General features: G+C 46.3%; 3 protein-coding genes across 3 annotated transcripts in view; all 3 read right to left on the bottom strand.

Annotated features, from left to right (window-relative positions):
* Positions 1 to 2,197, bottom strand: part of LOC135891779 (keratin, type II cytoskeletal 5-like) — a 15,935-nt gene extending 13,738 nt beyond the window's left edge. Inside the window, exons 1-2 of the mRNA XM_065419442.1 lie at positions 1,724 to 2,197; positions 1,066 to 1,280 (exon numbers count right to left, since the gene is read on the bottom strand). Coding sequence (XP_065275514.1) covers positions 1,066 to 1,280; positions 1,724 to 2,197 — 689 coding nt within the window. The remainder of the gene's footprint in view (positions 1 to 1,065; positions 1,281 to 1,723) is intronic.
* Positions 2,198 to 16,727: 14,530 nt separating this feature from the next.
* LOC135891791 (keratin, type II cytoskeletal 5-like) lies at positions 16,728 to 23,430 on the bottom strand. The gene is made up of 9 exons (XM_065419453.1): positions 22,825 to 23,430; positions 21,727 to 21,941; positions 20,897 to 20,957; positions 20,007 to 20,102; positions 18,686 to 18,850; positions 18,146 to 18,271; positions 17,441 to 17,661; positions 17,208 to 17,236; positions 16,728 to 17,104 (listed from the first exon to the last, which is right to left on the bottom strand). Exons 1-9 carry the CDS (start codon positions 23,428 to 23,430, stop codon positions 16,728 to 16,730), a joined length of 1,896 nt encoding a protein of 631 aa, XP_065275525.1.
* Positions 23,431 to 34,449: 11,019 nt separating this feature from the next.
* LOC135891795 (keratin, type II cytoskeletal 5-like) lies at positions 34,450 to 45,121 on the bottom strand. The gene is made up of 9 exons (XM_065419458.1): positions 44,624 to 45,121; positions 43,750 to 43,964; positions 41,166 to 41,226; positions 39,166 to 39,261; positions 38,135 to 38,299; positions 37,070 to 37,195; positions 35,680 to 35,900; positions 34,825 to 34,859; positions 34,450 to 34,706 (listed from the first exon to the last, which is right to left on the bottom strand). Exons 1-9 carry the CDS (start codon positions 45,119 to 45,121, stop codon positions 34,450 to 34,452), a joined length of 1,674 nt encoding a protein of 557 aa, XP_065275530.1.
* Between the last annotated feature and the right edge of the window lie 26,227 nt (positions 45,122 to 71,348).

Raw genomic sequence — 71,348 nt, 5'->3', positions numbered from 1 at the left:
CTGGAAATTGCCTTGTAGTGCAGTGTTTCTCAAACTGGGATCGTCGCTTGTGTAGGGAAAGCCCCTGGTGGGCTGGGCCAGTTTGTTTACCTCCCCCGTCCACAGGTCCGGCTGATTGCGGCTCCCACTGGCCGCGGTTCACTGCTCCAGGCCAATGGGAGCTGCTGGAAGCGGCGTGGGCCGAGGGACTTACTGGCCACCGCTTCCAGCAGCCCCCATTGGCCTGCAGCGGCGAACCGCGGCCAGTGGGAGCCGCAATCAGCCGGACCTGTGGACGGGGGAGGTAAACAAACTGGCCCAGCCCACCAGGGGCTTTCCCTACACAAGCGACGATCCCAGTTTGAGAAACACTGTTGTAGTGGAAAAGAAGTAACAGTCCCAGGAAATTAGCTGTTGGATGGGGGAGGAGGGGAACAGGACACTGTCCCTTTAAGGGTCCAGGACCAGGAGCCCTGTAGTCTAGGATGAGTTAGGGCTCTCCTCTCTTCCAGCCAATCAAGAGTATTTCTCTGGAGGAAGGCAGTATATAGACAGCCTTCTCCCTCAGAACAGGGGAGAGGCAGGTAGGAGAAGGAAGCTATATCCAGAAGGCTGAGCTCTAGCTAGAAACAGCTACGAGTAGCAACCCTGCAAAGAACAGATGCTGGCAGGAGAAGAACTCCACTGGGGTGGGCAGAAAAGCCAGAGACTGAAGTGAAGCCCTGGGGTTGCAATGCTGGATTTTATTTTTGAGACACTAAGGACTATGTGGAATTGTCTGCGGTCATTAAACCAGTCCCAAGTAGAGGTTGGCACTACTCACAAGAGAGACTGTGTGGAGCTCATCAAGGGCCCCAAAGAGGGACAATAGAGGGACAACACTGCATGAGGAGGCACTCAATAAGTGGCAGCTCTGTCACAAATGCCTAGTGGGATTTTCAAAAGCACGTCGGGAGCTGGGCACCTAGGTGCTTTTGAAAATACCATTAGGTGCCTTTCTGCATCTTCAGGAGCCTAAATGCCTCTAAAAATCTGGCCCTTAGTCCATGGAGAACATGAACGCGACCCAGCCCTTTCTTCACATACTTGTGCTTCAAGTCCTCCACCAGATCTTGCATGTTCTTCAGTTCTGAGTCCTGCCTTCCCCTCTCCCCCACCAGATTATCAAGATGCTTCCTCAGGCTGCCAACGTAGGCCTCAAAGGCGGGCTCCAGGTTGTTCCCAGCATTTGACGTGGGCTGCTGCTGCAGCAGGTTCCATTTGGTCTCCAGAACTTTATTCTGTTGCTCCAGGAATCGGACCTGAAATCCAAACAGAGAAAAGAGGCCCCAGATTTTGGAGACAATCCTCCAGAGCATTGGCAGGTCAGTTACCCTAGCAACCTGCTCATCTCCCATTCCAACATCAGGGAAATTTTGGTTAACCCTCAACAGGATTTGGTCATTTGCTATTCTCAATGCAATGGAAATAAAAAAAATCGGTAGCATCTGACCCTCTGTTTATTTATCAATCTACCCCCTACACATTCCACTACTGATCAACCAATTGATGAATCTATGTATCCCCCTACACACCTCTCTAGCTGTCCTTAGAAGCAGAATAATGATGATGATGATTTCAGCAGGACTTGGGCACATGCTTAAATTTAGGCCCATGCTAAAGTGTTATCACGACTATGGAGGCTTTGCTGAATCTGCAACAGTGATGACGACAATTAAAATAATTAAGAAACCACCGGGCCCACCTTGTCGATGAAGGAGGCAAACTTGTTGTTGAGGGTCTTAATCTGCTCCCTCTCCTGCACTCGCACTTTCTGGATCTCTGGGTCGATCTCCAGGTTGAGTGGCACAAGCAGGTTCTGGTTGATGGTCACTTCTTGGATGCCACCAGGTGGGCAAATGGGGAACCCAGGGCTACTCCTCCCACCACCAACTCCTCCACCGAACAACCCACCACCACCAAAGCCACCAGCTCCACCACTAGTGCCAAATCCACCACCAAAGCCACTGCCGAGCCGCCAGCCTCCACCAATCAAGCTATTGGAAATGCTTTTAATCCCGCCTAGATTATAGAGACTTCTGCTGCCAAAGACACAGTGTCTACTTCTTCCTCGGCTCAGAGAGGTGCAGCTGGATCTGCCCCCACTGGAAACAATCGCAGAGACGCTGCCGAAGCCCCTGCTGCAACCTCCGGCTCTGGTGTTCAGCTGCCGACTCATGGTGGCTTGTTCCAAGAGGACTCCGGAGCACTATGACAAAACTACGGCGTGAGAACAGAGCTGGGACAGGAGGAGTAGGTGCCCCCTGACATGACAGCTGCTCCGTCCTCCTTTATATGTCTTTGAGCTGGGGTTGGAAGAGCAGGTGTAAAGAAAACAATCTCAGCTATTCATGGGCTTGGTTTTCCTGGCAGGAAGCCCATTCTTTATTCCAACCTACTAAACACTTAACTTCAGCTAAACTCACCCCCGGCACAAAAATTATTTTCGTTCCAGGGTGGATGGGTTTTTTGACGGTAAAATAAGCACTGTGTGACGATCCCCAATTTGGCCAACACATCTGGGGTTGGACCAGCGACCACCAGAGCTAAAATCATGAGCGACTGCGTCTTTCGCTAAATGATGGGCATTAAACAAGTGGAAGCTTTTCCGGGATTTGAGGAAGGATGGTCCCATGGTTAGGGCATTCACCTGCCATTTGGGAGATCTGGGCTCAAGTCCCAACTCTACCACAGAATTCCTGTGTGACCGTGGCAAGTCATTGACCCTCTTTCTGTGCCTCATCTATGAAATGCAGATAATAGCACGTCTTATCTCCTAGGGGCGAGGGAGGATAAATACATTAAAGATTGTGAGGTGCTCAGATACTACTGTAAGGGGGGGGCTACATAATTATCTAAGATAGACCTGATGTGAACCGCTGATGATTCCTTTGTACCCAGAGAGTAACCCATTGATGAGTGCATGTTCCAGACCCTCCTTTGTGTCCAATCCACAGAGGATCTGAGTCTGTTACTACCCCGTCTAAGGAGCTGGAGCAGCTCATGTTTTTAGCTCTGGATATCCCCCGTTCAATTCCTGATGTGGAACTTTGTGGAAAGCTCTACCCCAGCTTTCCACAAAGTGACTAACCGTCAGGGCATGGAAATTGTATCAGTTAGGACAGGTAAGACACATGGAAGGGCTGCAGGTGGAATCACAACTGGTGTCATTATCATGAAAGATGGCTCAGCTTTCAGAAGTTGGGGGAATACTTTCCGAAGATATTCAGTATGGTTGGTTGAAAAATTTTCCCACCTGAAAATATGGTTCCATCTAAATTGCAATTTTCCACTGGAAATTTTCCAATTGGAAAAACGCAAAGCCACTGAGAGAGTGTGAATTTTTCTGCACTTTCTCTCACTTTTTCTAGTGAAAAAAAATGGAGAGAAAAAGGGGTAGGGGGAAAGTACAAAACTGCAAATGGAAATCTGAAATTGTTGTTTCCACAAACCGAAATGACATTTTATGTTTGAACAAAATGAAATTTTTCATTTAATTTCAAATCAACATTTTAAAATCACATGAAAGTTTATGTTTTGTTTTGATAGGTCCTACAGAAACTGGGGGGAGGGGAAATTTTGAAGGAAAATGTTGGTTTTCCAATCCGTTTTGGAAAATATTCTATGTAAACATAGGTTGTTGTTATTATTATTATTATGGTAGCAGCTCGGAGCCCCAGTCATGGATCTGGACCCCAGTGTGCTAGGCACTGTACAAATACAGAACGAAATGATGGTCAATTTCCCAAAGAGTTTACAGTCTAAGTAATGCTGGATTTTTTATTATTATTTAATAGCACTTACGTTTAATACATCTTACGTTTTGAGCTGGATGGGAACCAGATTTTCTGTTCACTAGGACAGTACTGAAATGGAACAAAAATTTGAAACTTCTCATGAAACAAAATTCTGAAAAAAAACCTCATCAACACATTTTGTTTCAATAAAATCAAGATGTTTTGTTCCAACGTCAACATTTTTTAAATCCTTATAAATGTTTTATAATATAAAAGAACATTTGAAATGAAAAATAGAAATGTCACAGTCCAATAATGTCAAAATGGAACAAGCTCATTTAAATGCTTTCTTTCATTTATTTCCCACTTTCTGCAAAAGGTGTCACTTTAGATGAATCAAGATTTTCCAAGCGAAAAACCTTACCCTGGAAAATTTCTGAGCCGTTTTACTTACATTTGTTCTTTAATAGCATGGGATCTGATGCACCTCATCACTGTAAGTGAATAATGGAAATTATTTTGCCTTATTCTCCTGGTACGGAAGCTATTTTAGAAGCTGTCATAGCATGAACAAACGTATAGCTCTAGTGACTTTCTCTACATGCAATTGTCAGTCTTTGATCTCATCATGTCACCTGGGTGCAGAATGCTCTGCACTGCGGTCACCCAGCGTGTCTTAAAGATGATCATCTTTTTCTGCCAGAGGCAAGGGAATTATAGTCATATCAAATCAGTATCAGGAACTGGTGACGGAACACAGCTGTGTTTGCTAATCTTATTAACAACCCAATTTATCACTAAAGAGTGATTGAGAGGTACGTGACAATGATAGTCTTGTAAAAAAAAATTAATTGATTGCAAAAATAGGTGAAAGATTTGGGCCAGAATCCCACCTCCTGTTTTGGACACTTTTCACCACTCAGCTGGTAGAATCTGCATCTAACTGAATATCCCTCTCACTTGGCTTAGCTTCTTCCCTTTGAGGTACACTGTTCACATACTTTTAGCATACACTCCCAACTAAACAAGGAGTGATATATACCCTTGAGGATCCGTTTCATGTCAGCAGTGTGGGTGTTCTGAGCTTAATGAAACCATTTTAAATGGTAGTAAAGGTGGTAATTATGTATGTTGGCTCTGGATCACCATTCAGTCACCCTCGTGTGAAGTTGTTCGCCACTGAGCTGTTGGCTGCAGAAGAAAAGTTGGACGAGTATTGGAGCTTGCAAACTTGGCTATTGTTGCTGTTATCTTTCATAAATACTTACTTGCCTGCCTATTGAGGATGTTGATGGGAGAATTAATGTTTGACGAGTGCTTTGAACATGTAAGGCACTATATGATTGATTAATTATGATTATTATGACAACATGCTTTTCTGTAGCACTCATTACCACAGTATCCACTCTCAAAGTTATCATAACTAGGACCTGATTGTGCAAGGTGCTGTACAAACACAGAACAACAAAACAGTCCTGTGATGGGCTGTTCACTCCATACAGGGCCTGGAAGGGTTAAAATGGCTGAGTGGGCCAATAAACTGCCCAGGCTACATCTGGAGAAGGAGACAGGGAGCAGAGATTTAAGAAGACCAGGCTCAGCTGACAACAGAAAGGACTGCAGGGAGGTAGTCTGAGGTCACTCCCTGGGAGGAGGGAGGTGTGTTAGATCTAAAGAGGGTAGTGCAGTTACTCCCTGGGAAGAGGGAGTTGGGAGGCTGGCAAACCCAGAGAGGGCAGAGGCCAGGAGGAGCGGGCTCATGGGTAAAGCAGCGAGGAAGAGGATTGTAGACCTTGGCTGCTGACCGGAGGGCCCCTGAACTGGAACCCAAAGTAGAGGATGGGCCCGGGTTCCCCAACCAGCCCCTGGCGATGTGGCACCGACCAAGCAGAGGACAGTGGACTCGCTGATTTGTTCTAGAAAGACTTTGTTACATACCCCAGAAGGGGGAATCATGTAGTGACCTGGCCGGAGAGCCGAGTCACGAAAAGAAGGCTGTGGTTCCTGGATCGAGAGGAATCTGCAGGATGAAAGGACAATGGGGGAGACACTGCCAGAGGAGAGTGAAATGCCTGGTCAGAGCTAATCCCCTGAGCAACCAGGAGAAGGTGCCTCCTGTGGTGAGTGGACCCCGTGACAGGTCCCAATCCCAAAGAATTTACAAAAATAAGAATAATTAGATTAATTTCTCTTCCAGTACTGCCAAAAGAGAGGCATCTGGTTCCCTGTCTGAGCACTCCGAGGGTCCAAGGTGTTTGGATCCAGGGTTTTGGTTCTGGGCTACTTCAAAAGTCCTCACATAAAGTCTCGCCCAGCTCTAATCCCCACAGCCCTGCTTAGCAACATGTCACTTTCCACCGAAGATTGACAGCCCCACACACTCCGTCCGGCCCATCAGATGCTCCCCTTTGAGCCTTCAGATCGCCGGTGGGGTGGGCAGAGTTTCAGCTCATTCCATCGAGTTGTTTGCACAGTGCGTGTGATCCAAAAAAAGACCTTAATTGCCTTGGTAAAACCAGTTGGTCGTTTTCTGTCACTGCAGAGAGCACGTCTGCCCTGAAGGCATCGATTTAATTAATATCAGACTCCCCTAGCTAGTTTCCACTCGCACAGGACAGATGTCAGGAGCCAGAAGAGAAAAGAACTTGGCCAAGTGCTATAGTTGGGGACTGTAACAACTCACATCCTGTAACACACGGCCGCAAGCGGGTTACAGAGACATGCTATCAAAGGCAAAGTATTTAGCAGTAACAGCACTGTGCCTCTTGCGGCAACAGCCTTTCTCTGAAAATATCTTGCCCTTCTCTTCTAAACATTGAATCAACACTTCAGCCAGAATTGCTGGTTCAGAATTCTCTTGCATTCTTCCCTATTATATATAGCGTATAGGCGTGTATGGTGGTAAAAGAAGATGGCAGACCTGTGTTATTATAGTGATAGTGTCTCGTAAATGTCGGCAGTGTCTGTGACTCCCCTAAAGTATCCATCCGTGCCTTTTCAATTTGCCAGGCTATTAATTTCCCTTCTTTCCTGGGGTGTATTGAAAACGGCTTTAAAATTACAAGCTGTCCCTTTAAATTCTAAAGGGTTTCCTGGTCCTGCTTGCAGGCTAGGGGGCTCTGAGGGAAGCCTGCAATCTGGGTCCTCAGCGGTCAGCCTGCAAAAGAATGAGTCTGGAGCAAGGTGGGTGGAGTTGTGCCCTAGGTGGCAGCCTGCTGTGTGTGTCTCTCTCTGCATTTGGTTGCTGGGTGCTAGATTTCGACCAGCCCTAATCAAAGCAGAAGCTGAGCAGCGGAGAAGGAAAGTGACTTGCCCAGGTACATGATACCTCCCCCACCCCAGTTTACTACCCTTCTCAGACTGTGACTCTGGCCACAATGAGAACGCTCCTTCCAATGACTGCAAGCAAATATGGACGACAGGGCTATGGCCCTCCTCATTCAGGGCAGACCGTAAAGTCGATCACCAAGAGAATCATTGTCAGGACCTGGGCCAGAACCCAGATTGCTTGTGTTCAAGCGCCAGGCCCAACCTGCTGGACGATTAACACAGACAGTCTAAGCCTGCTCGTTTATGTGCTGTAATCTTTCCTAAACTGCATTGAACTCAATGAGTATCGTGTCTTTATCAGCAGGCACAGCGCCTGCAGGCTGCACACAGCTTCCGAAGCTCTACTGCCACTCCTGGAATTCCAAGGATAATCTTATCCCCAATCAAGGCCCGTGCCCGGTACATATGAAAAAGTTCACAGGCCTTACCAGCTTCTTCAACTTCTCAATTTCAGCTCGCAGGCTCTGGATACACCTGATTAGCTGCTGGGTCTCTCGTTTGGTGTTGTGCAGGCTGTCCCCATTCCTTCCAGCTGTGTTCTGCAGCGCTTCATACCGATTGTCACAAACAACCACCAATTGTCACAATCGCCAGTGGCTACATGACGGCAAGTGCGGCACACAGGGCCGGAAATACTTGACGAGGATGTCAAAATGCATACGGACGTTGCCGAAGTGCGAAGGAGGATTGGTCAACCTGGGGATATTTAAATCATCCCCGAACAAGGGGCTATTCCAACTACCCAGACACATGGGACCAACCATGGAACATCTGTTGGTCTCCCAGCTCCCGAAGGAACTGTGCACTATAGAAGATCTCACCGGGGCTACAGCCTGGGTCATATCATGGGCCCAACACTGGAAAAACCTATGATTGTGGTAGAAGCACATGAGAAGAAGAAATCACAGACAAAACAATCATTGAACAACATAGTTGCACAAAAAAGTCCTTTGCTTGTTTCCAGAGTCACCCTGTTTATAAGACCTAGTCAAAAATTTTCAAACATTTTTGGGGGTTGAAAAACTCCTTTTTTTTCAAAATCTAAACTTTTCAGGATATAATTTCCTTTCCTTTGATGAAATCAGAAAACATGTTTTCATTTTCACCTATTATACGAAAAAGGGAGGGAAGAACTGGGGGTAGGAAATAAAGGAGGAATCTGCAAAAATTGAGGGGGGAAATGAAAAATCAGCCTTTTCAAATAACTTCAAAACAGAAGCAATTTTGAAATCTTGCAAAAATTTTAACAACATTTCCTCTCTTTTTTTTTTTTTTTACCAGCCCTAGTAATTACATGGAATTTCAGCATTTCTGAACAAGGCTACTTCAGTAAGCACTTTTAGCTGGGAACCCAAGGGTGAAATTCTGACCTCATTAAAATCAATAGCAAAAGTCCCATTTACTTCATTAGGACCAGAATTTCACCCAATGTCTGTGAAGTGCTATAGTGTGCCAAGAATTCTTGAGGCCACTTGTGACAAGACAGGGAATAGAATTGACACCTCCTCCCCCTCCCCCCCAGCATTGAGTTAAGTCCATTCTCCTGTGGCTAAAATTATCAAACATGGTTACTTACAATTGGGCATCTAAACGCATATTTAGCCTCTAAATATTTGGGCTGATTTTCAAATGTGAGGAGCACCCATAGCCGCTTTTGACTTCATTAGAAGCTCGGGTACTCAACAGCTCTGAAAACCTAGCAGCCTAAAGGTGACTTTAGGTGTTGTGGCATTTGATTTGTAGGTTAGAAATGAGTTGGTCTGTATCTGTATGGAGTCTGGACTCTCTGGCACAAATGTTTGCAGAAGGAAAAAAATTCATCATCGTTTTCAAATAGAAAACCAAAAGAAACCCAACCCTGGTATCTAATAAAATCAAGCCCCTTTGGAAAGGACCCATATCACCCAATTACCAGCTGCTCAAGGGACATGGAAGACTCCTTACCTGCTCAAATATAGATCTCAGGAAGTTGATTTCATCAGTCAGAGCTTGCACCCTTGTTTCCAACTCTACTTTGGCCATGTAGCACAATCCACATCCTGAAGGAAAGATCAGAGATACCGTGAATTGTTTTATCTCCCATTAGGTATCGTTGAGCATGGCAGAAATAGCATTCTGTGTTCCCTGTCAAGAAACAGCTGTTCTGCTGTTGGGGCTTCCAATGTAGAGCTCAGAAAGGTGTGGGGAAAACAGGACATTATTTTAATACCTATTGCAATAAAATCAAGGGGGACATGGCATAAAGTCATTCATTTGCACCACTGTAAAGGTTAGCATGTCCTTCCTTTCTTTCTTTCCTCTACTGCTCTCCCTTTACCAAATATCCCTTTGGCAACTTTCGGGGACAGTAAGTTCAGAAGCTGAAAACAGGACTTTAAAGCACAAAAATGTGGTAACCTGTATAGATTGAGAGGTGGACATATATTTTTCAGGGCATTTTCTGGGGAGACTGCATGAGAGCACCAGAGGTAGTGCTGGGTGCAGCGTTGACTGCACACCAGGGGAAAGGTCTCAGTGCTGTCTGCATGGGGCACTCCAATAAAAGGTCATGAAGGGGAAAGGCAAGTGGTGGAGTCGGGAAGAAACCACTGGATCTTTCCTTATATGAGTCCAGCTGCTTCAACAACCTGTGCAACTGATGAAGAGAGGGTTCCATGCTGGCCTAACTGAGCCATGGACGGGGAAGAGACTTAATTGGGGGAAGCTGCAAATGAACACAGGAAGGGGTTCAAACCACTGATGGGCAGGGCCGGCGTAACCCATTAGGCGACCTAGGCGGTCGCCTAGGGCACTATAATTTGGGGGGCGGCGACTGCAGCGATATTTCGGCGGCAGGACCTTCCGCCGCCTCTGTGGGGGGCGGCATTTCGGGGCGGGACCTTCTGCTGCCTAGGGCGGCAGAAAAGCTGGCGGCGCTCCTGCTGATGGGGGAGGAGAGGAAGGAAGAAGGGAGTGAACAAATCATGAATGAAAAACAAATCTAGGATGAGTTTTTTAAAAAGGAATAGAAAATAGTGATAATTAAAGCTGATCCAAATATGCCAACTAGGTTTTTGTTTGCAGTGTTCGTCTCAGGATATGAGCGACACAAGGTGCATTAGGTAATAACTTTTATTGGACCAACTACTTTTGGCCAAAGAAGCACACATTTGAGCTTACATGGAACTCTTCTTCAAGTCTTAAGAGCTCCGTGTAAGCGCGAAAGCATGTCTCTTGGTCCAATAAAAGATATTACCTCACCGAACTTGTCTAATTATTTTTGCATGACATTTTTTAAAACTTTAGGCATTTTTCCAAATTTCCTGCCAAAAACTATTGTTTTTTGACCAAAACCAATCGTGTTCATTGTTCAGAAACTGTATTCTGTAAAGCAAACAAACAAAAAAACAGTTTTCGAAAAACAAAACCCCAAAACTGAACCAAAATCTGAAACGTTTGGACAAAAACAGAATTTTTACCAACATTTTTTCAGTTTCCAGTTTTCATCAAAAAAGTCTCCGAAATAATAATCGTAATAATAATTCCACCAGTTCTACTGATAATGCAAACAACAGGGTAAGTCATATCATGGTAGATATAAGCATTGGACTAATGACAATGATACATCCAGTACTGAAGGGTTAAAAGAGAGGGGGGGGGGGTTTAATAAAAAAGGAAAATCAGAGTAAATATTATACTAAGAGGTTAAATGATTCTTTCTTCTTTTCCAATTTCTTTTGTCTGCATTTAGATGGTCAGATCTTTGAAACACAGGTCTGTCTTGTTTTACGTCTATAAAGCACCTGGCTTTGAGGCGCAATGCATACAATGTAACTCACAGTGATGGTGATGATAATTAATAGCATCTCTAATTCCAGCCGTTATGAAGAATCCTCCCAGCTATGTGTCATTGCAGTCAAATTAGTTTTGACGCAATGGGATTCCCCTTAGTGACATAACTATGAGTCCCCGGGCCAAACTGACTGGAGTTATACCAGTACATTCCTGACTGTGTATGTAATATTGTATATCTTTCCTAGGAGAATTTCCTGGTAAATATCCTATCATCTGATGTCTTTGCATTGCTAGGATACTAGTCCTGGATGCCAGTATAAAAGCCTATCTAGATATGGATATGGTGCTACCAGAACCGGTTAGAAAATCGGATTTTAGTCCTGCAAAAAACTGAATTTAAAAAAAAAATCATCCTAAATTGGGGTGAACAGACAAAATTTTGAAAAAGTTTTGTGAAACCAACTTATGAAAAAAGATTTGTTTCAGGTCAAGCGAAGTGTTTTGTTTCAACAAATTCAAAATGTTTGGTTTCGATATTGTCCTTTGAAATTTGAATATAAACTAAATGTCCCCTTACTAAATCTCAGTGGGGGTGGGAGGTTGGTTGGCTAGCTCCCAGTCCCAAAAGAAAGGGGGAGGGTCGATGGGAAATCAGGACCCTGAGACTGATAGTCCTCAGGAACAATGGGGAGAGGACTATGCTCCAGGTCAGCCTGATTGACAGGGCAGGCAGGCTAATCAGGGAGTCAGGAGGCCAGGGGGATCCCGTCCTCCATGTGAGACGGAATTGCCTGGGTCAGTCAGCGTGGGGCAGAGCTAAGGAGAGAGCAGGGGCCCGAGCTGAGCTGGGGAGCAGAGCCGGGCCAGCCAGAGGGGCCAGGGAGCTGGAGGCAGAGCAGCAGCCGTGCTGAGGCAGAGTGGGGCTGGGGCCGTCCGGAGCCGGGTGCGGTGAGCAGCTGGGGAGAGCGAGGGGGGACCCTGGGCAGCGGGCCCAGCGCTGGGAGATGCCCCCAGCCAAGAGGCCTGGCAGGCCAGACTTGGAGGGGGATCATAACCCCGACGGGGCGGGGGCGACGCTGGGAAGAAGGGTCCTGTCACCTAGAGCCTCAGGGCGTGTGGCCACTGCCAGAGCAGGTATCCGGCCCGCGGCATCCCTGAGCACAGCCAGGGCCTGGGCAGGGGCCAGGGACGTGTAAGGAACAGACTGAACTTCCCTGACATCCCAGAGATGTTGCTTGTGATGTCCCCGGGCCACAGAGCGGGGTGACGGGTTTTCCTTTCACCTTTCCCATTTGTTTTAATTGGTTGCTGTTTAATAAATTGTATTTGCTTTGAACTGTGTGTGATGATCAGTGGGTCAGGGAAGCATCCAGAGCAGAGAGAGCCCCCCGGAGTGGGGACACCCTAGCCCCTGCCCTGAGTGAGCACAACAAGGTTGGGGGTGGAGCCCCCCAGGAATCCTGGGCCCAGCCTTGTCGCGGTTACGAGGACTCAGCCACACTGGAGAGTGGAAGGGGAGCCCTCGAGGTCAGGCAGGCCTCTGGGTAAAGGGAGTGGGAGCGAGGACTCAGATCCTCTCACTAGCCCATCTCACCGGGGTCGTGTATAAGCCAGGAAAGTTCCCCACAATAGCGGGACCATTCCCCCGCTGACATAAAGTACATTTTGAAACAAAAAATTGTTTTGACATGAAAAATTGTAAGTCTTTGGTCTGAGAATGTCACACCGGGGCATTTTGACATTTTCAGAATGTTTTATTTTTTCCCCATTATTTCTTCCTAAACAAAAGCAATACGAGCAAAGATCGCTTTAAAGCATCTTTGTGCTCCCTCTCAACTTACCAAGGGTTGTGGTGGAGTCACCAGCCACTGGCAAATTTTAAAGCAAGATTGGATGTGTTTTTCTAAAATTTGCGCTGTAGTTCAAAGAGGAATTAATTCAGGGAAGTTCTATGGCCTGTATTATAGAGGAGGTCAGAGCAGATAATCACACAGAGGTCCCTTCTGGCCTTATAAGCTATCAATCTATGAATCCCAAACACTAATCCGGTGGCTTGTCAGAGACCAAATCAGTGCAAGTTAGAGCAGCCCGAGGGCTTCTCTATTTTGCATCTGGCTGCCTAAGGCCTCAAAGGACTGATCCAGCAGTTGCGGGTTACTGAGGAGTAGAGATCCTTTGCCACATCCATAATGCCAGGAACAAGGGAGTGCAAACGTGCGGACTCACCCCTGCTGCGCCTCCTGCTGGTTGTCTTGAGGAATTAGCTCTCCAGCCGTTGGAGCGCCCTCTGCAGGCCGGTCTCCCGCTACCGCTTGGCCCCCGTGTCCCTCCCAGGACCCCGGTGCCCCTTTAACTGGGTGCTGCCCCCTGGCAGTACCCCCACAGTCTGGGTCTCCCCCTCCCAGGGGAACCCCCACCCACTACCCCCACTTTGCCTCAGTCTTGGCTACTGCCGAGTCCCCATCTAGCCCCCGTTCACTGGGGCAGACTGCAGTATCATCCACTCATCACAGGCAAGGGGTTCGGACCTGCTGCCTCTGCCTACCCATGGGCTGCCCCCTGCAAACCTGTACTTAATAGGCCTTACCAGGCCTGCAGCCTGGAGCTTTCCTAGGCCGGAGCTCCCCGGCTCCCTTGGCCTTTCCCCAGCCCTGCTCCACAGTACCTTTTTCTGGCCTTTAACAAGGCCTGCAGCCTCGGGGGTTTCCAGACCAGAGCTCCCCAGCTCCTTCTAGCCTTCCCCGAGCCCTGCTCTACTTTAGGTACCCTCTCAGCTTCCAGGCAGCCAGACCCTTCTCTCTCTACTACTAGAAAGAGACTGCTCTGCTCCTGGCTTCCCTGGCCTTTATAGGGCCAGCTGGGTCTGTTTGGGGCGTGGCCACAGCTGAGGCTGTTTCCCCAATCAGCCCAGCTTTCCCTGTCACAGCCCTCTCCCAGGGCTGTTTTAAGCCCTTCAGGGCAGGAGCGGGGTAACCACCCCGCTACAGGGAGGTTGGGGTGTAGAGGCGCTTCAGCAGGATTCCCCTCGGCAGGAGCACTCCTTTACTAGCTGGTTACGCCAGCATGGTGGTGGATTTGCACTGTTAGGCTACGTCCACACAACAGCTGGGAGGTGCGATTCCCAGCTTGGGTAGATGTACCCCCGCTAGCTTTGCCTGAGTCAGCACCTAAAAATAGCAGTATGACCGTGCCAACTCAGGTTAATTGCCTGCGTACAATCCTGGCTGAGCCCCTGTGTACACCCTCGAATGGCTTGCCCATATTATTATTATTTTTTGACAGCTAATGCAGGTTCTTCAGCATTGAAATTTTCCACAGAAACAATTTGTCTTTTTGCCAAAATAATTTCAATTTTCCATGACAAAAAATCGAACTGAAACACTTCGTTGCAGGTCGGTGTGGGCCTAATCAAAATGTTTCACTTTGTCAAACTGAAAAAAAAAATTTTTTGTGTTTCAAGTCAGTTTGACATTAACTTGAGCTACTGCTGTGCCTCATGGGAGCTACAGTTCGGATGCTTCATGCCCCCATCTCTCTCTCAGAGCCAGGCTTACTGACTGGACTACATCTCCCATGATGCACTCTACCATTGGGGTGATTCTGTACTCAAAACTTCCATTCATTATAGCCCTTCACCGGTGACATTTACCAACATCCCCATCCTGCTGAGAGGTAGGCTGTCGGATGCTCTAATTGATCCCCCGCAGCCTCATGCCCTCAGAGCACTGGATGAGTCCTCAGGGTCAACCCACGCGGTGCATCATGGGAGTTACATTACCACAGTGCTTCATGGGCACCCAGCCCATCGAGGAGAATGGACACATGAGGCACTCATCTGACAACTGCCACCAGGCTCTACAGCGGCTCAAGTGGGACACACAATAATGTCAAACCGAGGCAAAACAAACCATCTCAATTTGGGAATGTCAAAACAAAACGTTATGAATCCAAAATTTTTGGAATTTCCCATTCTGCCAGAAAAAAATTGATTTTTCAGCTTTTAGCACCAATTCAGGACTAAAATAAATTTTGAAATATCAGAATTTCCCACTGGATGAAAATTCCAGTGTTCAATCAGTTCAAGTTACAACTAAGCTGGGGTTTCTTCGGAAATTTGCCTATTTATTGCCCTTCGGAGCCCAGAGAGGTTTAAGACCAGAAGGGACCTCTTCTAATCTCCTGCATGTCACAGGCTGTAGGATTTCACCCTGTGATTCCTGCATCATTCCCATAACTTCTGGCTGAGCTAAAGGGTACATTTTAGAAAGACACCAAGTCTTGGTGTCCATGTGATGGAGCATCCACCTCTTCCCAGGCTGTTCCAATGGTTAATTACCTTCTCTGTTAAAAACATGCACCTGAGTTCCCGTGCATCTAGCTTCAGTTTCCAGGGATTAAATGTTGTTATGTCTTTGCTAGACATAATGAGCACCAAGCTCCCACCTTACACAACGTGCTGGTGAGAATTGTTCCACTGGCACTTCTCTTTCTCTGCTCAAAGGACATGCGTCTCAGATTCAGTAGCATGTGGGTCTTGTCTGCTGTGACCACAGTAATGTAGAGACCTAGGTTTTATTCATCACTCCATAACATGAAGTGTGACTCCCTTGATTTCAGTAGAGTCACACTGGCATAATACTAGCATAATGGAAAACCAGGCCCAGTTGTTATTATTTCTTTTCAGCTGCACAGTGACCTCAAAAAAAAAATTTCAAACTGTCCTGCCTCTAGGAAATGAACCCTATGTCAATAATCTTAACAACATTTCAGAACACACGGGGCCAGACTGTAAGCTGGCCTAGGTCCATGGACTTCAACAGACCTTCACTGATTTGCATTAGCTGAGAATTTTGCCCAGAGTATCGTTTTATGTCTATTTTTTAACCAGAAGAACAGCTCTTGCTTTTTATTCAGGATCCTGACCACAGACCTATTCAGTCTTGTATAATAATAATGACACATAGACATGATCTGACTTGTCTGCAGTTTATTGAAAATGGTCACACCCCAAGAAAATGGGATGCCCCATGAGTAGGAAAGGTAGGTAAATGGTGACAGTACAGTATATTCTACATCACAGAATGCTTTGCAGTGAATAGTTTGCTCTGTTATCTTTACAATAAAGGCACAAATACATCCGGTGGAATCAGGTGCAACTAAAGGAGGATGGGGGATGAGTGGAATTGGTTTATGGTGAATGTTGGTTAGAGCCTGTCTTTGGATACCCAAAATAACAAACCTGCCTAATCATTCCTTAAGGGGAAGCCTATCGTGTCTAGATAGCCACACAAACATTTCTAACTCCTCGACTCAGCTGAAGGTGGATTATAATTTTCCCCCACATTTACCGCAACTCAGACCTATTTGTAAAGCACGCAAATAGGAGATGCAAGGCACAGGAAATACAATAGCACCCAAGAAAACATAGCCATTTCGGAAGAAGCACTAGGAAAAGAGAAGGAAAGTTGAGTTTTATACACATTACCCCTTGACAGCCACAACAGCCAAAAATCTACAGCACACCCAGAGGGGCAGAGCTCTCCCTCCTCTAAATCAGCTCGCTGCTTATTGATATCCTCAAGTGATGCATTACTTTACAGGGTCTTATAACATTTAATCGGTGGGTGCATTTCAATTGATACGGATGTTTGGCTTAAACCCGGCAGGCGTTGCTGCCAGGATGGTGCGTCGCTCCCGCCCTCCCTTCGGGGAAGATGCGGTCGAGATCAGGTGGTGTTTCGAGGGTGTGGGCTGTAAGGGATACAGTTCGTTTCTTTTCTGGATACCAGAGTTGGGTTAGGTGGGCTGTGCTGCTGCCAATTGAAGATAAAAAGATGCTTCTTTCTTTCTGGGGCCTGGCTCCAGTGCTCAGTACCCTCCTGAACCGGATTTGGTGGAGAAAGACGTGGTGCATCGCCGTACGACCGAGGAACCGCCGCTGGAGCAGATGCCGCTGCCGCCACCTCCATAGCCTCTTCCACTTCCAGAAGAGAAGCCACCACCTCCAACGGTTCTGCCGCCGTATCCACCACCACAGACGACGACTCCGCTTCCGCCACTGAATCCTCCGCCTCCACCGAATCCACCGCCACAGATCCCTCCTCCGCTTCCGCCGCCGAATCCTCCACTTCCACCGCCGAATCCTATGCTTCCACCGCCGAATCCACCACCACAGATGCCACCTCCGCTTCCGCCGCCAAATCCACCCCCGATGACTCCTCCACTTCCACCTCCACCAATGACAGCTGCAAGAAAAGCACAGGGTCACCCCGTCAGCGTAAGGGCAGCCCACAAACCCCAGGGAAATACAAACAACATATATCAACGTGAAGACCACAAGCTACTTACAGACATTCACATGGCCACCTCCGGCTATCCTGTGTAGGGAAAGGGACATAGGTCATTCATCCAGGAAAGCAGGTCATGTTTCCACAGAGCCCTGCTCATTTGAGAACTTCCCATCCTTAGTGCAAAGGATGTTGCTAAGTATTTCTTTATTTCCCACTTATAATAGCTCCTACCAGCAAATCTGGGAACTTGAAACCATTTGAAACACAAATCCCAACAGGCAATGCACCTACCTGGACTCCTCTCCTTCCAGCAGTTTCCTGTACATGGCGATCTCAATATCCAGGGCAAGTTTGACATTCAGCAGATCCTGGTACTCTTTCAATAAGTTAGCCAGATCCCCCTTGTCTTTCTGCAGGGCATGTTCAAGCTCATCCAGTTTTGTCCTAGCATCCTTGAGGGCCAACTCACCCTTCTCCTCTGCCTCGGCGATGGCAGACTGCAGATTTGCGATCTGCAAAAGAGGAAAGGCAATGTCTAAATTCCACTCTAGACCTACTTCATCATCGGATTCACCAAAGCTACGTGTGGCTGGAAAACGGCCTGGGGCATTGACGAAAATTTCACTTTTTCATTCCCCCCCCACCCCCCCGCAAAAAAAAATGGCTGTCTCCACGTTGTGTATGCATTAGCAGCCTAGTGTGACTCAACAGCCCCCAGGAGAGCTTGGCTCTCCATTCCCGACACTACCCCATATTACAAAGTGCTGAGAGATGGAGCCCGCCAAGGAGGCAGATGCGTTCCAAGCAAGTGCTGACTCTCAAAGATCTGCAAGTTTCACCGACTTCAACCAGCATTGGTGTTTTTAATCAGCAGATGCCACGCCTGCAGGCTGCAAAAGGGCTTCCAGAACTCTACTGCTGCTCCTGGAATTCCAAGGGAATATTATCCCTGATCCAGCCCCGCACTGATACATATAAAAAGTTCCCGAGCCATACCTGCTTCTTCACACTTTCAATTTCAGCCCGCATTCTCTGGATACTCCTCGTTAGCTCTTGGATCTCTGTCTTGGTGTTGCGCAAGTTGTCCCCGTGTCTTCCAGCTGTGCTCTGCAGCTCTTCATACTGATGGGCAGAAATAAAACAACCACTGAACCACATATCGCTGATACCTACAGAACACTTGGTAATTGTTAGGCAGCTGCTGTGCTGTGTCTGCTGCCCATCATACTGGCCTATAGTATCTCCTTTAGGCGCCTACATAGATGCAGAGATCTTTGGGAAATACAATATGGTTCTCTGCAGTGTGAAGCCCCCATGACCCCATTCCACATCTTTGGTTCTATTCAGAATTCGCGCACAAACATGAACCATGGATCTTCTTGGATTGTGTGTAAGAAGGGAGCTCCTGCCTGGAAGTCTATAGGTGTAAATATTTGCTTACTATGTGTAGTTCTTCCATTGTAACTGAGCTGTATTTATGAATCAGCTGTGAGCGATATTTACCATCCACGTATCTTTAGCCGCTTGATTACTTACCCTGGACTGGTACCAAGCCTCTGCCTCAGCTCTACTTCTCTGAGCGATGATCTCATATTGATTTCGGACTTCCTGAATGATGCCATCCAGATCTAGATGTCTGTTGTTATCCATGGATACAACCACTGACAAGTCACGACTTATCGTCTGCAACTGAGATAATTCCTGCAAAACACCAAAACATTAGTCATCTCTCTCCTGTGTCTTTCCTTCATGTTATTTCCCATCTCTGCCCCTTTTCCTATTCTCCAGTCTAAAGACTACCTATAGAGATCTGTTTACTTCCATTTAGAACAGACATAGAATAAACACAGCTGAGGAGGAGAAGATCTTTCAGAAATGAGGGTGGTACAAAGAGGTCCTTGGCTTGTTTCTAAAGTCACAGCAATTATGAGAGCTGATCAAAATTCTTAAAGGAAAATAAACAGCCTTGTCTCAAAAAGAAAACTTTTTGTGGCCAAGTTTCATTCTTCAGTTGAAACTGGAAAATGAAAACATTTGCCTTTTCCCCCCCATTATACAAAAACAGAAAGGAAGGGGTGGGGAGAATGTGGCGTATTCTACAAAAATAGATGTAAATATGAGAAATCAGCCCTTTTTCAAGAACTCCCAAACAGAAGCATTTTGGAAATTTGTTAACAAACATTTCCCCGTTTCCCCACCAGCCCTGGTAATTAGACAGCATGTCAGCATTTCTGAACTACAGGAGTACTGGGCTACTTATTTCAGGAAGTTGAAGCCAAAGGGTGAAAACTTGGCATAATTAAACTCAATGGCAAAAGTCCCATTGATTCATTAGGGCCGCGGTTTAACCCAATGTCTGTGAAGTGCTATACAATAAGTGCCAAGAATTCTTGAGGCCCTTCAGTGACAAAGCAGAGACTAGAACTGGTCCCCAGCCTTGAGTTCAGTCCATTTGTCTGCGGCTACAATGATCAAACATGTTTGCTTAAAGTTAGGCCTCTAGATCCATATTTACGCTCCGAATAAATGGGCTGATTTTCAAAAACAAGGAGCCCCTATTGACTTCAGCAGAAGCTGTGGGTGCTGAGCAGCTCTGAAAATCTGGCATCCTAAAGGTGATTTCAGGTGCCTGGCATTTGGTTCCAGGTTAGAAATGAGTCAGTCTCTATCTGTATGGAGTCAGACTTTCTGGCACAAATGTTTGCAGAAGGAAAAAAAAATCATTGTCAGTTTCCAACAGCTCTAGCCATCACCCAAGAGAAACCCAACCCTGGTAGCTAATCAAAGTCAAGCCTCTTTGGAAGGGATCTACATCACCCAATTACCAGCTGCTCAAGGGAAACGGAAGACTCCTTACCTCCTCAAATACAAATCTCAAGAAGTTGATTTCATCAGTCAGACCTTGCACCCTTGTTTCCAATTCTACTTTAACCATGTAGGCATTATCCACATCCTGAAGGAAAGATCAGAGATACCGTGAATTGTTTAATCTCCCATTGGGTATGGTTGAGCATGGCAGAAATAGCATTCTGTGTTCCCTGTCAAGAAACAGCTGTTCTGCTGTTGGGGCTTCCAATGTAGCGCTCAGAAAGGTGTGGGGAAAACAGGACCTTCAGGATTAGTTATTTTATTACCCCTTACAATAAGACCAAGGTGATGTAGCATCTTTGGAAGATTTTGTGGACATTAAGTGGAGAAGCTGAAAACCTGACTTGTAAGGCACAAAAATGTGTTAATTTTTGTCAGGCACTCAGATAGCACTGTGATGGGCACCATAGAAATACCTGCATAGGCAACAAGGAGTCTGGTGGCACCTTAAAGACTAACAGATTTATTTGGGCATAAGCTTTCGTGGGTAAAAACCTCACTTCTTCGGATGCATCCGAGGTTTTTACCCACGAAAGCTTATGCCCAAATAAATCTGTTAGTCTTTAAGGTGCCACCAGACTCCTTGTTGTTTTTGTAGATACAGACTAACACGGCTACCCCCTGATACTTGACCTGCATAGGCAGACATGTATTTTTCTGGGCATCTGACAAATTCAGTTACCCAATCACAAGTGGATATTGGGTTGTAACACACAGGTGGTAGCAACTCGGGTATTTTGGTGCAGGACTGTGTCTAACTGGCATTTTTTTTGCTTCTAATTATGATTGTCATTGGTTATATTTTCATTGAAGACAGAATCCCGCTGACCCCCTGTTTAAAGCCTCCCACCGCCTTCTTTAGTTAGCATCACTGCTCACCTTCTTGAGCACCACAAACTCATTCTCAGCAGCTGTGCGCTTGTTGATTTCGTCTTCGTACCTGTTTCAAGTAAAGAGACAAGCTGGGTTTATTTGAGTTTTGCTGCTTCAGTTACCAGTAAAGAAAGGCTAGACTCAACTAAGGTTCAAATCAAGTCTAATATCAAATAATCTAGATATTTAAATCAGAGAACCTGTCTAACTCTCTGTTCTCATCTCCTTCTCTTCCCCATTTTACTACACCAAAGATGTGCATCCAAATGACCCTTCATGTTGTATTACCACTAACTCCTTCTTGCTAGCATCCAGATGGGATCCAATTCATCACTCCTACATCCTTTCCACCTTCAGATCCCTCCTCAAAACACACTTCTTCCTCGAGGTCCACAGCCCATCAGCCACCCTCTTAAGAAAAGAACTGCTGTAACACAACTGATTTACAGCAGGATAAGAAAGAACATTAGAACTCAGGGCTTATTATATACCTATAAACAGAATGGGGTGGGTTTTTTTCTTAAGTAGTGAATAAAAATGTTTCTCTGTTCTTGGGCTTTAGCCTTCTTGTGATTTTCAAACCACAGATGGGAATTAGTGGTCCAATTCCCATTGACTACCCAGGGTCAGGTGCCTCTCTGCCATTTGTGCGTTTGAAATTAGGCCATGTTGGGATTTTCAGCCATAACTGGTGTCAAAGAGTTTATGCATGGTGAAAACTAGCCCCTGCCCTTTACCACTGAAGGCACAGTAAATTGATTGATCGAGTTTGCTACAGCTGTAATATGTTTTAATTTAATTTAATATTTTGCTTCTTACTCTTTTAATGCACTTACTTGCGCTTGTACTCCTCGACATACTGCTGCATGTTCTCCAGTTCTGACTGCAATTGTCCCTTCTGATTTTGGAGTCCATCTAGTCTCCTCCTCAAGGTTTGGATAAAATTCTCAAACAAGGGCGATAAGTCCTTCCTAATAATTGTTCCGCCTTGCTGTTGTAAGAGTTCCCACTTGGTGACCAGAACTTTATTTTGTTGTTCCAAGAACCGGACCTGAAACCCAAAAAGCAGATGGATTAAGTATTCCCTATAATACTTGGAAGAGCGGCACTACTCAAAGATCCTGCTGCATTGTGCAAACAGGAGAGTTCTTTCTCAGTTGAATGGTAATATCGAAGGTGGTCAAAGTCATCAAAGTTTGAAAGGTTGATGAAATTTCAAGATATGGATGGCATTTGGGGATTTGAAACCAAATAGCAGAACATTTCAGTTGCATTTTCACCCTGTTTTGCAAAATCTTTGAGCACATTGAAATGTTTCAACTTTTTGAAAATTTTAGGAGAACCGATTTTTGCAAAAACCTTTCTGACCCTTTCCGCTCACTGCCCTCCAACCAGCACTTTGCAATATAACTTAGGACTATTCCGTCAAAACTCAGAATGGCAACCAAACAGAATCTGAAATAGTGAGCTCCATCACTGAAAACATTCTGGGACAGATCTTGAGCTAGTGTAAACTGTCCTAGTTGCATTGAAGCTGAGGATCTGCCAAATTAGAAATCCTAGTTTTCCACTGTAAAGGGGTCATTTAATAATCAAATTAGGTAGCATTTGACAGGAGGCCATGTGGAAAGAGAAATTCACAGTAGTAAGACCAGCTAGCGAATGCTAAAGATGTTGTGATGACTTGAACGTGACTTTCTGGAGCATCCTACAGCTCAAAGCCAAAGAGTAGCTTGGGGTAGCTGAATCCATGGCAAGGCCCATGCAGGAGAAGCTTTTGATCTCTCTCTGTCTCTGGATGAGAAATTCTAGCCTATTTCTGATCACTGCTCGATTTTCCTTTCTTACCAAAACTGAGATGGAAATACAGAAACCACCCTTTCTGCAGTACACAAAGCCATTCAAAGTGCCCCCCTACTGCCCTGACTTCTCACCTTGTCGATGAATACTGCAAACTGGTTGTTGAGGACCTTGATCTGCTCCTTCTCTTGAGTTTTCACTTGCTGGATATGGGGGTCAATCTCCACATTGACCGGCTGCAGGAGGCTTGGGTCAACGTGAACGGGCTGGATGCCTCCAGGCTGCCCAGGTCTGCCAGGTCCAAAGCCAGGTCCAAAGCCAGGTCCAAAGCCAGGTCCACCAAAGCCCACTCCTCCTCCAAAGCCGCCCGCTCCTCCTCCAAAGCCGCCCGCTCCTCCTCCAAAGCCGCCCGCTCCTCCTCCAAAGCCACACGGTCCTCCTCCAAAGCCGCCCGCTCCACCTCCATAGCCGCCCGCTCCACCTCCATAGCCACCACCAAAGCCACCACCTCTGCACCCAAATCCTCCACCGTAAGAAATCCTTGGACCTCCGCCTAGACCATGCAAACTCCTGCTGCCAAACCCTGCACAGCGTCCGCCACCTCCATAGCCCCTGGAGGAATAGGAGCTGTAGCTACTCCTGACTCTGCCCCCCCCTCCTCCACCAGCACCAATGGCAGAGCATGAGCTGTAGCTCCTTCTGCTGCCTCCAGTAGACGGCGTGCACGGCTGGAGATACATGGCTGCTCCTTCTAAACAGAGTGGAAGACGAAGAGGAGAAGAATCACCGTTTCTGTGGTGCAAGGAGATGGGTGCAGAGTGAAGGGAAGTGAGTCCCTCTGAATCCAGTGCTCAGGATGCTCCCTTTTAGCTGCTTCGGGAGATGGGCTGGGCTTGCATGGGTGTGACAGAGGATATGATCTTATTGTGTTCTTGAGCTTGGTGTGGTTGACAGATTTTGATCTTCAATTGGCCAATGACCCTGCCCAGTCACACGCCCCTGCAATGCAGAAGGGAAAAAAACAAAACAAGAACAATGTCACATACGCCTCCTGGTAACTCTCTCTGACTAAGATGCCTTGCACTTTTTTAGGGTGTCTGAAATGATCTCTCTTTAAATGACGCTGTGAATCATTAATTTCCCCCTTATTCTGGATGGGTACCGTTTATCTGTATCTTTATCTGGAACTTGCCTCGTAAAGCCCCATGGCAGGCAAACGTTTTAGGGGATGCCAAATAATAGCACAGCTTTCACAATTCCCCACACACACACACCTATGATTACACCCTAAATCTGCTTTCTCCATGGAAAATTGCCTTTGGCTTCTGAGAACCGGTTGCCCAATCCAAAGCGGGAGCTGAGCATATTGCAATTGGAGGAGGCTCTGCACGGTCTCATTAAAATAAGACTTTTACCAGAGAGGTGAATTTGGGCTTTTCACCCCTGAAGCTTCCTAAAAATCTCTTGTGATGGGAGCTTCTGTTACCGGTGACCTTAATTCCTGCAGAGGTGAATCCTAGAATCTGTAGTCCTAGAATCTCCCGATTATCTGGTATCGTGAGTAACATGGGCAGCAACATGGATGAGAAATGCAATGATCAACAGGGAGTGCAAATCCCCCTGTCCTCTGCGTTATTCTGAAGACTAAAAAGCAAATAAGCAACACTGAGAAGCATCAACGGACACTCAGGATACATCTACACTGAAATAAAAGCCCCAAAGCATGGCTGCAGCTGGCCCAGATCAGCTGACTTGGACTCATGGGGCCTGGGCAGCAGGGCTAAAAATTGCTGTGTAGACGCTCGGGCAGGAGCCCAGGCTCTGGCACCTTCCCCCGCCTTGTGACTATACAGCAATTCTGCAGCCCCTCAGCCCAAGCTCCACAAGCCCGCGTCTGCTGACCGGGGCCAGCCGCAAGTGTTTAATTGCTGTGTAGATGTATTCAGATGCTAGGGTGATGAGTGTGGACATACAACTAGATAGAGAACTAGACAGTGAGACAAAGAGATAGATAAATAAGTAACAAATGATAGCTAGCTAGTGTAGGCCTTGTTTAAAAAGTGCCGTGCATGGCTATGGTGCTGTTTAGATAATAAACAATACAGCTGTTGAGTATTGTAAAACAGCTGGGTAGCTTATGAGAGAAAGAGAGAGACTTATAAATATATATAAAAGCGTCATACAAACATCATTTTAACTGGCTGAATACTATTTATCAAATACACCTGTTGACTAGTTTTGCCAATTTTTATTCAGCAATTTGAATTTCTTTCTGAGAGTCAACCTGCACTAACAAATAATACAAGTCATAGGGCAGAATTTTTTTAAGCCACCATTGGAGTCAGGCACCTGGGCGCTTTTGAAAATCCCCACTAGGCACTTATCCTTAGGCACCTAAATACCTTTGAAAATCTGGCCTTAAGTCCCATTTTCAAAAGTCGCTGACGCACTCAGAAGCCTCTCACCGACTTTCACAGGGTGTGAACTAGGCTCCTAAAGGCCTAAGTCCTTCGGAAAATGGGACTCCTGGGTCAAGTTTTGGAAAATGTGACCCTTTTGAAAATTTTAGCCCAGGTCTCCACAAGAGAGAGAGAGTACAGGGTGTGTCTCACTCCTTTGTAACAGGCTGCATCTAAACACAAAACACTGCCGTCCCTGCAGTGGGGAGTGGGCCTGCTCCCCCTTTAAAGGTGCAGTGAACACACAACAAGCCACAACCAATGCACTCTCCATACAATACACGGACTAAAGCACTCCCGTTTTAGTGATCAATCTAATTCACTCCGCTGTAGCGCGCAGTAGTGCAGGGTTCATGGAGGTGCTGCGCTCTTGCAGATACAACAACCAGGATGCTTTTTCTCTGGCTTCTCTGACAATTGCCAAATACACTATCATAAAATCTCACGGCCCACGACAGGAGGGGAGCTGTTAAGTCAGCTGAATGCCGCTGTCCTAATTTCAGTCACTGCATGCACTCAGGTAACACACGTATTGAGTCACAGGACTGTCTCCAGCCAAAGTCAGGCAATTAAAGCATGATTTTATCATCAATCATCCTCCTCCAGTTCAAACTTGATAGACAGTCTAAGCTCCAACTTCACAAACCAAAACAACATCATTGTATCAGCTGCGCTGAGTATGGAGAAATCCCCAGGCTGAAGTGCAGGGAAAGCCAGTTGCTTCTTCATCATCTGGCTTTGATGATAAAGAGGTGAAACAAAGACAAATCTGCATGGATGTAACCAAGGTTTGTTTGAGTTACCTATGAGGGAAAACTTAAATTGTCTCGCAGTCTGTAAGTAGCACTATCTCACTCAGATACCCTGAGTTTCACTTATTCCCACATTTGCTGTGCAACATAGCTGATTGGACTACATAGCCATCTAAGTCAGGGGTGGCCAACCTGAGCCTGAGAAGGAGCCAGAATTTACCAGTGTACATTGCCAAAGAGCCACAGTAATAGGTCAGCAGCCCCCCATCAGCTCCCCCTTCTCTCAGCGCCTCCCACCCACCGGCAGCCCCGCTGATCAGCGCCTCCTCCTCCCTCCCCACACTTCCCGATCAGCTGATTTGTGGCGTGCAGGAGGCTCTGAGGGGAGAGGGGGGAGGAGTGAGATCATGGCAGGCTGAGGGGAAGGGGCGGGAAGGGGTGTAGTGGGGGCAGGGCCTGTGGCAGAGCCAGGGGTTGACCAGTGAGCACCCCCCGGCACATTGGAAAGTTGGCGCCTGTAGCTCCAGCCCCAGAGTTGGCGCCTGTACAAGAAGCCGCATATTAACTTCTGAAGAGCCGCATGTGGCTCCGGAGCCACAGGTTGGCCACCCGTGATCTAAGTAGTTACATAGCCCTGACCACCAAATCAACCGAGCATCTCACAAGCATGAATGGGTTTAATCCTCACAACCCTCCTGGAAAGTAACGAAACATTATCCTCATTGGCAAAAAAAATGCAGATTCCGTGACTGAAACATTTCACCTATTTGTGCCAAATTCACCAAATTGTTTTAGCTGGGGGGAAAAAACCAGAAAAAATAAAAACATTTCAACCTTTTCCAAACAAGACATTTTGATCTTGTGATTTGAAATGACTTTCGGCTTGGAAATTTCCTTCTACTGTGATTTTTAAAAATTAAAAAGTTTTTAAAATGCTCAAAATCAAAAGGAAACATTTCCTGTCAGGTAAAACAAAAGGTAACGTTCAACCCCAAGCCAGTTTTTTTTTTTTCTACTAACCAAACATTTCAGAAAAAGTTTGTTCTGGGTCAACACAAAAAAAATGTTCCCCAATTTTTTGGCATTGCCAGCACACCAAAAATTCCATGTCTCACAGCTCTAATCTCAAACTCAAACATTTAGGACCAGCCTCAGCTGGCTTTAACCGGCTTCTCATTTTTCTGCCTGTCACTAGACACACAACTTATCTTTGCATGGCCAAAGCAGTAGAAATGGGCCTTAATGTAACTGAGAATCCAGCATCATCTCATTTGTGAGGACGTGCATTTCCTTACACAGCGAAGTGTCACTGACATGCATTCGCAAGTGCAAAAAGAGAGGGAACTTCTGAAGATCATTCCATGGCTTGGCATCATTCAAAATGCTTTGGATTCAATTATTTGTTACTCATTAACTGGAAGATATTCAAAGGCCTTTTGCAGAACGGAGAATTTTCATTGCCAACCAGAGTTCCACTGTTAATTTCAGACAATCCTAGTGCACTCACTGCCACCAATTTTATATATATTACCCATGGTGCTCTACAACCTACCTGCTCTTGCTTCCATGAACCCAGAGCAAAAACTGCCACTGATTTAACAGGAAGCAGGGTCAGGCTCCCCTACCCTGGAAGACTTACAGTTTGCTTAGGCAGACACAACGCAAACAACCAAGAAAGCTGAAGCAGCCAGTGCTGGCGAGGAGATCAGTGCCGGTAGGGTTATTAAATTTAATCCACTGAAGAGCTCATCTACTTTATCATGGTCCCTATCTCGGTCAAATTCACTGAAGCAACTTCTGGCTGCTTTGAGACCTTCCATCCTGAATTCTGCAGCCACTACAGTTTCAGAGAGTAACAGGCCATGTCCTTTTCATGGCCTGTGTCTTGAAAATAAGACAGGAGAACCCACTGAGGATTATCTTGCATCCCCAAGAGACTTAATGGAAGCTGTTCGGGGCAGGGACCATCAGTTTGCTCCGTGTTTGTAAGGCACTTACTGCAACAACCACCACCAACAATACTAATAATAGAGGTGAATTATTCCCTGGCTACATACCCTTCTAAAATTGCCCCAATACACCTCTGGAGTTCTCAACATAGGTAGCAACATACCACTTGCAGTTTTGTTGCTATGTACTGCACCTTTAAATGTACAGGTGGAGGCAGCTGCCATTTTGGGTCCAGTTCAAGTGAAGTAAGTTACTTCTTTTTTCACAAGATCATAAGTTCGGTGATAACGAGAATAGTGTCGATGTAATATACTTAGATGGTACTGCACAACATTTTGATGAAGACACTTGAACAATACAAAATTAACACGGCACATGTTAAATGGATTAAAAACTGGCTAGCGGTAGGTCTCAAAATGTAACTGGCAATGGGGAATCATCATGAAATGTGTGCGTTTCTAGTAGGATCATACAGGGATTGGTTTGGGGCCCTACACTACAGAACATTTTTATCAATGAGAGACACAAGGTGGGTGAGGCAATATCTTTTATTGTTCCAAGTTCTGTTGGCGAAAGAGGCACGCTTTCGAGCTACATAGAGGTCTTCTTCAGGTCTGTGTACCTTAAAAACTTGCCAACAGAAGTTAGTCCAATAAAAGATATTACCTCGCCCACCTTGTCTCTCATATCCCGGGACCAACATAAGTAGGGTGACCAGATAGCAAGTGTGAAAAATCATGACAGAGGGTGGGGAGGGTAATAGGAGCATATATAAGAAAAAGCCCCAAATATCATGACTGTCCCTATAAAATCAGGACATCTGGTCACCCTAAACATGAGCAACAATACTGCAAATGATTTTTATTAATGACATGGAAGAAAACATAAAATCATTATTGATCCGGTTTGCAGATGGCACAAAGATTGGGGAGTTGTAAATGTTGAAGAGGACAACTGATACATAGCAACCTGGATCGCTTGGTAAGCTGGCCTCAAGCAAACATGTATTTCAATACTGCCAAATGTAAAGCCATGCATCTAGGAACCAAGAATGCAAGTTATATCTATGGGAGAGAGGACTTATCCTGGAAGCAGTGACTATGAAAAAGACTTGGACGTCTCGGTGGATAATCAGCTGAACATGAGTTCCGAGTGCAACGCTGTGGCCAAAAGAGGTAATGTGAGCCTCACGTATATAAACAGGTGAATCTCAAGTAGGAGTAAAGGTTATTTGACCTCTGTACTTGGCACTAGTGTGACTTCTAAAGGAATACTATGTCCAGTACTGGTGTCTACAATTCAAGAAGAATGTTAAAAAATTGGAGATGGGTCAGAGAAGAGCCTCAAGAATGATTAAGGGATTGGGAAACATGCCTTACAGTGAAAAACCTCAAGGAGTTCAATCTATTTAGTTTATCAAAGAGGAGGTTAAGGGGTGAGTCAATCACAGTCTGTAAGTACCTACATGGGGAACAGAAATTTGACGATACAGGGTTTTTCGAACTAGAAGACAAAAAGTATAAAAAGATCCAATGGCCGGAAGTTGAAGCTAGACAAATTCAGACTAGGAACTAAGGTGCAAATTTTTATCAGTGAGGGTAATTAACCATTGGAACAACTTACCAAAGGTTACGGTGGATCATTCATCTTTGGAAATTTCTAAATCAAGGATGGATGTTTTTCAGAAAGATATCATAGAATCATAGAATATCAGAGTTGGAAGGGATCTTAGGAGGTCACCTAGTCCAACCCCCTGCTCAAAGCAGGACCATTCCCCAGACAGATTTTTGCCCCAGATCCCTAAATGGCCTCTCAGGGATTGAACTCACAACCCTGGGTTTAGCAGGCCAATGCTCAAACCACTGAACTGCTCTATTTCAAACAGGAATAAATTCAAGGAAACTCTACGGCCTGTGTTATACAGGAGATCACATTACATGATCATCATGGTCCCTTCTGGCCTTGGAATCTATAGACCTAAGACTGTTTTGAAGGAGACACACACACTGTCCTCTTCCTCCTCCTTTTAAATGGGGTGAAGGGAAGGTTGTTTTGCTTTAATCGACAATTGGTCTTTTAAAGTGAAAGTCCAGACATGCGGCTGGTTGTTCTGCATTGAAAAATGTCACCAAGGGAGGGTCACATTTTTGCTGCATCCATCATCTTGCATAATGTGATCAAACAGAGCAGAGTAAGTGAGCTGACGAATTGAAAGAAATGATGTGTTTGCTTGGAAAACCCAGCTGAGTGGGAGTAGTTCCTTGAGTGAATTATTTCATTGCTATCATAAACTTCCACTAGGAAAGCAGCACCAATTATCCACACATTTAGCCATCTCAGCAGAGAGGCTGAGCATCTGATTGATGGGGAAAACAGAGTCATTGTCTCACCCCACTCCACCCAACCAGTGTGGTTTCTCTGAGTCAGGAAAGCTGCACAGTGGGGATGCTTGTGCTGCTGCCATCTGTTTCGAGACTAGCCAGAGAAATTCACGCTTAAGTGTCATGCAGCACCTTCCACCAGCCCTGAATTCACTTAATCTTCTCTTGAGCGATAGATCCATAGGTTCACAGGGGCTCGGGCATTAGCTGAGCTGAATGGCCATAGCTCCGCTGCCTTCAGTTTACATCAGTGGTGGATCTGCCCCATAGATTTTAAGGGATCATTATACATTCCGACTGCTCTCAGGTGTGTAATCTCCCAAGGAACAATCCTGGCTCCAAGCGTCCTCCTTATGGGAATGGAGCCGACCCCACTGTGCTTGCAGAACGAGTTGATTGCCTTATTGGAAGCCATCAGGCAGCCTCGCCTGCCCCCAAATGGGAATGTCTTGGGCCAATGGCTTTCCTCTCACTGATAATGCTCCTGCCTCTTCCCTTTCCGGACCTCAAACACCCCTCCATGCTGCTGAGTGGTCATCATGCAAGGGGATGCGGATCACGCCCCTGCTTACCTGCAAACTCCTTGCAGCCCACCCTACACACAGTATTTTGACATGATTTCAGACATGTCGTGAGACCCAACAGCACGGATTTTATTTTCATCAGCTAGGCCAAAACTAGATAGATATGAATGAAAACCATTTATCTGGGTATCTCAATCTCTCTCTCGGGATAGGGATTTATCTGCCTATTGTATTTGTACCATGCTCATCACCATGGTCACTGAACATCAAGGTGTCACCATCAGGTGAGATGTTATCCCAAAGTCCTGACCACCTGCAGTCTAGGAGCACCTAGAATGCCCAAGGGTTTTATCTTTCCCCACAAAAGTATGGAAGTTATTACCAGTGTCATGCCACCAATTCCCATGGGAGGGAGGGATGGATAGCTCAGTGGTTTGAGCATTGGCCTGCTTAAACCCAGGGTTGTGAGTTCAATCCTTGAAGGGGCCACTTAGTGATTGAGGGCAAAATCAGCACTTGGTCCTGCTAGTGAAGGCAGGGGGCTGGACTTAATGACCTTTCAAGATCCCTTCCAGTTCTATGAGATAGGTACATCTCCATATTCCATTCTGCCTAAATTCAGTTCCCCAGTTATTTCTATTGAATGCTGGATCCTTCTCTCTCCACCCTGAATTGCTATCAAGTATTGGGGAGCACTGATAAAAGGCCTTTGACCCCTGAGGTCAATGCATTTCTGCGATGGACAAAGTGATCCTTTAATGTTTGAGCTGGTTGACATATTTCATTCGAAACAATGTTTTCAACAACAAAAAATGGCATTTTCATCCAAATGTTTCTTCCCACAGGAAATGTCCATTTTTGATTAAATCTGGGAGGGAGGTGTGACATTGCACTCAATATGTTTTATGGAAATATGCTAATAAGTGTGAATATAATGTAACTGGAATATGCTTCATGCAAAAGGTCTCTTGTAAGGTATCATTACAAAGCTTATAATCTACTGAGTGTGTTCATCCTATTTGTATGTATGTATCATTCTTGTGTCTAATGCTAGAAATATGAAGTATAACTCTGAAGTCCTGTTGTAATTATGCAAAGTGTGGGCCATTAATGGTGGTTTAGAATCTTGATGGCTCCCATTGACTAGGACAGTTGGTTGTAAATGGCTCTGTTTACTTGCAAGCCTTCCTGTGTTCGTGTGAGTCAGGCCGGGAAGAATGGAGGCTTGGGGTATCACAGGACATGTGACCATGTCACCTGGTACTGGAATCCATCTTAAACCTGGTGCTTTTCCATTTAGAAGGAGGGGTGGGGACCCAGAGAGACAAAAGATTCCCGCCTTGTGCCAAAGCTACAAAAGGGGGTGGAACAGAACAAAAGGGGCTGCCAGTCATGAGAAATCCCCTCATTACCACCTGAGCTGGAATGAACAAGGACTGTACCAGGGGAAAGGATTGGGCCCAGACTAGGAAGGAGTTTAGTCTGTGAAAGAAGCTTATTGGAACATCCCTGAGGGTGAGATTTACCTGTATTCAGTTTCTTAATGTATTAGGCTTAGACTTGCATGTTTTGTTTTATTTTGCTTGGTAACTTACTTTGTTCTGTCTGTTATTACTTGAAACCACTTAAATCCTACTTTTTATACTTAATAAAATCACTTTTGTTTATGAATTAACCCAGAGTAAGTGATTAATACTTGGGGGAGCAAACAGCTGTGCATATCTCTCTATCAGTGTTATAGAGGGTGAACAATTTATGAGTTTACCCTGTATAAGCTTCATACAGAGTAAAATGGATTTATTTGGGGTTTGGATACCATTGACAGCTGGGTGTCTGGGTGCTGGAGAAAGGAGTACTTGCTGAGCTGTTTTCAGTTTAGTCTGCAGCTTTGGGGGCATGGTTCAGACCCTGGGTCTGTGGTGCAGCAGGCGAGCGTATCTGACTCAACAAGTCAGGGTTCTGGAGCCCCAAGCTGGCAAAGAAAACAGGCTCAGAGGTAGGTCCTCAAAAAAAACCCCACCAAATTGAAATATAACCAAAAACTGAAAAATATTGTTAAATCTGGCAAAAGGTTTCTGTAAAACCAAAAAATGTTGTCCAACCTGGTGAAAGTTTTCAATTTTCCATTGCTGACATTTTTTTTAATGTTTTTGGTGCGGGGGAGGTTCTGTGTTTGTTTTTGTTGTTTTTGTTGTGGGTTTTGTTTGGTTTTGTTACGAAAATTTGAAAAGCTTTGTAGAAATTTTTTTTAAATAAAATTATCTTTTTGTTTTAATTTAAAAATTTTGTCCGGGGAAAACAATGAATATTTCCTGCCTACATCTACCAGAGTTGATGAAATGCTTTCAGATCTTTCAATGGGTTTATAATTATTACAATGCAGTAAATAACAATAATAAATTCCTTGGGCAAAAACCAAACTAACCCATTGTATTTCTTACTGTAAAGTTTAATGAGATACAATGCATCACCCAGCAAGAAAGGGAACTGAAAAAAGACAAGCAAAAGTTGCTTCATGACCATTACATAAAAGCACACCTAGAATTAGCTGTAGATATTATACATTTTTTTTGAAGAACTATAGGCTGGTGAAGCTTATCAGCTCATTGGAGAAAAATATCAGATGGGGCAGAACTTCTCAGCTGCTGGGAATACTTGTCTTAGGGCTGATCTAACCTAAAACTGTAAGTCGACCTAACGTATGCTACTTCAGTTACGTAAGTTACATAACTGATGTCGATGTAACTTAGGTCCACTTACAGCAGTGTCTACAATGCTCTCCTGCTGACTTACCTTCTGCTTCTCGGGGAGGTGGAGTACAGAAGTCGACGGGAGAGCACTCTGCCATCGACTTAACTTGTCTTCACCAGACCTGCTAAATCAACACCGCTGTATCGATCACAGCAGCGCCAATTTAGCCACAAGTATAGACAAGCCCTTACTCAAAAAGGGGCTAAATCCTTAGTTAATGTAAATCACTGACTTAAGTGAAGCTGTACCAATTTATACCAGGATCCAGCCCAAATTTTTAACATAGTAAATCCATTTCATTTATTTTATGGGATAAAGTCATTTTCTTGACATATGCACAAGTGTTTAATTTTCTGAATATTAGTGCATGGGAATGTTTTCCCTCCAGGTTGCTGATGGAATATCACTCTTTTGGGCTCAAATCTGTTTCTGGTATGATCCTTCTGAAGTCTATGGAGTTAAGCTAGGCATGTATGTTTTGTCTGATTGGCCAAGATTTTCAAAAGTGATGAGAGATTCTGTGTGCTGTAGTTTTTGATGCTTCACTGGAGTCACCTTAAAGGGGCCTGATTTCCAGAGGGTGGGTCCTCCCTTCTTTCTCAGAATCAGCCCCTTTATGGTATTTCAAGCTGGTCATTCAGAATTGGAGTACTCCATATCGATAGCCACTTTTGAAAAACTTGGCCATTATCCGCCATAGTTTATTTCATGGTGTGGTTTTAAGTAGATTATGGTACCTGGCTTAAACCTAGAGGGAGAGTAGGTGTCACTACCATGACAACTGGTTGGGTGACAATTGTCACCATGACCGTTGCTCTCTTTGAGGCAATACATAGCAGGTTATTGAGCTGTAAGGGACACCGTTCATTTCTCTTTTGGATGTCAGGGTTGGGTGGAGGAGCTGAGCTGCAGCCATTAGATGATAAGAGAAGGCACCATCTTCTAGACTCTCCTGCTTGTCGATTTCACCGACGTGGAGGTGACGGTTGTTTTCGCAATGGTACTGGACCCGCCTCCAGATCCGTACCCTCCCTTGCCTGCACTGTATCCTCCACCAGAGACGGATCCTCCACCTAAGGCATATCCACCTCTTCCACTGCCGGAACTGAAACCGATTCTACCACCACTGCCTCCTCCTCCTCCAAGGTAAATCCCACCTCCAAGTCCACCTCCAGAGGTTAAGCTGCCACCCGCCATGGCTGCAGAGGGAAAACAAAGGCAGTTGGTTATTCCAGAAGCAAGCCCAGGAGTCCTAGCGCACAACCCACAACCTGACACCACCTCTAACAGAACAAGAAGAACGTGCAAGCTACTTACAGATGCTCACAGCACTTTGGCACTCTCCAGACATCCTGCAAGGGAAAGAAAGTGGTATGTGTTACACATCCAACAGAGCCGTTATACTGCTAGGAACCCTGCAATCAATGATATTTCATCTGCTGAAGGCCAGGGTCAGTTTCTAGTCGGGAACTGGAATTTCCATTCTGCAGGATATTCCAACATTTTGGGGGTAAAAAATTATTCCGGTTCAGAATGAAAAAGCTGAAATTTTGAAATTTGCCATGAAAGAAACATTTCAAACTTATTCTTAACAGTGTCATTTTGACTTTTGTATTGTATTAAAATATTAACTATAATATATGTATTATGTACACATGCTACTAAATGTAATATAATGTTAAAATTAATATTCTCCTATCATCTAAAAAAGTCAAAATGAAATTAGTCCCAATGATGCTATCAAAAGGGAACATTCCAACTTTTTCCTGTTGAAAAATTCTCAAAACCAAACACACTTCCACAAAACATTTCAATTCCTACAAAACTGCATTTTCAATGCAAGTTACATCACTTAACTCTCATAACTTAGACTGACTTACAGCATATGGGTAGACAAAGCCAAAGGCACACAGTCTTGCTTAAGGTCACCCAGCAGATCAGTGGCAGACTAGAACCCATGTCGCCTGAGTGCCTACCCAGAGCCCTATCCACTAGACCAGACCACCTCTTGCTCTTAAAGCGCAGCATGTCCTAAATGCTAATACACCAATATTATTTGGGCAATATTAGTTGCCAGATAGTTTGGGGCATTGTTTTAAAAGGATGAGTATGACATGCGCCAAGTTTCCCCATTGACTTCAAAAGATCTGGTCCTCATTATATTGCCCTAACCTGCATTCTTCTCCTTCCAGCAGCTTCCTGTAGGTGGCGATCTCGATATCCAGCGCCAGCTTGACGTTCATCAGCTCCTGGTACTCCCGCAGCTGACGCGCCAAGTCTGCCTTGGCCTTCTGCAGGGCACCCTCTAGCTCAGCCAGTTTGCCCTTGGCGTCTTTGAGGACCAGCTCGCCTTGCTGCTCGGCATCGGCAATGGAGGTCTGCAGCTTTTCACACTGCAAGGCAAGACAGACATCTGACGGATTCTGCTGAGGGTAGCACAGAAACCCAGCCCTGATCCTCCTTTGCCCTGTAGTGTATGTCATTGACAATGGTGCAAAGTGAGCGTAAACCACTGCCATTTTGGTATGAGAGTGGATTACATTCCATGTGCACTGGTATAAATGACTGAACGAGGGAGAATCAGGCTGCCGGAGTTTTACATTACCCCAGATTTTGCAACAATAGTGAGATCACCAGAATGGTTTTCATTTGCAACCATGGTCCAAATCCCAAGACCAGCCACAAATGAAACACTTCAGAAACGCATGGCACAATCTGATAAAAGCACCAGTCTCAGTATTGCCCAGGTGTTCAGAAATCATGGCACCAAAAAATCATGAGATCAAAATTCATGAGATCATACTAAATAAGTTGGGGCTTCTTTTTATCAGCCTTCTGGTTTTGGAGGCTGTAGTGTTCAAGCTTCATCTCTGTAATCATGAGGCCCTTTCTTAAATGAAAGCTGAAAATCTCATGTCATCACCTGATTCCAGGAGCTGGGGCTTTTAAAAAAAAACAACACACCGAATACCATGCAATGTGTGATTAAAAATCACAAGAATTGACAATATTGTAGTCACCACTCAAGAAAGGCAACTAGACTAGACAAAACTAGAATAACAAGGGGTATTGTGGTAGAAATTATGTTAAATACTCATCAGCACTTAGATGTTGTTGAGTCTATAGGGAGACAGATAGACCTCAATGCTTTCTTTTAGCCAGAGTGCTTCCTGACATGAACAGAGCTGGCTGGAAAATGGAAATGTGCCTTTTTATTTAAAAAAATCCCAAATTGGGGCAAAAAGCCAAATATGTGAAATTTTTCATGAGAAGGGATTTGCAGAAAAATTCCATTTTAGGAGAAGGCTCTAGTCAAATTTGTTTTCTCCAGGCAGGAAGTGAAATTAACAAGAGCTTTCCCAGCAGGAACCTTGGGAGCTGCCATTTTGATGTTCTCAAAAGAAAATTGAAATTTTGTGAAAAGAGCTTTTTCGAATAGAAAAATCATTGCAATGGAAAGTTCCTCATGAGCACTACGTCTACCAGATTTGAATTGCCTGCAGTGAAACCCTAAAGGAAATCATCCCAGGTTCACACTCACGTGCATGAAAAAAAGCCATACCTGCTTCTTCACGTTTTCTATTTCAGCCCGTAGCCTCTGGATCATCCGGTTCAGCTCTGAGATCTCGCTCTTGCTGTCTCGTAGACTGTCTCCATGTTTCCCAGCTGTCACCTGCAGCTCTTCGAACTGGTGTTCGGAAACAACATAACCGGGTGGTGTCAGACAAAGGCTAGTGCGTATACTCTTTGCAGCAAACCATCATCACCTAGTGAGTTATCTTCCAAAGAGGACACTGTTCAGAAGAATCCAGTAGAGTATTCCAAGTGGGGAGATGGCCACCCTCTTGGTCGACATACCAGGGATTAAACCGGGGACCCCCAAAGCTAAAAAATATGAGCTGCTACTTGAGCTAAAGCTGCAGAAGTTGGGGGGGTGAGGGAGCTGGCAATTCATACCCTTTGTGCATCAGCCCAGTGGGATACACTCACCAGTGAGTTGCATTTGTAGCAGAGGTTCGTAACTCATGGGACCGGCTGTTTTTCCATGCCCTCTCCTTTTGCCACTCACTTGGGGGAATTGCTACTACTGAGGAAGCCTGCATTTTGGAAATGCACGTGGGATTCTCACACCTGTGGCTGCCAGCAATAGTGGGGCATTACTTCACGTTCCTGGGCGAAGGGGCACTTTGGGTTCTAACCATCTAACCATCTGCAGCACCAACTGGGGTGGCTTGTGTCTTATGTGCACAGCTTAGCCAAGTTGTGAGCAAGTGTTATAGAGCAGAGACACAGTGTTTAGATGAGTAAAGGACGGAGAGCAAATAATCTTATGGAGCCCCATCCCTACACACACACCACCCCCATCACAGCTTAGACCTCCTCAATCATCTTGGTCTGCAGCACCAAGGAGGTGACAGCTTCTTTGCCTTGGCCAAAGCTGCATGTGAAAAGACAGAGCATCCGACCTGTGGATGGCAGTCGCTACTCAGCTGTACAGGATAGCATTGGGCTTATATTTGCCCAGTGGCACGAGGCATTTTGCATCCAAACTCCCTACATCCACTGAAGCCAATGGCAAAGCTCCCATGCGAGGCATGATCAGGACCCTAGATGCTGGAGGACTCACCTTGCACTGGTAGCAAGACTCTGCCTCCGCTCGGCTCCTCTGAGCAATCTCCTCGTACTGGGCTTTGACCTCCCGGATGATGCTGTCCAGGTCTAGGTTTCGGTTGTTGTCCATAGACAGGACCACGGAGGTGTCAGAAGCTGTCTGCTGCATCTGAGACAGTTCCTGAAAGTCCCATAAACGTGGGCTTTAGCCCCACCATGTTTTTCATTGTATATGTTCCTCTCTTTCTCAGCCCTTCTCCATTTCAGATCCTCCCTGACTAGAGAGGTTGGTCTGAATTTTCTGAAGCGCCTAGTGATTTGGAGTGCCCAGCATGAGACGCCTTCAAGAGGCCTGATTTCAGAAGCACTTCCTGAAAATCAGCCCCCCTTTAAATATATCACAAGTTAGGTCCTCCCAAGCCAGTAGAATTTATCCAAGAGAGGTTTAAGAGATGACTTGATCTCCGTCTCCAAGTATCTTCACAGGGAAGAGATTTCTGATAGTAGACAGTTCTTTAATGTAACAGCAAAAGGCACAACGGGATCTAGTGGTTGGAAGGTGAAACTAGACACATTCAGACTAGAGATAGGGTGCGCATTTTTAATTGCAGTGAGGATGATTTAACCAACTGGAACAACTTGCCTAGGGATGGAGTCTCCATCACATGAAGTCTTTCAATCAAGACTGGACATCTTTCTCTATGAGATGCTCTTGCTTACAAAGAAGTTTATGGGGTTGATACAGAAATTTCTTGGCTGTATTATACAGGAGGCCAGACTAGATGATCACAATGGTCCCTTCTGGCCTTAAACACTAAGAATCTATTTAGACCTTGGTGCTGCTTCAGTTTAAATTGGAGAGAGGCTGCTAAGACACAAACCCGATCCTACACAGTCGACATGGATGTATTTTAAAGAGGAATATTCATCCTCAGAAAGCCAAAAATCCCAACCCCCAGCTATCTAATGGCACCATCCAAGCTGTTTAGAATTAGCTCTCCAGGGGTGTATTCCGCAGCTGACCAAGAGAATGGCAAGCCTTCTTACCGCCTCATACAGACATCTCAGGAAGTTGATCTCATCAGTCAGGGAGTCTAGTTTCGCTTGCAGCTCCACCTTGGTCATATAGGCAGCATCCATGTCCTAAAGGAAAGATCGGTAATAGAGTGAATCTTTCCATCTCCTGAGCTAATAAAATCAGGCTTCTAATTAGAGCTGGACAGAAACCAGATTTTCCATTTTGCAGGAAAATCCATGATTAAGATATTTTTTCCTGTTCTGAAATGAAACAAAACCAGAAAATTTTGAAATTTCCTGCCCGGCTCCGTTTGGGCGAGGGAATAATAATTGGGGGACAATTGAACTGTTTTTTGTTGTTGTTTTTTCCATAAAAGTGAAACATTTTCTTCCGATTTTGATCTTTTTTTAAACTTTTCAAAAAACTTTTAAAATGAAAAAAAGTGAAATGCTCCTTTCCACAAATATCAAACTGGGACATTTGGACATCAAAACACTTCCTTTCATGTTTTTGCTCAAATGAAAATTTCCTCAACATTGACACATTTTTCTAAACTTTTCAGTTTTGACGAAAACTGCATTTTGGGGCAAAAAAAAACTTCTAATCATTTTTATTAGTGATGCTTCCAAAAAATGGTCTCTAATGTTAGTCTGCCTACAGTAAACCTGAAGCTGGGACAAGCTGAATTGTGTATTGATGAAGGGTATTTCTATGCATACGCATACAATATTGTCTCGTTGTTTTCTTGTGCTCTCTGTCTCTCTGCCTCTACCCTTTTGTCTTACTATACTTTGATTATAAGCTCTTTGAGGCAGGGACCATTTTTTTGTCCTGGGTTTGTACAGCACCTTGCACAATGAGGTTCTGGGCCAGGACTAGAGCTCCTAGGTTCTATTGCAATATAAATAAAAAATAATAATGGAGTAAAACACCTATAGAATTAAGGCTAATCATGTACAAAAAAGAGACATGCATCTGTGTAAGTTGTGTATTTGTCTACACAGTTTGTGTACTTGGCCTTCAGCAGTAGAAACACTGGTACCTAACAACCTTTTTCCTGATCTATTTTGCTATTATATCAGCCTGACCGGAACTCTTTTCTGAGACTCAGACCTGAAGAAGAGTTTTGTGTTGTTTCTCTTACCAACAGAAGTTGGTCCAAACTCAAGATAGGCCAAGACCTTAGAATCATAGAATCATAGAAGATCAGGGTTGGAAGGGACCTCAGGAGGTCATCTAGTCCAACCCCCTGCTCAAAGCAGGACCAATTCCCAACTAAATCATCCAGGCCATGGCTTTGTCAAGCCTGACCTTAAAAAACTCTAAGGAAGGAGATTCCACCACCTCCCTAGGTAACCCATTCCAGTGCTTCACCACAAGATCTTAAGGTGTGTTGGGGAGCTCCGTTAAGATGAAACTAACTTTAAAGAGTGGAATTTTACTGAGTAGCAACTCTTAGCATATTCTGACGACTATTTTAAGAGCTATTTTAGCAGCGTACTAGCCACAGGATATGCAGTGGAACAAAGAACTTTGAAACTCGCCTCAGATAAGAAGTGCGTACCAAAAAAAGGAAATGGATAAGAACCAGAAGATACACAATATGGGTAACAAGCGTATAGTGGCTCCTAAATCATAGGAGAAGTAAGACCCTCTGCAGACTGGATGCAGGCCATCTGCAAACTCCGGGGAGGTCTTCAGCAGTAACTGTTTGCCTCTCTGTGTATGTGCTGTTTTGACTAACTGTTACTTCAATAAATCCAATCAAAGCTGATTTACTGGGGGGTTGTTATTGAACTAATCCTGACTCGAGAGAACCGCTCTCCCTAAACATATAATCACAGTTTAAAATTGTAGCAGTCATTGCTTATCAATTCATTGGTTGGTGATGATCAGCAAATTATGAATTATCAACTCTCCCTTTGTTCTTTTGGGGGGCAATTTTAAACAAAGAGTTCCTAATAATCCCAACCATTTTCTGTTCATCGCTTAAAGCTTCCTGTGGATTTTACCCGGCTGGTTGGCTCACCCTTTTCAGGACCACAAAGTCATTCTCCATAACTGTCCTTTTGTTTATTTCCTCTTCATACCTGTTGAGTGTAAAGAGAGAAAACAGGGTCCGGTTGCTTATTTTTATTCTTGCTTAAGTCATTGGCAACAAGACAAAGAGGCTAATGGAAATGGGTCGGACCCCTTTGGCAAAAATCTACCACCATGTTTGAGGATTTATGGACAAACAGCAACATTTTGCCTTCCCAAACGAACCACTGATTGCTGCCATCTTTCTAAAACTCCCAGCCCAACAAAGAGTCCAATGATGCAAATACTTACTACCAAGAGCAGCATGTGACCTCCATGAGGAGCTTCATTCACTTCAGTGGGGCCACTCATGGTAGCAAACTTCGCACCCGATAGCAAGTGTTTGCAAAATTAGGCACACAAAGTGGTACTTCCATACTACGTCTGATAGCCCAACTTATTATGATATAACTGCACTCAAGTATTGAATCATGATCTCTCAGGGACTTAGCAGTGCAAACACCTATCAGGTCATCTGGGCCACCCCTAAAATGACTTAGCAAATTGTACACTTTCTAGTGTTTTGTGCAGCTTTGTTTTAAAGGACTGTCTATATTCAAGGGGGATGTAACAATATCATAGAACCATAGGGCTAGAAGGGACCTCTCCAGTGGTCATCTAGACTAGTCCATCTCCCCATGCTGAGGTAGGATTAAGTATATCTAAACCATCTCTGACAGATGTTTGTCTAACTTGTACTTAAAAACCTCCAATATGGCGGGATTGTAGAGGTGAAAACTCCTCTCACTGTCCATGTGCTTGCGTGAGGGATGCGTGTGAGCTGAGAGAACAGGTTCAGTGAAGGATCAAAGGATTTTGTTGACTTCTGTGAGCCCATGAGTTTATACCCTAGGAATGTTTGTGGATTTTTTATAGCTCTCGAACAAGAATCGTGGAACCCATCCAGTCAAACCGATCGTTCTCTGCTGTTCTCTCTCTACCAAATTCACAGCCATGAAAAACGCATCACGGACTGTGAAATCTGGTCTACCCCTGTGTGCTTTTACCGTATACTATAAAGATTTCACAGGGGAGACCAGCATTTCTCAAATTGGGGGTCCTGACTCAAAAGGGAATTGCGGGGGGGGGGGGTCACAAGGTTATTTTTAGGGGGTCTTGCCACCCTTACTTCAGCGCTGCCTTCGGAGCTGGGTGGCTGGAGAGTGGCGGTCGTTAGCCGGGCACCCAGATCTGAAGGCGGCGCCCCGCCAGCAGCAGCGCAGAAGTAAGGGTAGCAATACCGTACCGTGCCACACTTACTTCTGCGCTGCTGCCTTCAGAGCTGGGTGGCCAGAGAGTGGCAGCTGATGACTGAGGGCCCAGCTCTGCAGGCAGCAGCACAGAAGTAAGTGTGGCAATACCATCCCATGCCATCCTTACTTCTGTGCTGCTGCTGGCGGCGGCTCTGCCTTCAGAGCTGGGCTCCCGGCCAGCAGCCACCGCTCTCCAGCTGCCCAGCTCTGAAGGCAGCGCACCGCCAGCAGCAGCGCAGAAGAAAGGGTAGCAGTACCAGAACTTCCCCTACAATAACCTTGCAACCCCCAACAACTCCTTTTTGGGTCAGGTCCCCTACAATTACAACACCATGAAATTTCAGATTTAAATAGCTGAAATCATGAAATTTATTATTTTAAAAAACCTATGACCGTGAAATTGACCAAAATGGACCGTGAAATTGATACGGCCCTATCAATGAGACTACATCCCACATTATTCACATCCAAGAACAGGAGATTTTGTTAAATTTCCAGCTTGGCGAATTGGTTTCAAAAGTCCTACCCACAAAGAAATCCATTTTCTTCCATTTCTGCCTTGCCACAAAGGTAAAACCCGACTGATTTCAAATTACCCAAGAGCAAGTTAGAGTGGGATCTGTCCACTAATATAATACAATTAAATCTTAATAATCCATTCCTAATTAGGGAAAAGGTCAACTATAATAAATCTCTACCAGAAGATCTTTCAATCAGAACCATAATTCATATTCACATTATTAGTGCTGGTAGAAAAATGAGTTGAGTCAATTCATGAAAATTGTATCCTTCCTTGTCAAAATTCAAAATTTTGATGACAAATTTCATCAAATTTTGAAAAAAAAAATTGACCATTTCTACAGCTGATTGAAAGATGGGGTGAAATTTTCATGAACATTTTGACAATTTATTTTCTCAGCATTTGAAATTTTTATGGACATTTCATCCACATTTCAAATTTTGAAGGTTTTTATTTTTTTACCATCTCTACAGCTTGTTGAAACATATAATTCAATTTCTGTGAACATTTTGTCCATTTTTTTGGTCAAAATTTGAAATTTCAGTAAAAAATTCACCAATATTTCAAATTTTGACTTTTTTGAAAAATCAAATTTCAGAACATTTTCAGAAAATTTCCACCAACTCTAATTATTATTAGAAATTGACCCAGGCCAAACCCCAGAACCCAATAATCTGAACTTTGGCAAATTTCCAATTGGCTTCCCAGCTTTCTGACTGGAGTCTGACTGCAATGATTATACTTCATTATTATTTCCTTACTTGTTCTTGAAATCCTCCAACAGATCTTGGAAGTTCTTCCGCTCGGTATCCAGCTGTCTCCTCTCATTTAACAGGCCATCTAGCTGCTTTCTCAAGCCATTAATATAAGCCTCAAAGAGCTGGTCAAGGCTCTTTTTAATGGGGCCTTGGCCCTGTTCCTGCAAGAGTTTCCATTTCGTCTCCAGAACTTTATTCTGCTGTTCTAGAAATCGGACCTGAAAGCCAGAAGAGAGTGGTTGGGAAAAAAAAAAGATTATTTAAAATTTTCATCCTTCTTTTTTGTTTGTTTTCTTATTGTTGTTGACCAGGTCTAGTGAGTTTAACCTTTTGCCCTATACACCTATCCTGAGAGCAATGACTCAGTAACCCTGCTCCAGAATCCTCTTGAATAAACAGGAAAAAATGCTCCTCGAACAGCAGAATCAAACATTTGTGCAGGGATTTTTTTCCAGACAAAATTCTCAGTCATAGGCAAAAGAAACTTGAGCTTTCTCATCAGAGAGACACCAACGGATTAGAAGAATCCACGCCAATAAGGCTAACTACGTAAATGGATGGTGTTGACCAGATGGGAGATGACATTTAGCAGGGAATACATCGTACAATTTGTTGCCTTGGTAACCAATGCTAATGGTCCAGTAGGTAGAGCAGAAACCCATGGTTCAATTCCCTAGTCTACCAATAACCTTCTCTGTGACCTTGAGCAAGTCACTTCCCCTCCTACTCTTTGTCTTGTCTATTTACAGTGTAAGGTCTTTGGGGGAAGGGGCTCTCTTTTGCAAAGTGTTTGTACAGTCACAGGCAGTTGGGGAGGGGCTGATCTTGCGTGGGGTCTCTAGGAGCAACAGAATGTCCCTTCCCCCACTCATCTCACCTTGTCGATGAAGGAGGCAAATTTGTTGTTCAGGGTCTTCATCTGCTCCCTTTCCTCTTTCCGCACTTTCTGGATCTCTGGGTCGATCTTCAAGTTGAGAGGAGTCAGGAGGTTCTGGTTGATGGTCACTTCTTGAATGCCACCAGGTGGGCAAACAGGAAATCCAGGGCCATCCCATCCACCACCAAATCCTCCTCCAGCCCCACCACCAAAGCAACCACCGAGCCCACCACTGAACTGTCCCCCAGACCCAGCACCACCGCCAAACCCAAACCCTCCACAAGTGCCACCAAATCCACCAATGGAAATCCTTTTATTTCCTCCCAAGTTATGCAGGCTCCTACTGCCAAAGCCTCTGGGACTGCAGGCTGAGCCTGCACATCCTCCGCGTGACACCGTGCTGAAGCTGACTTTGTTCCCACCACCAAAACAAGCAGAGCTGGAGCTGAAACCCCTAATGCTGCTTCCCAGGCTTTGGCCAGAAAACTGGCGAGACATAGTGGCAGCTTCTCTGCAGCAGAAGAGAAGAGAGAAGGAGACCTTGACGGGGCAGCTACCAGAGGAAAGTCCCAGAGCAAAAGCCGTTGAGTCCCTCTAAAGACAGTGCAAATCTCTTCCTTTTTATCTGTTCAGGGACTTGGCTAGGTAACAGGGGAGTGGAGAAAGGTGTCATTTTGTGTGTTCTTTGGGCTTAGATGAGCCATCACCTCTTCCCTTTGCCAAAAAAACTGACTTTCCCTGAAACACACCCCAAAGAGCTAAAAAACCTGCAGCAGTACTGTTGTCTTTGGGAACTCTTGTTTGCCTCAAATTACTTGTGTTTTCCTTGTACCAACCCAGAATAGATTATCCAGTCTTTCTTCGATGACACGGCATTCTAAATTCCTTGACATATTTTGCCCTAGGGCAAGACCCTTCCTATATCCAGATCACTGACTTTTTAAAGCCTGTTGGCAAGTGTTGGTTTAGTGAATTTAGAAGAAATACCCTGCCTTTCACAATTCAGAAGACAAAACAAAAAAACACAACACACCCCAGGATTGCCCCATAAAACAACTTTCTGCTTGGAAAAAATGTTGATTTGCATTCTCCAAAATCAGTTTCTTAATCCAGGGGGAAGAGAGGGAAGCGGTCTGAACTATAGCAATGAAAAGAGGTTGTGGGTTTACTTAGTTAAAACATTAATCTCCATCTTCATTTCTCGGTCCTATTTAAGAGGACTGATGCATGCTAGCTGGAGAACATACATAGGTTTGCAGAGATGTGAGGCGTTTCATTACCAACCGTTCTAATCAAATGTTTAGTGTCTGCAATCTAGCTTCCTCATTTCAGCCTCAGCATGCAAGCTAGAAAAGACAAGGTCATTCACTATAAGGCAAGCAGAGAACAAGAGAGACCCAGGTGACCCCACTGCCCAAGACCCCTGCAATGGCAGGGAATTGATTAGGTGAGATATGCATTGATGAGCCTAGCAATCAATCCACGCCCCATGCTGCAGAGGAAGGTCAAAACTCCCCAACATCCCAGGTCAGGTTGGCCTGGGGGAAAATGCCTTCCCAACCCCAAATGTGTGTATCAATATGCCCTTGAGCATGTGAGCGAAACCCACCAGCCAGGCATCTAGGAAGAGAATTATCTGGCCCACCTTGGAGCATTGATCCACCCCATCCAGTGCCCCATCTCCACCATGGACCCATTAATGGGTTGCGCAGGGAACTGGCCCTCAGATATTTTTGTCAGGACATTACATTCAGTTAATGATGATGTGTGTGCTCATGGCGAGGGGTATTCTGCTTTTAGTACGAGTCACTCACTGGGCCAAACTACATCAGAATAGTTCTAGTGATCTCCACTCACTGAGGTATCTGGGGAACCTACCATGCTGGAGTCTTGCAGGTTAGAAAAGCCATTCCTTCTGGAAGATCCCAGCGTTGCCCTGTACATCACAGCCCATCAATAGGTTGTTGGTCTGTCTCATGGGGTTTCAACAGGTCAGGTGGCCTTTTGACGTGAAATCAGGAACATTTGGGTGAACTGATCCCAGGCCATTTGACTTCGGCAAGAAAACTGTTGTGGGCAAATGAGCATACCAGCGTTGCGATGGTCACATCGGCTAGTGTTACATGCCTTTGTTGTGTTTCACTAAACACACTGGAATCTGAACGTAAGACTACTTTGTGACACACCTCGTGTCTTAAGATCCCACCCAAAATACCCCATACATGTCTGGAGTGAGATGAATGCGGACCCTCCTTTTCTTAGAAGCCCAGCGTGATCTAGTGACTGGGGCACACTCTACCACAGATCCGCTGCACAACCTTAAGTAAAACATGCCACTTTTTCCCCTCCTGTGTTTTGCCTATTTTGATCTTCAGAGCAGGGACCGTCTCTAACTCTGTATTTGCAAAGCGCCTAGCACAATGGAGCCCTGATCTTAGAGCTTGTCTGCACGTCAAGTTACTGCGCAGCAAGCCTGGGTGTGAATCTACAGGGCGCCATGTAGTAACTCATCATGTAAACAAGCCCTTGGGTGCAGGCTGACAGTAATACAAATGTAAATAACAACACCTAGTACTTCGCATCAGTAGATCTCAACATTCTTTACAGGCCAGTATGATTATCCCCATTTTACACATAGGAAAACTAAGCCAAAACAGGTCATATGACTTGCTCTAGATCACCCAGAAGGCCAATGACCTGACTAAGACTAGAAGCCAGGTCTGCTGAGTCTCCGTCCAATACACGACCCACTAGACCACTGGCCACTCATGTAAACTGGTTTCACGTTGGCCACTTAAAACAGGAATCACTGTGCATATATTTATACAGGGTTCTTTGCATCTGTTATATTGGAATTTCAATATGCTCCTACACACGTCTTTTGGGTAGCTCCTGCCTGTATAGAATTATACAGAATAGATAAATATAGATATAGAAGAGTCCAATAGAATAATGGAGATGATCACCTTTCTACAGACTTCCTGTCGACCAACCTGCCAAATTCTACAGCAAGGATAAAATTATCTAGCAAACTTTATAAGGAGTTCCTAGTGAATGCCCTTTAATTTCTACAGAATCTTCTTGGTGGTGCTGTTATGAGATTCTACAAGGCTTTTCCATAAGACTTCACAGTACTTCACCCAAACAGTTTATGGGCAAGGGCGGACCCCCCGCAGCAGACTTCAACTCCAGCGGCCAGCTCGGATTCCTGAACAGGGAGGGTGGCTCAGATTTGGTGTTCTGCGTTGGGCCTATTGGAGTGACGTACAGTTCTACCGGAGACGGAAATATCTACTGCTCTAGATTCGGGTCCATCTCCGTCACATGTCAGGCGAGGGAGACCTAGCGACCACAGGAGTTGAGCTAGAGTGGGATTTTTGAACAATGTTTTTCTTTTAGCAAATGCTGATTCTTCAAAATGGAAACTTTTCCCAGAAGCATCTTGGCTTCAATGAAACTTTCTCAGGTCCAGGCTAGAATTTCTCGGGGGTGGGGAAGCCGAGAGCTCAGTGGTTAGGGCACTCGCCTAGTTAAAATCAAGCACAGCACAGATTTGCACCCGCATCTCCTGTTACCCAGGGTTCTTTCAACCCAAAGCTCTTGGTAACTTTTAGTCTGTGTGAGGTGGTGTCAGGAAATAAATCAGGGGAGACACGGCCGTCCGACCGATAGATGGCTGGCACAACAGGACAACACAAGAATGCTTTCACTTAAAGCTAAACTTTACTTAGTCTCAAGCACTTACACACGTCCGCAACAGATTAGTAAAACACCCCCCAACCCTTGATAATTACCAAAGCTGAGTGTGGCGCTCGAGTGAAACAGCGGCAGGCTTCCGGTGGCCAAATCTTCCGTCTGCCGGTGGGGACCGCAAGATGTATCCAGAGGGAGAGTCCAAAAAGAGTCCCCAAACGAGTCCAACTATCTCAAGCTTTTTCCCCTTATTTATACATTAGTAATACAATGACATGTCCCTTAAAGAAAACTTATTAAGCAAGCAGTTCCAATGGGCAAGCAAGAGGCTCCTTCTGATTATTGATTAACCAGGTGTGGGTTTTTCCAGAGTTTGCAGCCTGGAGACCCCAATGGACATTCCTGGGGCACATCCTGCTCTTTTAAAATACATGTATCAGCAACTTCAACACAATTCTTATCAGGAAGGACGCGGGATCAAGCTGCCCTTTCTGTGGCACCCAACCCCCCCCTCCCTCCTGCCTTGGTCAAGCTGAGACTGCTGAATGGCCAATTTACAGCTTGCTGACTAGGCTGCCTTTAACAATAAGCCATTTTTCACAAAACGGAGTTCTGGCTTTCCAGCCAGCCCTCCGCAGGCGTAACTCTGTTAAATCACACCAGCTCCACTAGTGTAAAATTGTGTGATCGGAGGATCAAGCTGCTGGCTCTAAAAGATTTTGCCTGTTTCCTGTGCTCCCCATCCGTCTCCGATAGACGGCAATCGCAGTAGCTAACCTCACCCTGAAACTCTCGACCGACTCTTGGTACAAGGTTCAGCTAGCAAGACAGCTCTGTGGTAGAAGTAGCAAAGTCCCATGAATGGGGCCTAGGATTAAGAGACATGGGTGCTGCGCCCACCTCTGCCACTGACTTTGTGTGAAACCCCTGGGCAAGTTGCTTCTTTACTCTGTACCTCAGTTTCCCTAGCTGTAAAATGGCAACCTGCTGTTGTGAAGTGCTTTTCAGATCTACAGCTTTAAAAGGTAGGTATCATTATCCCTGATAGGGCTGGTGGAGAAAAAATTATGTCTACACCATTCTTCCAATAGAAAACTGGCATTTCAATGCACAGACTCTTTTCATGGACAGTGTTGGCTTTGGGTAGAAAATTTTGACTTTTCATCCCAAAAAAAGAAATAAAAGGTTTTAGCCTGAAAATTTCAGTTTTTCAATGAAAAGGGCAAAATTTTCCCTGGGGGAAACAAAACCCCATTTTCCAACCAGCTGCTCTCCTTGACATTTTGCAAGATATTTTTGGAACTATGCCTTGGTTTTTTCCTCCGCCCTCGTGAGATTCTGCCGCTTCTGCACTAGTCATCTACAAACTCTTTCGCTGCAAAGGAGAGGAAAAACAAACAAAGCAATAAAAATATAATTGCTTCATTCAACTCTTAATTTATATTGTAATTAGCACCGGTGTCCTTAGTCACACAAATGCAAGATCCTCATCTATGCCCCTGGAACAAAACCCACACCTTGCCCCAACCCCAGGCTGTTCCTGAACCGAAACAAGGAAGCCAGATTTTGTGCTGTGCACTCTGTCACAGTCTCATTTCTCGTAAGGCTTGTGGGTAATCTTTTAGTGAACCAGTTCTTCAAATCCCACTTGTTTTGCCCCAGCTCTTTCTGCATCTAACTAGACCATACATGGAGTCTAGTAAATAAACTCACGAAGGGGACTTCTGGGGATGGGGGAATCCCCCCAGGAGGCCATAGATTTGGAGGAAAGATATTCCCTGCACTGCAAATGCAGCCTTAAGGCCACAACATCTTCTACCTGAGGGGACTGGCCAATGAATTTGCACAGCAGGTGAAAATTCACACTGTGCAGAATAGAACAGAGCTTGCACTAGGTGCTAGTAGTTTGAAAGTTTAAACGGTGCATAGGCCTTTTCCTGGCTCTGCACAGGGCTCAATTTCACCTACTTTACATAACCCTCTGTCCAGCCCCAGGAAACCTTTTCCATGCCAGAACGCCTGGATACCCCAGGTCTCTAAGCACGAACAGCTTCTTTGCATGGCTTCTCCGCATACTTCCCCAGGGCGTGCAATGAAATGAATAGGTAAGGGACTGAACTCAGCTCTTCACTGATGGGAGGGAGGTGGAGTCTGTCTCTCTCCCGTCTTGCGCAATTGACAAGTCTGCTAGAAAACCGAATCAACCTGTTTGAGTCTTGTTGGCCATTACAGGGAGAGTTGCTACCGGGAGTTTCCAGAGTAGCTACTTTACCTTATGTCCTACACTTTTACAGTGGGGCATCCCATTCTCCTTATATTCTGGGCGTGACAATAGCCAGCATGCCCCGAGTCCCCGGGGTACTATAGTGGGCCTACCCGCTTGTGATCGTGAGGTGTGGCATCATGTTATAGAAGTCGATGGGCTGCCCACACGTGGGGCTCTCTGGCCGCCTATCTCACAAGAACAGAGCAGAAGGAGACGGTCAAGGAGAAAGACTAGAGATCCTGAAAAGATCAGGAGCCTAAATTTTGCTAGCGATTTGCAGTGTCCAACCCATATAGAGGGCCTGCTTTTCAGGGGGGCTGTGCTCAGAGCTTTCAGATCCCTTTAAGGTATCCCAGGCCGGACACCCCAAAAAATTATTGTTAGTCGCTTTTGAGAATATAGGCCAGGACTTCTTGGTTAAGGATCCATTTAAAATAAAAGGAATTTTGCCATTGACATCTATGGGGTGCAGTGTCATGCTGTTAAGACATATAAAAGGGGATAGTGCCATGTGCCGTAATAATGACGGGTAGGTGCAAAGACGTTCCAGGAGGCAAGCGGTCATAATTCAAGGACAGTTGGCAACAGATGTAAAGCCGATCCCTGGAAATGCTTCTTTGGCGTCTCCCACTCTTTGCAATGTTGTGTTAATGTCAATGGAATAAGGGGCCCGTGGAACCATCAAAGTAAACATACTCCTGCCACTGCACAAGGCTTGGGATTTCAAGTACAGAGACCGCAGGCTGCTTAGTGTCATGGCAAACACACTAGAAAATCCACACCCATGTTTGGAAATGCATTGATGAGGATACACGGAAGAAAACAAATCCAAAATGAAATCTAAAGCCTTTTCAAAGGGAAATGGAGTGGCTATGGAAAACCATCTTAATGAAAACATATTCAAGCCCCATTTCTCAGAGAGAGAGACAGAGGATATTTGACTAGGGCTTCTTGATCTGACAAGCAATTCTTTCTAATGGGGATGAAAGGGCTAGTTTTGTGGTTGAATTCTGACCCAGCCTTTGGCTAAACAGACCAACACCAGGAGGAAAAGAAACACGATAGGAAAGCTGGGGGGAGCATTTGTTTTTGTAGAGGTTTTCTGGATATAAGGTGACTGGTCAATCACAGGTGGATGTTCCCTACCTGTCCCCTTGATTTTTCTCCTCTGTTTTTATTTTCTCCTTCCTCCCATTGCCTTCCCTGCCCCCCAGCCTCTTTTTTGACATCTCCATATTTTTCCCTCTTGGATGTTCCATTAGTTTCCCAGCCGCTTTGTTAAGCCCAATCCCTGAATATACCGTAGATCATATTCCCTGACTGGAAAAAGACGCCACCATGATGATAAAAAGGAGAATGCTACTGGCAGAGCCCCAAGACCCCGCAACCTTGGCCGAAGTAGCCCAGATTTGATTACTTCCCAGGCACGCTACAAAGAGACACCTGTTTATGGAAAGGGCTGGGGTATGTTCCCTAGATGAAGGAGGTAGGTGGATGGATGGCTGAGTTCCTGTGGAACTGCTGATTTTAATGTTTAATTTACATCGTACCCATTATATAATTAATTATGTTAAGGTGCCTAGAGCCTGGGGCTAGGCCTCTCTCTCTCTCTCTCTCGTTTTAAAATTAAATAAATCAGTGGCACACTTGGGCACGTATACACTGCCGTCAGAGGTGTATTCAAAACAGGACGCGGATACATCCCAGAGCTAGTTTTGATCTAGCTACCTCAGATATCCATAGCCGCATGGGCTGCACACGCCCGCATGGGACCCTGGGTATTTACTCAGATGACTCTCCCTTGCTGAAATCCGTGCTGCTGGGGACTCACTGCTAGTGTTATTTGAGCTAGCTAGGGTGTATCTACACCTCGGATTGCCGTGTAGACAGAGCCGTCGTCTTCTTGGCTAGATGCACGTAGCAACCCGTACCAGATTACCTTGTTTGGAGCAACATCTTGAGACCTTTTTGCCCTCCATATTTCTCTCTCTCTCTCTCTGTGCCGCCTTCTGTCACTCAATGTTAGGCAACATCACCAACCAGATGCAGGAGGAAAAGACCACCCCGCCCCAAAGGAGACCAGGGGCACCACAATCAACAGGCCCCAAAACCTCTGGCGAGATTGTCACGCCAGTCGCAAAAGAGATCTCGTGCCAAGGATTCAAGGGGTGGGAAACACGCCGCCACTAGCTGAGCAGAGCTGCCCTTTGAAATCAACGGGGCGTAGCGTCGAAAAAACCTGACGGAACAACATGGCCCCAGAGTAAATTGCCTGCAAACTCATTCCCCTAATCTCTCGTGCCTGTCTCATTGCAGGCTGGAGCGAGGGTTCAAGTTACAGCCCCTCCTCTCTATTATTATCAGTGATTATTGTTATATTAAAATTGCAGCTGCCCCCAGAAGGTGCAAGGCACTTTGCAAGCACCGAGTGATGCATCGAGTCCCTGGCTTGAAGATCCCACAGCGGCAGGAGGGAATTCCTTCCCCTACCAAAAGACGACCCACCCAAGACTTAAGTCCCATTTAAGGCTTTAGAAGCAGAGCCTTAGCCGCTGTCAGGAGATGGAGCTGTGACAATTTATACCACCTGAGGTTCTGCCCTTTAGGGATTCATTGGGATTTCGGTGGTTTATGGGGCTTATGCTGCACAGGCGTGAATTTCCAGCAAAGCACTTACACGCAAGTTTAATTTAAAGCATGTGAGTAATGACATGCTTTATATTAAGCACACACTGAAGCGCTTTGCTAGAGCGGGGCCTAAATGAGTTAAGTGAAGTGGAAAAAAAATCAGACACTCCCAGAAAGAGAGAAATAGCTGATTGAATGCAACTTGTTTTTAAATGCAGCTCTTTGTAGCCGACACGACTTCTGTGCTCTGCAGGGCAGCGTTACTTTTAATTTGTTTCTATGAGACTTGCTTGGGGCTTTGGATCAGGCCCTTACAAGTCAAACTATTCCAGCAGACGCGGTCGCCTCTCAGCTCTTTGAAATGGTAACATTTGGTGCCGCTCCTGTTTCAATCTGAACCCGATCCCCCGAGGTAGCAAAGGCTAGATTGTTAAAAGGATTTAGGCACCTCGAGGTGCCGCTAGATGACTAGTGGGCTTTTCAGAAGAGCCTGGGCACCTCAGTCCTGAGTGCCTTCAGCTCCCAATGAAGTCAAAGGGCCAAATATGCTGAGGACCTCACTCAGTTTTCTACTCAGGCCAAACTATTCCTGGGTTTCCAGGGGAGTTGTGGGTAGAGCTGGTTGGGAACGTTTTGACGGGTCAAAAAATTCCTGACAAGTGCGAGCAATTCCTAATGCGAACAGCAAATGTTCCTGACTCTTCTCCTTTCCCACTGTGGCATTACAGACCCAGGGGCTTCTGCTGGCTTGGGTCACGCTATGCTTCATGAAGACCTGCAGTGCAAGGACTCCCAGCTGTTGCAGGTAATCTCATGAGAGCAAAGTGATTATTAACATACCTGCCCTACCTGAACGCGTGTTGCACAGCTCCCATTCCAATAGGCTTGTGCCTTGCTGTTGGGCATCTCTCCGATTGTACCAGAACACCGGGCCTGTCATCACCTGTTACACCCAAAACCTCTCCCAAGCCGCTGTTCTGCCGTTGCAATTGGAAAGTAGATTACTGAACAGATAAATCTGGCTCGGTGCACTTGGAAGATACCACAGCGCAGAGACCTGATTCTCCATTCACGTGCAGGTGTGTAGATCAGGTGTAACTCCACAAAGTGGGTACAATTATACTCGGTTGAATCAGGAGTAACCCCATGCAGTCAAGCCAGTGTAAAACTGATGTAAATGAGAGGGGAATCAGGTCCTAAAATAAGAGCGAAGAGGATGGCCATTCTCTCTATCTCCCTTGCCATATTCTGGGAGCAAAGGAGCTTGGAACATAACCAAGACCCCTCTCCTATAACTCCTTGAACCTGCCACCTCTGGCTTTATTTCAGTGAGACACATCCTGGACTGTCCCATGCACACCTGTGTCTTGGCTCCATACATGTTTCACCAGGAAGATGCCTAGTAGGAGTTACAGTACAGCCAGGTCCTATGGCAGCAGAGTAGCTTTGAAGAGTTACCCCTGAAAGCCTTCTGACAGCAGAGGCAAGGTGACTCAGCTGGACTTTGGGGGCCTGATTCTGATCGGACACACATGGGTGTAAATCCGCAGTGACACCAGTTAAACCAATGGTCTGACACCACAGGAAAACTAGTGTAAGAGAGATCAGAATTGGAATACTTCCCACCCAGAATCAGAATACTTCTCACCCCGCATGCCCTAGTGGTATGCTTGAGGATGTAGAAAGAGCTGCCCTCCTCCATCCCATCCTTCCTGTAACATCTAAGGACCTGACCACTAGCCTGGGACTCTGTTTCGTCTTCCCTTTGTGGTAGATTGATTCAGCACCCTCGCCTCTTGCTCATTCGCATTCCACACCCACTGCACGCCTGTTGGCAAGTACCATAGGCAGCAAGGTTCTCACACTACATCAGTGAAAGACAACAGAGCACTCGGCTGACTCACCGGGCTCCGCCTGGCTCAGCCCTGCAGAGATTTAGTTGATGGGTCGTCATCAGATGTGTAGTCAGGGACATAGCAGTTCTCGAGCATGTAGGGCAGGGGAAAATAAACACAAAAACGGCCATACTGGGTCAGACCAAAGGTCCATCTAGCCCAGTATCCTGTCTACCGACAGTGGCCAATGCCAGGTGCCCCAGAGGGAATGAATAGAACAGGTAATGATCAAGTGATCCATCCCCTGTCGCTCATTCCCAGCTTCTGGCAAAAGAGATGAAGCTAGTCCCAGAAATGGGAGGTTTTCCCTCTGTGGAAAATTTAAATGGAAAAAAAAAAATACATTTCCGTTTCTTTGCAATTTCCAATGAGAAAAAAAAAAACTTTGCATCATGTCTCCTGTACCCCTTCTGTGCATATAAAGGGCTTAACACCACCAAACGCATCACTGGGTGCAATGGTATTTACACACCAGCGCATAGATTACTCATGAGTACGGGGCTGCAGGATTCAACCCCTCGAGCCTGAATCGCCACTGCCCTGCGACTTGTGTTGGCCTTTACACCAGTGTAGCGTAGGTGTAAAACACTTCGCGGTTGAAGCGAGAACATGCGGCGCTGTGTAAATGACCGCCCAAGGGAGCAGAGAATTAAGCCCTTTCGGACAGATCCTTGGTGTGAAATCAGCACACCTCCGCTGGTTTCAATGGAACCTTGCCCATTTAACCTTGCCCAGGGCCGGCGCAACCCATTAGGCGACCTAGGCAGTCGCCTAGGGCACTACAATTTGGGGGGCAGCGACCGCGGCGGTATTTCGGGGGCAGGACCTTCCGCCGTCTCTGTCGGGGGCGGCATTTCGGGGCGGGACCCTCCGCCGCCTCTGTCGGGGGCGGCATTTCGGGGCGGGACCTTCCGCCGCCTAGGGCAGCAGAAAAGCTGACGGCGCTCCTGTCCAGGCCTCTCTCTTAAGTGGAGCAGGGTCTTGAAGCAAGATCTCCAACAGGCCAGGTGAGTGCCCAAAGCGCTGGGGGATAGAGTCGGTCTCACTTGTTCTGTGGCCCAAAGACTATTGGGCTATTCATAAAGGGGAACACCTTCAGCGGGAGACAGAGACACACCCAGGCCACAACATCCCATCATACGGAGGTTAGGGCACTCTCCTGAGATGTGGATTCCAATCTCTGGTCCACAACAGGCAGACGCAAACCTAAGTCACCCTCCATCTTGTCTGAGTGCCCTAACCTCTAGGCTAGAAATTGAGGAGGAGGAGGGGGCCCTCATTTGGGGAAGGGGGGGAGGAGAGAAAGGGCTTAGATGTCTAATTTCAGGAGAGGATTCACAGCTGAGAATCCCAAGGGGAGATGGGCGTCTCCCTCCAACCCAGATTTAGGCACCTAACTCCCTTTGGCATTTAGCCCCCACCTCTTGCCTCAACGTTTCCTATTGGCTTGCTCAGGCAGCCCTCTCCACCCCCACCCCCCTTTGTGAATCCTATTCTTGGGCACCTAACTCTCCCCATGCATCCCATAGGGAGCCCGGGCCTCTAACTCAGGGTTGCAAATTCCATTAAGCGCTGCGATGCTGCAGCACCGAAGTCCTCTTTGTGGATCTAGCCCTCCATCTCAAGGTGACTCTCTGTAGGAGTTAGAGACGCCAGTCAGACTTCTACGGGGACTGAACTTTTCAGTAATGCTCCTCAATATCCCCTTGGTAGCTACATAATATGCCTGTTTCAACACCGGACTGTAAATTAGCCCAATAGTAATTATTCTTCCTCCATGGGCAGGAGAATCCAGAAATCCCTCGAATACTGTGGTGATAGGCACGATCTAAAAACCTAGAAAGAGACGGACGGAGAACCCACTTGGGCCGAATTTAGAACCCATTTGAAAAGGGTGGATTCTAAATTTGGGACAGAATTTAAGATGAGAGCTTTAGAAAGCCATTATTTTTCAAAGCATACTCCCAGAGAAGTTAGGTACAAACATAAATACTCTTGCTGGAAGGTTGCAACATAACACTCCTTTATTATTATTTATTATAATTATTATAATATTATTATTCAGGCCACCACCGCAAGAAACCAGAAACAGGGAGAGACAAAGCAGGCTGCTCCCAAAAGCAGAGGGGTACAACGCACTACACCTTACTCTAGACTGGCTAGCTGCAGACTGACTGCTGGTAAGCCCAGATCACACATTTCCCTATAGAGTCCCCTGGCCTGCAAGCAGGACCAGCTTCCATATGGAGAGAGATTAAAGATCTGGCCTTTTCAGCTTGGAAAAGAGATGATTAAGGAGGGATATTATAGAGGTCTATAAAATCATGACTGGTGTGGAGAAAGTGAACAGCGAAGTGTTATTTACTCCTTCTCATAACATAAGAACTAGGGGTCACCAAATGAAATTAATAGGCAGCTGGTTTAAAACAAATAAAAGGAAGTATTGCTCCACATAACCCACAGCCAACCTGTGGAACTCCTTGCCAGAGGATGTTGTGAAGGCCAGAAGACTATAACAGGGTTCAAAAAAGAACTAGATAAATTCATGGAGGGTAGGTCCATCAATAGCTATTAGCCAGGATGGGCAGGGATGTTGTCCCGAGCCTCTGTTTGCCAGAAGCTGGGAATGGGCGACAGAGGATGGATCACTTGATGATTTAATGTTCTGTTCATTCCCTCTGAAGCACCTGGCATTGGCCATTGTCAAAAGACAGGATACTGGGCTAGATGGACCTTTGACCTGACCCAATATGGCCGTTCTTATGTTCGGAGAGATCTGGGTTTTGTCTACCATCCCCTGTGAGATTTTGGGCAAGTCCCATCACCACTTAGTGCCTCAGTTCCTTGCTCCAAAGGCCAACAAATCTAAGCCTCTCGGCAAGTGGGGAGCATCGTCGTGACAATTAGCACTGGGCTTTTCAAAGAATGTAGGCACCTGAATCCCAGAGTTAACGTAGTTAGGTACCTCTGAAAAGCCCTGCCTAATTTATGAACATTTCGGGGGTCCTCAGAGACTAGTGTAATACCACTAAAATAAAATGGGTCAGAGCATGCCCGGGCTGCCCAGTTCACTACTGAAAATACTGCCAGGCTATAGTCACAAAGAGGAGACACCAAGAAGCTATTTTCGAAGAAAAGTAGAACACTGTCCCATCAAGGCAGGCGCCACGAAGCTGCAATTTACTAAGATGGCAAATTGCAGGGTTGGGACAAGAGTTAATAACCATGAGGCAGAAATAGGAAGGTGGAGCCTAAGCAGTGATGAAAGACGACTATTAAAGAAAATTGCAAGCACACCTAGGCCGGTCATTGTTACAGCTTCCAGAGAACAAAGGAACCCCTGGGCTTGTAATGAAGGTTTTTTTTAATGCACTAAACTATTTCGTTAACATGTAGCTTACAGGCAACACCTTCCCCGTGGGAACTGGTGTCACTCATGTGGCCCTCTATAAATACTTAAAAAATAATAATAAAAGATTATACACCTTTGCCTGATTGTGCATTAGCATTAACCTCCCTACGTGTCTAGTATTTTCCTACTACAAGAAATCAGCATCTCTATTCCTCTAGAAGATTTAAGGCCTGTATGTCTTCCGCTTTGCATTTTGCAGCATCGTTTATTCATAGCTTTGAAAGCCAGAAGTCTACGAAGAGCAGTAATGCACGCGATGGGGGTGTGATGTCTAAAACTAATGTGCTGCGCATTGATTGGTCAAACTGCAACCTATGCTGTTTGAAACTGTACTACATTAAAGTGTATTAGGGAACTTTTCATGCATACCAGGAAGGTCTACAGGAACCAATTAATGCACAACATGTAGGTGCCCTTTAGAAATCACGCCCCTGGTAATGTGCATTACTGCTCCATATAGACAAGCCCTTTCTCTGATCTTCTGCACAGCCAAACGTCATACTGCTCTGTCCATCAGAATGGCAGCATTTTACACTCTTTCACAGCCGGGCAGGAACCGGATTTTCCATTTCATGGGGAAATGTCACCGTTTTTAAAACAAATCTCACTGTGAAATAGAACAAAACGTAAAGAGTTTTGAAATAGCCTGCGAACCAAAATTCACTTCGGCTCGATCAAAACATCTCGTTTCAAGCAAATCAAAACATTTTGTTCCAATTTTTAACCTTTTACAAAACTTTTTAAGGTAGATAATCAAACTACGTCAACAAGTTTTATTCTGCCGTGCCACTGCGAAATAAAAAAAGTTCTGTTCCTAAAGTGTCGAAACAGGACACTTTGCCATTAGCAAAATGTTTCTTTTGGGTTCCTCCCCCAATGCAAGTTAGTCTTAATTGACTGATATTCAAAACATTTTGATTTTTAGGAAAGTGGCATTTTTTGCCAAAAAAATCTTTTAGATGAAAAGAACTCTAACCAGCTCTGCAATCTTTGCAGAAGCATCAGTGACAACTGAAGATGTGAGGTAAGGGTGGGATCAAGCCATTAACCTAGAAAGGGGCCTAAGCGGCAAAAATACGGATCTAAGTTTAGGTCAGGATTTCAAACTCCAGTAACCAACATTAAAGAGATGGTGGCTGTATAAATTTGGGTCCTGGTTCAACACATTCTAGAGCCAGGGCCAAATTCTGCTCTGATAGCTTGTGTAAATCCGGAATAGCTCCACTGAAATCATTGGCACGCCTCCATATTTACATTGGCATAACTGAGCAGCAGTTCATAGAATATCAGGGTTGGAAGGGACCTCATGAGGTCATCTAGTCCAACCCCCTGCTCAAAGCAGGACCAATCACCAACTAAATCATCCCAGCCAGGGCTTTGTCAAGCCTGACCTTAAAAACCTCTACGGAAGGAGATTCCACCACCTCCCTAGGTAACCCATTCCAGTGCTTCCCCACCCGCCTAGTGAGAAAGTTTTTCCTAATATCCAACCTAAACCAGTTGCCCCATTGCGAAAGATTAAACTCATTGCAGTACCAGTGGGCTCCAGACCATTTAGGCCTTGCTTCAGCCCCATGTGAACGACCTTGGGTGAATTTCATCCAAAATTCACATGCGTTTCCAACTCCAGATTTTGAATCTCCACCTCCCTTCTGAAAATCTGGGTGGCTCAGATTTGTGATTGAACTTAGGCCTGTCTCAAATTTCTACCAAGAAGTCAACGTGGGAATATCTGGAACTGCAGCAAACCTGAGAAGTTACACCAGGGCCAAAAGGTTGGTTTCACTTTTTTTTTGGTTGCTATTCAATTGGTCTCTCTCTGCACATGCCATTTCCACCTCGCGCTGGAGATGCCACAGCACTAAAAGGCCACAAGGGAATATGTTTCTGGAATGGCCAAACTAGGAAACGCTTGCAAGATTGTCCAATCTTGCGTTATTTCCAGGCCAAAAGCCAGATAAGCATGACATGCACATTCAGTAGGACTGTCCCCAGCTTCATAATATTCCATGTTTGCCTTAAAGCCCCAGCACCTGGAGTCACGTGACTAGGTGACTAGGTGAGACTCTGTTTTCATTTGTGTTCAAAAAAACCTCAAAGAAAGAGAACACAAAGTATATTTATTTATTTAATTTTCAAAGTCTCGTGATTTTAAGCCACTCATGATTTGGGGGGAGGGCTGATTTATGATTTTTGAACACCTGGAGTTGACCGTAAAGGCCACACATGCCTGTTGCTGGTACCACGACTCAGACAAAGTTAGAGCCAAATCCCTATCATAGCTCCACCAGTGTCAATCCAGAGTAACCTCATGGGGTCTGGTTTTTACCCTGGAGTCTCGAACCCGGCCCCAGGCCTAGCTGCATTTGTGCGCCATCCTGACGGGAGGAGAAGACAGAATGAAAGTGGGGAGAGGGGGCTGGTTACTAAGCAAGAAGCTGCTTCTTGACATGTTCCAGCTTGAAGAGAGCTCCTCATTTGCCAGCAATGCCACCTACAGGCTGCTGCTGTCTTCCTGCTGGGCCGGCCACAGCAAAGCAGGCAGCTGGCTGGGAACCGCTGATGCAGCCTGGAGATTAGAGGTTTTCCCTGAGTAAGCATCCCAGGGGCCCAGGCCAGCAGCCTGCTCTTCATTTCCTAGTGGGGAAAAGAAGGGATGCTCTTTAGCCACACTCTAGCTACTTATAATCAAGATCCTCAGCGGCAGTGAATTGTCCGAGCTCCACTGGATTTACTAGCGCTGTGACAACTGACGCCAGCTAAGGATCTGCCCCACCCCACCCTCCAGAAGTAGATTGATTCACTGTCCACAAAAGGTTGTGTCTCTCTGTTCCTCGGAAGAGGATTCACCCCAGGGTGAGAACTGCCGCCCTCTGTCCCCCCAGCAGAGCTGCCCAAGACACCTGCAGAGTCAGCAGGTGGCACACTGCCAGAGGGGTCCCACGGGGCTTCGGTGGCATGGGTGCCCCTCCCGGGGGTGAATGAGACCCATCATCAGGCATAATTCCATCCAGCGATGGGACAGCAGAGAGGAACCAGCAGAGAAGCCTCAAGGAAGCCGTGTCATCTCCTCACTGGAAAAATGTGTTTTGGGATCCAGATTTCAGGGGGCTCCCTCCCCCCCCCCCCTTTACGGGATCCTGGAGGTCCCTGGCACCATCGTGGGTTTCTTTGCTATGTCAGACATGCCTTTAGAGAGATCAGCTTGTCAAGGGACTGAATGGTTCCAGCTCCAGCTGTGTTCCTCTCGCTTCTGTTCTGCAGAGAGATGCAGGCAAGCTTGTCTCCAAGGCCCAGGCTTGACAGACAGACAACTGAAAAGCTTAAAGAGACCGTAGAGTGGACACTTAAGACAGGGGACTTGCCTGCTGGACATGATGGTCCTTAGTGCTACTTCCACTGTATATTGACTCCACGTGTGTTTCTTCCTCTTTAACATTATATGACCAAGACCTGGGAAGGCGTAAAAAGTTTCAGTAAAACTGAAACATGACGGGCGTTACAGGTGGCACAAATCCAGACTGGGTGCAACATTCCTCCTCCCACTCTGCCCGTGCCACCATCTCCTGCCTCCCAGCCCCGTACCTGCATCCCGCCCTCTCACTTGTCCTCTTTGTGGTACTTTCAGACCCAATTCTGGGGACCCGAACCTGCCACCCTTTTCCGTGGGAGTAGCCACTCCCCATACTGACAGTCCCATGGACCTCAGTGGCTCTCCTGGGGAGGATGTAGGAAGGTATACCATGGCATTCATTTGCCATGGAATGGGGTTTTAAATCGCTCCTGTTGGACCATGGCCAGAGCCCACGGGTACAGAAAGAGCGGAGCACCCAGGGGAACACGGATGTCCCAGTACACGGAACAATAATGGAGCAAAATAATTAAGCAATCAATTTGCAGACACCTAGAAGATAATAAGGTGATAAGTAACAGTCAGCATGGATTTGTCAAGAACTTATCGTGCCAAACCAACCTACTAGCTTTCTTTGACAGGGTAACAAGCCTTGTGGATGGGGGGAAGTGGTAGATATGGTATATCTTAACTTTATGAGAAGGTTATGCGAGAACTTGAGTAATGGTCTCAAGTTGCAGTGGGGGAGGTTTAGGTTGGATATTAGGAAAAACTTTTTCACTAGGAGGGTGGTGAAGCACTGGAATGGGTTACCTAGGGAGGTGGTGGAATTTCCTTCCTTAGAGGTTTTAAGGTCAGGCTTGACAAAGCCCTGGCTGGGATGATTTAGTTGGGGATTGGTCCTGCTTTGAGCAGGGGGTTGGGTCACTAGATGACCTCCTGAGGTCCCTTCCAACCCTGATATTCTATGATTCTATGACAGTATCAAATCCTTACTAACAAACTAGGGGAATACAACCTAGATGGAGCCACTATACGGTGGATGCATAACTACTCTCTGGGAACGGTTTTCCAACCAGTTATCAGTGGTTCACAGTCAAGCTGAAAGGACAGATCGAATGGGGTCCTGCAGGGATCAGTTCGGAGTCCAATTCTATTCAACATCTTCATCAATGATTTAGATAATGGCATAGAGAGTGCACTTATAAAGTTTGCAGATGATACAAAAATGGGAGGGGTTGCAATTGCTCTGGAGGAGAGGATTAAAATTCAAAAGGATCTGGACAAACTGGAGAAATGGTCTGAAGTAAATAGGATGAAATTTAATAAGGACAAATGCAAAGTACTCCACTTAGGAAGGAACAATCAGTTGCACACATACAAAATAGGAAATTACTCCCTAGGAAGGAGTACTACGGAAAGGGATCTGGGGGTCATAGTGGATCACAAGCTAAATATGAATCAACAGTGTAACACTGTTGCAAAAAAAAGTAAACATCATTCTGGGATGTATGAATGCTGTAATACAGACACGAAAAGTAATTCTTCCGCTCTACTCCACACTGATTAGGCCTCAGCTGGAGTATTGTTTCCAGTTCTGTTTGACACATTTCAGGAAAGACATGGACAAATTGGAGAAAGTCCAGAGAAAAGAAACAAAAATGACTCAAGGTCTAGAAAACATGACCTATGAAGGAAGATTGAAAAAATTGGGTTTGTTTAATCTGGAGAAGAGAAGACTGAGAGGGGACATGATAACAGTTTTCAAGTACATAAAAAGGTTGTCACAAGTAGGAGGGAGAAAAATTGTTCATCTTAACTTCTGAGGATAGGACAAGACGCAATGGGCTTAAATTGCAGCAAGGGCGGTTTAGGTTGGACATTAGAAAAAACTTCCTGTCAGGGTGGTTAAGCACTGGAATAAATTGCCTTGGGAGGTTGTGGAATCTCCATCACTGGGGATTTTTAAGAGCAGGTGAGACAAAATTGACCAGGGATGGTCTATAATATTTAGTCCTGCCGTGAGTGCAGGGGACTGGACTAGATGATGTCGCGAGGTCCCTTCCAGTCTTATGATTCCATGTCAGCGGAGAAAGGTACTGCGCAGAGCTGGTGACAGCAGGAGCTGATTTCCACCCCTGCCAGAGAGAGACAGGAGAGGGAAGTAGCCGGCTCACCCGCTGCCCTGCGAGGCTGCATTCAGGCCTGGATCCCTGCAATCCCCAGTGCTCATTCCCTTGCTGTGGTGCGGTGCATTTCACGCTGACACACACTCCTTTTCTTTAAGCTCCGGCTCGGAGCACTAATAGCCAAGCTAATTTGGGATCCTTGCTGCTGCTATGCAGGTCAAGCGGCTTGCCCAAGGCCAAGAACTCAACCTGTTCCTCTGACTCCTGCTGCAGCCGTTCTTCACCAGAGAACTTTGCAGGAAAAAAAAAAAAAAAAAAACTACTGGCCGGGGCAGCACCATTTGGTCAGACTCGCGCTGGGGCTGATGCAAGCCAGTGGGACCTGCGCCGGGGGGGCGTGAGAGAGCAGAATTTTGCCCCGGGTGTTTTAATCAAGGGCTGGATTGGCACCAGGCCGGCCAGCCCAAGCAAGGGGCAGCACAAAGGAAAGCAGGATATAGACCGAGTCACACATTCAGTTCTTGCTTCCCTCTTGCTCCAGAGGGGAAGGAATCTGCACCATGTTGGCTCAGCTGGCCCACACAAGGGTCTGGGTACTCAACACACACACACACACACACACACACACACACACACACACACTGTATGGGAAGGGGAGCAGCAGCCCAACCTCAGTTACTCCCTGTCTGGTGATGCAGGTAGACTCAGGGGAACATGGGGAGTCCTCTCCACTCACCCACATGGCCATTCAGCAGAGCTCACAGCTGAGCCCTGGGAGATCTTTTGCCCAGGTGCACGGCGGGAGCATAGGGCAAGGACCGCGGTGGAATTCAGCCTGATTTACGATTGGGGGGGGGGGGGGAGAAGAGAGGAAAATCAGGCCCTCGAATGTTGGCACTCAGCTTGTTCCAAAAGCTTTCCCAAGACACTTTGCTCAGCATTGGAGTGTCTGGCACATGGCATTGGGCCTACTTTGTTTCCTAGCTGCAGTCTGTACTATTTGGCACGTGGAGCAAAGTCCGAGCCGAATCCCGGCTCCAAGGGAGTTACTCCTGGATGCGAACGAGAGCAGGATCCGGATAATGTAAACACTTACTACCAGGCATAGTCCTTATTAACCTCCTTAGTTCTACTGGAGTCAGCCAATGAGGTGACTCGGGGTACAAAGCCGTATTCTCAGCTTAACGTGTTTGTAGAATTGGGCCCAAAGTCATTAATAATAATAATAAATTGTTAATTATTATTACCACCTAGCTCAAAGCTAGCGCCTTTCATCAGTAAGCCTCAAACCGCTTCATTATCCCCATTTTATAGATGGGGAAACTGAGGCATGGGGCAGTGACGCAACTACATTAGCCCTACAGTTCGCCTTCTTTGTATACTCATCCTTAGTGATCTAAGATGTAGGCCGGGTCTATGCTAGAAAAGGTTTGCCAATATAGCTATCCCAATATACACCGCTTATACTGGGGGGAGGTGAGTGCTGCTGCCGCCGGTACAATTTATACTGGTTCCCCAAGCAAAAGCACTTGTATTGAGCTGGTCAACATTTTTCTGAAATGTCAGAGAGTTTCAAAAGTGTCAAAACTATTTGAAATTTCTAATGGGAGAGGGAAGAAGGGAGGGGAATTTCAAAATAAATTCCGCTTCCCTTTCCCACTCAATCAGTCCTAATCTAGAAACTAGAGCATGGGGGGCGGGGGGGGAGTCCAGAACTCCTGGGTTCTCATCTTGGCTCTATTAAGGATTTTTCTTGTGGGCTTGGGTGGACTGGACAGATCAGGACACAACCTGGTGCTTCAGTTTCCCCGTCTGTAAAACGGGCACACAGCAATGCTGTCCTGTCACAGCAAGGTCTTCTGTATTATAGTCACATACAACTTTGCCGAACCCCATTACCGGCAATGGACAGACTCCCATTCGCTTTAATGGAGCTGAATCAAAACCAAAATCCTATTTGCAAATAGCATGTTGTTCTCTTGCTCAGAGCAAGTTCCAAATGCTAACTGTAGACCGGAATATTCTCTTCTCTAGAGCAGCGGTCCCAAAACTTTTTCTGTGGCACCCCCCATTACTCATAATAGAACCTGTCTACGCCCCGCCCCCCGCTTGCTACAGTCAGGAGCCGGGGCCGGAGCCAGGGTCAGGAGCTGGGGGTGGAGCCATAGCTGCAACCCGGGCCCAGGCCCAGGCCCAGGCCCAGGCCCAGGCCCAGGCCCAGGAATGGGAGCCCGGATCCAGGAGCCAGGGTCAGGACCAGAACACAGCTAGGAGCAGGGCTGTAGCCACAGCCGGGCCGGGAGGTGCTCCCTCCCCATGGGGGCCGGGCCGCCCCCCCCAGGCCTCCCAAACATTCCTCTGCAACCCCCAGTTTGGGAACCACTGCTCTATAGGCTCCTAACCACACTCATCACCATAGTATCCAAGCACCTTCCAGTTATGCATTAAGCCACGTGACCAACATCTGTCATGTCCGTTCTCTCCTCCTCTCCCCAGCTGTAAGGTCATCATGAATTCCCCTAAAACCTGCTGCAACTTCCCCTTAGGTTGCTGACTCCCCGGTTGAAAACCTCTGTGCCACTTAATTGCTAGTTTATCATCAATCTCGAAACCCAAGAAGAAAGTCGAGGACCTGATCCCTGTTCTCTGTTGCAAACATCTGGGTCTGTATTTCCAGCGTCCCCCCCTGCAGGAACCTCTTTAAAATCTGCCACCTGGCCCCCACTGCTACCACAGTAACAAAGCTGCATAGAAAAGTAGGGCTGGAAAGGACCTTGAGAAGACATCTAGTCCATAGTCCCACGCTGAGGCAGGACCTTGTACACCAGACAAGGACAGGTGTACGTCTAACACATTCTTAAGATCCTTCAGTGATGGGGACTTCACAACCTCCCTTGGTAGCCTCTTCCAATCCATAACTAGCCTTCGAGTTTGAAGGTTTTTCCATCATGAATCCACACAAATGCCACCGCTGAGAATTCACTGAGCCATAGCTTTTTCCTTGTTCCTGGGGTGCATTTCATTTCTTTGAGCACGCGTCCCAGTGGCTCCATAATTATCGAGTCATTTTGAGCAACGTGTAATCTCCTTGGCAGTTAGACAGCTCCCTCATAAATGAAAATTGGTTTCTGGAAGAATAAAGATGGGTTACACAAAATTCACACTCGGAGGCATGGATTTTCCATTTGCAGAGTACCCAGCAGCTACCTGGAGCTTTAAATAAATACCGCCCTCCCCAACCCAGATCACAACAGTGCTCCAGTGTTGGCCACATGACCATGGAAGACAATGAGGCAGCTGTGGCTTATGCTGGTGGGGCTACATAAGTACAGGCAATATAGTGAGAAACTTCATTCGATCGGCAACACAGGATGGAGAAAAGCGCTTGTAGAACCAGGAGTGAGGGAGAAAGAGCTGATTGATAGCCCATCCGGCCAATCAGAGAGAGAGAGACCGGGGTGGGACTTCCCCTCCCCACAAAGGGTTCTGGGTGGAGAAGCTGTCTATAAAAGACAGTGGCTTCCAGACGGGAGTCAAGAGTTGCAGGACAAGAGGTCTATTAGGATGGGCTTGGGCCTGTGAGACTTATGGAGGTTATTCCTTGTGGCTGTTTTTCCCTCTTTTTCAAAATAAATCTTGATTTATTTTTTAAACCCCTCCGAACTGGGATTTTCCACTGTATTGGCCAGCCAGGCTACTACATTCTGCCAGGATGTGTGTGCAGATCTTCGTCCTAGGGATTTGCAACTGTATATATTGTAGTGTAAGCCACTGGTAAGTAGGTGTTACAAGGCACCCTTGTCTTATCCTGGTCCTTCTGGAGGTGCCCGGTTCAGTCCCTAGTGTGTTGGCCAAGAGGATGGGTCCTAACAGCAGCATGAGACTCCAAATGAAGGAGATGAGACCATATCCTACAGTTCTTTAAATGCTGCCACAATCATCAGATGGTATTACCACCAAGAACATTTTGTTTCACTTTCCTCTAATACCTCAAGGAGGAAGGATGGCTTAGGGAGCCGAGCTAGCGCTCCAGAGCCCTAAATGGTCCCCTCAAGGATTGAGCTCACAACCCTGGGTTTAGCAAGCCAATGCTCAAACCACTGAGCTATCCCTCTACCATATTTAAGAGTCTTTTTCTCTTTGTTTATAGAGAGCTGTTCTTTGGCATAATGGACAGGTATATGTTATAGCAAGGTTTCTATTATAAAGACAGTCTACTGGACAACAAGCAAGGGAATGGAAGAAGAAATGCTTGTTCTAAACACGTGTCTGAGCCTTGCTGCAATTTTACTTGGACATTTCAGAAACACACTTCGGTACATGGTAGACTTGTGAGCAGTAGCTATTCCGTGCCAACAGATCAGCTGCTATCTTCACTGATGCCTCAGGGCTTGAGCCAGGGACCTCCAAAGCCATGCCAAAGACCCAAGGCTACCTAGCTTAGGGTTACCATATTTCAGCGAGCAAAAAAGAGGACAGGAGGAGCCCCGCCCTAGCCCCGCCCCCGTCCTGCCCTAGCCCCGCCCCTGCCCCTCCAACTTCCCGCCCCCCTCAGAACCCCCAACCCTCCCCCCCGCTCCTTGTCCCCTGACTGCCCCCTCCTGGGACCCCTGCCCCTAACTGCCCCCCAGGACTCCACCCCCTACCTAAGCCTCCCTGCCTCTTGTCCCCTGACTGCCCCCCTCCTGAGACCCTCCCCCCATCCTAACTGGCCCCCTAGGACCCTACCCCCTACCTGTACCCTGACTGCTCCAACCCTTATCCACACCCCCACCCCCAGACAGACCCCTGGGACTCCCACGCCCCATCCAACCACTCCCCACCCCGACAGCCCCCCCCCAGAACTCCCGACCCATCTAAACCCCTCTGCTCCCTGTCCCCTGACTGCTCCGATCCCTCTCCCCACCCCTGCCCCTTGACAGCCCCCCCCAGAACTCCCAACCCCCCCCCCTCGCTCCTTGTCCCCTGACTGCCCCCTCCTGGGACCCCTGCTCCTAACTGCCCTCCAGAACCCCACCCCCTACCTAAGCCTCCCTGTTCCTTATCCCCTAACTGCCCCCTCCTAAGACTCCCCCTAACTGCCCCCCAGGACCCTACCCCCTACCTGTACCCTGACTGCCCAAAACCTTAGCCACACCCTGCCCCAGAAAGCCCCCCCCCCGAACTCCCGTCTCTTGACTGCCCCATCCAAAACCTCCCTGCCCCTTCTCCGACCCCCTGGCCCCCTTGTTGTTGGCCTTCGCCTAATGTCTCTGTGAACTTGCTCAGGAACGACCTGAGCCGTTCGTCCCGGCACTCTGGCTGGCAGGGGAGGAGGAGCCGGGGAGGAGCTCCAGCCTGCCGGAGGCGATCTGCGAATGCAGGGAGGGAGTGATCTCTGCTGCAGGGAAGCGGAGGAGGGGCTCTCTCTGGCTGTCGGAGCCCCATGTACGTGGCATCATCCGGCCGGCTGCCCTGTTAGCCGCGCGCGCTCTGCAGGGGGGGGGGGGGGGGGGGGAGTGTCCGGACATTTACAAATTCCCCCCCGGATGCTATTTTTAGCTCAAAAATCCGGACATGTCCGGGGGAATCCGGACGAATGGTAACCCTAACCCAGCTGCTGCTGTAGTAAGAGACTCGCATCCTCTGGGGAGCGGGCACAGAGGAGGATACACATGCATATGCTGTTTTGGCCTGGAGTTCGCATCTTATTAGATCCCTAACGCTAGTCAACAGCTACTTCAGGAAAACAGTCAAAGGGAGGATCAAGAGATATGGGGAAACTGCAAGCGAAGAGCCCTCTGGCAGAGAGGAGACGGTGGATCCAAGGTCTCACAGATTGTCAGCATACGCTTCCTCACTTGTTCCCAGCAGCGAGACATCATTACCTACAGCCACATTTTTACCCTGTCATTCTCATGGAGATCTAGACACCCTAATGTGCTTTCCACAGTGCTAGGCTAGATATGCACGCATTCGCCACAACATGGCCACCTGTCCAGGTTTTCCCGGGATCATCCCTTCTTTGAGGTAGCTGGGAAATCCATTGGGGCACTCAATGCACGCTGCCAGCTGTCCAATTTTATGGGCTCCAGACTATCCCAGAGCTCCTGGGTTTTTGGACCTCAAAGGTGAGAAGCCTCATGAAGTGTCCCCTTCAGACTAGACCCTCGAGACAGGGCATCTACCTAGCAATTTGGGGTCTGGATTCTGAGCAGAACCAAACCCTTCCCAAAGTTCGGGGGGGGGGGGGGGGGGGGAGACTCAGTTTTCAGGCAGCTCTACTGTCTAAACATTGTGCTGTTGTTCTTTTGGGGAGGGGGTAACCCAGAAAAGTAGCTTTTCCTGCAAAATGAACATTTGAATGGGGAAATGTCCCTTTTCATTGAATTTTTTTCATGCTTTCTTTGAAAACGTTGGTTTTCAGAAAGCAGAAACCAAAAATTCAGGGGTATTAAGTGAGAAATGCCCAGATAATCTCAGAAAGTGACCCGCACTTCGTGCTGCGGAAGAAGGTGAATAAACCACCAAGGTCACTGCCAATCTGACCTGGGGAAGATTCTCTCCTGACCCCACATATGGCCATCAGTTAGACCCTGAGCATGAACCAGCCAGCCACACACCTGAGAAACAGAGAATGTTTGGTGCCACCTCAGAGCACTGAGTCAGACTACCATGTGTCCTGTCTCCAGCTGTGGCCAGTCCTAATGCTTCAGAGGAGGGAGGCTGAAAAACCCTAGGAATGCATGTGGCTTTGTGCGTGACAGCAGAAACTCTGGAGTCATAACCCTGCCTTTTCCACTGATTCACTATGTGGCCTTCGGCAAAGGGCTTAATTCCTCTGTGCCTCAGTTTTTCCTGAGGAAGTCTGTAAAATGAGGCTAATGAATCAGTGACCTGGCTCAAAGGGTTTTAATTGCCAGATGCTCACAATGTCCATGATTTGCTGCTACAATAAATCATGTGAAACACTGCAATAAAAAATGATATTGCAGCAACACTTACAAACCCAACATGTTTCTCATACTGATTTCTTAATACGCAACAAATTCCATGTAATGTTCAGCTCCGGTATTTCTCCCAGAGATTTGGCTTGTCTTTGATCAGCCAAGCTAGCCTGGACCTGGAAAGGCCCTGTCAAAAATCTGCAGGCTGAAACCAACAGAAGACATCTGGATAAACCCAGGTTTTAAACATCCACAGGCATTTTGTCCTGCTGCTCTGATGTCCGTAATCAACGCTCTGCCGCCGTTAGCCAGGGAGGGATGTCCTGTCACAGTACATCTCCAGCAGCATGAAAGAGGACAGACTTATTTCTGCCTGTGCTGATATTTTAGTTCACAAGCCAGATTTGCGAGAGCACTCAGCCCC

Source organism: Emys orbicularis, chromosome 19, assembly GCF_028017835.1.
Source record: "Emys orbicularis isolate rEmyOrb1 chromosome 19, rEmyOrb1.hap1, whole genome shotgun sequence".
NCBI lineage: Eukaryota > Metazoa > Chordata > Testudines > Emydidae > Emys > Emys orbicularis.
This window is presented reverse-complemented; position numbering and strand designations above follow the sequence as displayed.

Coding starts and splice junctions, on each gene's coding strand:
- LOC135891791 (XM_065419453.1), bottom strand. CDS start 23,430: ATGTATCTCCAGCCGTGCACGCCGTCTACTGGAGGCAGCAGAAGGAGC. Junction 20,103..20,896: donor AGTTTGTGGTGCTCAAGAAG/GTGAGCAGTGAT, acceptor TCTTTCCTTCAG/GATGTGGATAATGCCTACAT. Junction 17,105..17,207: donor AGGTGGCCATGTGAATGTCT/GTAAGTAGCTTG, acceptor CTTTTCTTGCAG/CTGTCATTGGTGGAGGTGGA.
- LOC135891795 (XM_065419458.1), bottom strand. CDS start 45,121: ATGTCTCGCCAGTTTTCTGGCCAAAGCCTGGGAAGCAGCATTAGGGGT. Junction 37,196..38,134: donor AGTCTTGCTACCAGTGCAAG/GTGAGTCCTCCA, acceptor TCCGAACACCAG/TTCGAAGAGCTGCAGGTGAC. Junction 34,860..35,679: donor CTGGAAGGAGAAGAATGCAG/GTTAGGGCAATA, acceptor TTTCCCTTGCAG/GATGTCTGGAGAGTGCCAAA.